Source organism: Vigna unguiculata, chromosome 1 (assembly GCF_037176805.1).
Source record: "Vigna unguiculata cultivar grain cowpea cultivar isolate G323 ecotype 2 chromosome 1, ASM3717680v1, whole genome shotgun sequence".
NCBI classification, from domain to species: Eukaryota; Viridiplantae; Streptophyta; class Magnoliopsida; order Fabales; family Fabaceae; genus Vigna; species Vigna unguiculata.
This window is the reverse complement of record NC_140792.1, coordinates 23,192,768-23,245,700: the sequence shown is the minus strand read 5'-3', so window position 1 is coordinate 23,245,700 and position 52,933 is coordinate 23,192,768. Positions and strand designations below refer to the sequence as shown.

The window sequence follows — 52,933 nt, the reverse complement described above, 5'->3', positions numbered from 1 at the left end:
TGACCCATCTCATGAGCATCAGTTCGCTAGATGTTGTCACATATGTAAAATCCTGAGTATTCACACTTTCATTTCAACTGATAATTATTGTCCTCTTCCTTTAATCATAACTACAACCCTAATTCAACCTTACTAAATTATAACTTTAGTCCCCTACCACATTATACTACATTTTAGAAATGTAATTGAACTCTTTGTTAAACTTAGATAACTCAACAGAGATCTCAAATGACTAAGTCTTTTTTCTGTAGCCCTCTCCATTCATAATCCTGGTTTAGCTACAAACTGCACTGTATTTATTTATCACAATTCTTCCAAATCACAAATCAACCCGTAATTTAACTCATGCTAGTATTTATTCATTTATCACCTAAGCCCGTTATCCAAAAGTCTATAAATCCATTTATATAAAGACATTTCGCCCAACAGAACCCTAACCCAGCATTGCACCCCAGCCATGCAATGCCAAATTCACTACGCTAGCGCCTAGCGGCAAGCATGGTGTCGCTAGGCGATGCATAGAATTTTGGGTACAACCCAGAGATTCCTGAACCTGTAAAGGCTCCAAAAACCCAAAAATATTTCCCACTTTACCTTCACAATTCCACAAGCAATCATACTTCAAAGGGTAATTAATATCATCTTAAATGTGAACACCCCAATTCTTAACGTAATTCACACATCGAATTTTCCTATATTCAAAATTCCCCAATTTTCATACCCTAAGATTTATTCATGCCAACTTTCATCCAATTAATTCAATTAACAAAGTAATTCAACAATTATTAATATTCAGCATTCCATTAGCATGTAAAGATCCATTTTCCCCAATCAGAATAAACCAGAACACACAAAAACCCAAAATCGAGTTAATTCTACTTGTGTTGTCTGGCGGGTGTTCATCGTCGTCAGGCAGTTCATGTCAAAACCCAAAACTGGGTCATTCCTATTTTGTCACCTAGCGACCAGTTTGTGCCGCCATGCGATATTTTGCAGAATTCTAGAAACTAGAAGCAATGCATATCAGTCGTCTGGCGGGTCTTTAAAACATTGTAGACACCCATCACAGATACATACAATAATTCATGGAATTATCATGATTAAATTAACTCAATGACAGCTCCCCTAACCTGGTATTCCTTGCTCCTAGAGTTTCTTCTTGATTCACAATTTCAAAGCAACCAACCAAATTGGTATTCCTATTTAGCACCAACCAAGGTTCAAACACACAACCATACAATTTCAAAGCAAGTGCACAACCAAATCAACCAATTCAAGTTTCATGATAATCCTTAGACATCTAGGATTAAATTACCATGCACCATGGTCAAGCATATTATTAAAATAATAAAATAATTAATTTAACATACAAATGGCATTCATAGGACTCGAACGCAAGTCCTTTCAACATGACCAAGTACTCTTAACAACTTAAGCTAATATTATTCCTTGTCATAAATTTGAACATTAAATTCCTTAAAGGTTCTCATTACCCGCATTTATCAAATAATTATTTATTTAATTTTCACGAGCCTTACACAAAGGAATAATGAAACACAATAAAAGAAATTTGGGCCTAAAATACAAACCTAATGAAAATGCTAATTACACCACACAATTCGTTATTGCTTTACGATTATTTAAGAAATTAAAAACAAACAAATAAAGAAGACTACGCCTAGGCGTTGGCCCAAGCTATAAGGCCTTGGGGTGGATTCATCATCTTAGAGGTTATTAAAGGTACTAATGACATAACCAATGTTAATCTTCATAAAATGGGATTTATGAAGGTTGATGATCACTAGATTGTAAAAGGTGAAGATGATATTGGTGTTCTTGATGACAACACTACAATTAAACTTGGACCAAGCAATAACAAAGATGATGATCTTGTGGTTACAAATATTATTCCATATGTTCCTCTAATGGATTGTGGTAATCTATTGTAGTTTGTGAAGTTGTTGCTAGCATGCTTGTATAATGTAGTTGTTGATCATAGGGATCATGAATAATTTTGTTATATAAGGTTTCAACACCTAAACTTTTAGACTGGAGGAATTTAGGGCCAAATTGTTAAACTTCACTTTGATATGGAAAATTAAACTATTGTTTGTTTGCTTCTTCAACTTGTTTTTTTTTTGTTTACTCTCTACACTAGAACGTTATGGTTTTTTGTTTATAATGCTTAACATGACCATTTCATCTGCCCAATTTGATGAAGTCAAATGGCATGAAAAATATATGGTTGCATATTGGTACACACTACGTTTTGTGCAAAATTTTGTCTCCAATAAACATATAAAAAAGTCAGGTTGCTTAAAGAATTGGTTGTCTTCAAAAAATAGGGGAGGTTTGTTGGAGTTGTTGAGTATTTGATGAATTCAACATCTCATGAAGAATTTAAAGGTTGAACTTGATCATGAAGATACAAATGTGCCATTAGGTTGTGTTGTGTTGATTAGAATATATTGTAAGTTTCTCTTGTATGATTTGATCTTTAAATTGCACGGAAATTTTTTTTTAAGAAGACATTAGAGTTTATCTTGGTGATAGAATACTTTTAAGTGATTAAAAGATGTTTTTAATATGTCCTAATGTTCTTATATGGGTCTGAAGTGACTGTAGAAGAAATTTTAATCGATTTTATAATCACTTTAATCCATTAGAATCACTCAGAACTAAGAGTAGTTTTAAGCTGAAAGATTTTCTTGGAGCTTTCTTTGTTTGAAATCAAGATCAAAATTGTTTATAAGAGAAATGTAATTCTTCACCTTGTTTTCTGTTTTTGTTGTGCTTATACTATTCCAAGTGATATAATTCCAATTCTTTTGGTTTGGTTGTTTTCCTTCGGAAAGAGTTTCCAAATTTAGAGTGGTAACATGGTGCTTCAAGGTGTAGAATAAATTTTTGTGGGGTTCAAGATTTGGTGTCTTTAGTGTTTTAGTTTCACTGCATTGGATGCATGTTTGTAAAGCTCTAATTTATTGTGAGCTTATGGCTAGGCAATTAGATCTTGGATAAAGTTAGTAAGCATAACAATAATTGTGCATCTCTCTCTCTTCCTATATCTTTTACATTTGTTATTGATAATTTTTATCTTATTACCGTACAAATGATTAAAAGCAACAAAATCTTGAAAATAAGTGGGTTAATGAATATTTCTTTTAACGTGTATTGAAAATTTAAGGTAGTTCAATTCCACCCATCCCCCCTCCCCCCCCCCCCCCCCCTTGCGCCTCGTCTCTTGAATTCAACCTTTTGAACCTAACAATTTCAACCAAATTGAAGAAAAATATAGAATCAAACAAGGTAAATAGCCTTTTTGGAGTTGACATGGGGCACCTTTGAATGTGTGTTGGTGTGAAGCAACTTTGGGGTGTCCCAAAAGAGTTTTTTTTATATTGACTTTTTTTATATCTTTTTGGTAATTATAAAGATAAGAACATCCTTTGCAACATAATATAACCCCATAAATAATTTTGCAACTCAGGTTATCTGATAAGCACTTCTCTTATCAATCAAAGCAAAGAGAACACATGTTGTGTCGTCTATCAGATGACACACACTATGTCGCACATAATTTGTTTACTATAATAAGGCTTGTGTCTTACGAATGAAGCATATTCACACTTTATATTTTATTTTAATAGCACCTAATAAAACTATAAAGCTCATGTCTTATAAGACTAAGTATATTCGTACTTTATACTTTAGTTTAATAACACCTAATAAAAAATAAATAGGATCTGAGAGATTTTACTCTAACACTTCTTTGTCATAAATTTATCTTATAATGCTAAAATATTTATATATCTTCCATTCTCTTACTCTCAAACACAACTAATGACCTACTAAACAAAAGAATTTTTCGCTCCTCTTCTCTCACCTTGAATTCTTCTTAAGATTTTAATGTTTCACCTTAAAATGTTATTAACTTTAATTTTCTATCATTATCCACTTCCATTGGATAAGTTGTTTCTTCTAGCCTATTTCTTAACTTCAAGACCTTTATCATTTTTTTTTCTTCTTGCAATCAAGATTCTTATTCCACATCTTTAATTTATTTTCTTGTTGAATTTCTTTTTAATCAAAGCCCAGAACTCCTAGTTAGAAACATGATCCCTTGATTTATGCAAATGTTTTCATCCAATATTATCTTTTAATATTGTCATCTATTGTAATTAATGTAATTGTCAATCAATAATTGTAAACATTAATTTTACCTTATTTGTGTGTAAAGTCTTAATGTTATCCATAATCATAGGATCGTATTACTAGCACTTGCTATATATGTACATTATTACCATCAAATTAAGATATCATTCTTTTACCTTCAATAAATTTCTTTTTTGGCATCAGAGCACTTAAGTCTTGAACAAGGTTATCAGACTCAAGAGTCTACGCAGACTCAAGAGTCTACGTAGACTCGTGAGTCTACGCAGACTCGTGAGAGCTTCATAGCTCGAATCGTAGACTCATAAGAGTCTACTTCATGTGAAAAAAATGTATATAGTAGTAAACGAACTTAAAATTTCATTACCACAATCAATGAAAATAGTAAACAATAGTTCAATAATTCTAAAATAATTCATTTCAACATACATGAATGGAAAAAGACACACATGTTCAAGAACACCACTAGAAATACAGAGTTTGGAAATCAAACATGCAATATAACTCCCCTTACATAGAATTTCCCGCTCTAAACGCACTCCTAGCATTCCTTCTTGCTCAGAATTGTCCCAGCCTTTTCCTCTACCAAGAAAACCTTTCCTAGCCTTCTTAGCTCTCCTTAGGTCACATTTTGGTGCTCTCAAAATTCTCCCCTAGCAGCCACACGAATTTCCCTAATATTTCACTAATCAACCCTTCCAAAATTATTTTTCAGCCTAAAAAAATAATAAAATTAATTAAAATTATCATTCAAGTGGCATTAACATGGCTTAATAGCACTGACCGAGATTTGAACTTTGATCCACACAATTACCAAGAAATCAACAAGCCATTATATGTTTCATGACATTTCACGCACATATACAAATATAATACCCGATGACATCGCATCAATGACATATGCAGGATTCAAACCCAAGACCTTCCAATACAACTAAGTACTTTCAACCACTTAAACTACTATTGTTCATTGTTATAACTTGACAAACTAATTGTTTTAGACATACTTTCAATCCACAATTATTGATAAATGAATATTTATTCATTTATTTAATTTTTTTCAGGTTGTGAAATGGTTCCATTAAACCCAAGCTCTCTACCATCTTCATACTTCCACCGTTATTCATTATTTTCCTTTTCCCCTCTCACCCATTTTCCTCACCTCTACTACCTATGGTTGAGAGCCACACAACACACCCAGTAACCATCATCATGGATCCTCACCCATACATTATCCATCCACCTCTCACTTTTTATTCCATTTTTACCTTCATTTCAATTAAAATGCCCTTACCAAAGTAAATCTTTAAAAAAAAGTACATGAACAAAAATATAATTTTATCAATTAAAAATTGAAAGTTATTTCTTATTAGCTACCTTAATCAAAATAAAAGGAGTATAAATAGTAACAAATTGTTTGGTTGGTCTCATTTACAAGTAAATGACTCGTGATTTGTTTATATTTTATTTTACCTTTATGCTTGAATAAAGTCATTATTATGAAAGTGTCAAAAGTTTTCCCATTTTTCTATTTCTTTGTCTCAAACCTGATCGTAAAGAAAGTCGACTTTCTTATCACTTTGAACTAAAGGAGTTGGTACTCATTAATTTTTCATACTATGTTAAATTGTTTTGTTTTGTTTTTCCTTATATTGGGTTTCTTTAAAAAATTGATTTCAATTTATTCTGTACATTACTTGCTAATTTGGTTTGAAGCTCAGGATTTTAATAAATGCATCCAATCTTAAATTATGTTTATCGGTAGTTACTAGATGATTTTGACACCGTAACCAATACAAGAATCAAGATGTATCTACGCATGTCAAGCTTTGACCTATGCATCATGTGAATCATCTTCGAATTTAATTCACGAATTATCACCACTAAACTATTTTTTTATTCAAAGATTAGGTGTTGAATTGATTTTTACCTTTCTTGTTGTTCTCCTTCTTTTCTTAATTAATCAAATATCAATCTATCCACTTTAATAGTTAATGTGTAACCATCAGACGCATTCAACGCAAGCACCATACCTGAACTCGTCAATATTTTTGCTTTGTTACCTCTTGGGGCTGCGAATTTTCTCACTAAGTAACAACGATTTTGGGCATTTATTAATTTTGAAACCCATACTTGTGCGTGATGATTTCATTCCTTTAATATTTTGGAAACCTCACAAGGTTAGGTAGTGTATAGCACAGGAAAACTAGTTTCATTTATTTAAAAAATTCAGATAACTGTTTTAAAAGTTAACAACATTATTTTACATGGAATTTATTATTAAATAATATTGAACAAATATTGTACATTGTATATTTTTTTCCTTTAATTATTAGTGCAAAATGTGTAAGGCCCATTAAAGTTTGACTGACCATTTATACCCTAAAGTTAAGGGCTGCCTTCTTGCGTTTGGGCCTAGGACTGGCCCAATTGATAAAACCATTTTCAGGTTACCCTAACTCTCACTTTTCACTCTTGCAGAAGACTCAGCAGCTGTCACCCTCCCTTTCCCCTCACAGAACGCTTTGTTAGGGTTTGCCCTAACAACCACTTCGAGCTAACTCAAACCCAGTTCCTACTCTGCGTAAGTACCCCTTCTAGCTCGCATGTTTCGCAGTGTCTTCCTCGGCATTATTCCAGTTAGGGCTTCGTATTAATCCACCCTTGGTTCTGTTTCTCCGTTGTTTTAAGCTCTTTGGCCGCTTCCAGGGCAGCAGTGCTAGCTATCATGCCGCCAAGGCTTCTGTTAACCCTCCCTCCAAGTACGGGAAGTTAAAGTCCGAGTCTAAGTTGTGTTTTTATGCCTGTTCTTGAGCTTGTGAATAGTTTGTATGGATAAATCACTGGTTTGGCGTGTGTAGTGCTTGGTATGTTTGGTTGGATCGGGAAACACCCTTGTTGCAGGTGAATCAGGGGCGAGAGTTGTTAATCTCGCCCAGGCAAGTCAGGCTCGCCTAAGTGAGTCTGACGAAGGCTCGCCCAAACCCCAATGCGTGAAAGGTCGCCCAGGCGACCCGCTCAAATTTTTAAGCGAGCGAACACCTCGCCTAGGCGAGAGGGGTCTCGCCTAAGCGAGATCCCGTGATGTTCTCTGGATGCTTCCTTGAGCCCTCGCCTAGGTGAAGGGGGCTCGCCTAAGCGAGCACGTCTCGCCTGAGCGAGCACGTCTCGCCTGAGCGAGACCCTTCAGCCTGAGCGAGGGGTTGGGCGAGGCAGTACGCTGCTTGGGTGCTTGTTTATTATTAGATGACTGATATTGGTTTGAGTATGAATTGTATGATGAGAAACATGTATATAATGGAGTATTATGCATGCTTGGCATGAATCATGAATTGTAGATGATGGGTCTGGTTTGAAAGTTGGCATGTGAACTAAGTGAGTTGGTTATTGTTAAAATGGCATGAAAATGAGATGAGTTGAGATCCTACGAGCATGGATGGTTTATGATGATTTGAAATGGGTTGGGCCTGGAACATGAAAGGCTTTGGCTTTAAAGGTTGGTACGATTTATTTATATTTATGCATGGTGAATATTCTTTGGCTGTGTGAATATGGTTGATCTGTGTCAGTGCATAATTCCTTGGAGTCTCTAGGTGAGACTTTCAGGGTTGCGCTTCAGTGGTCGGGACATAATTCCATGGCCCCTGTTAGTGGGTGTCCATGGTGGTACCCCATCTATATAACTAGGTAAGGTTGCATCCTGACACTCTAAGGGGTCAGTTAGTCTCACCTAGAGCGGACTGACTCCTGTGGTGAGAGTAGCAGGAGGCCCGAGATTCATTAAGGGCTAATCTTGTGGTGAGGGAATATTGATTCATTATAACACTTGTAACACATAGCTCGGGGTGAGCAGAGGTATCCACCACTAGCGCAAGCATCTGCTGAATCCGACCAAGTTATATATATATCCGGATGAGTCGAGTCAAGTCGTAGTGTATTGTTTGGAAAGTCGTAATATGCTGGTGTGACGTATGTATGATGAACTGTGAATATGTATCTGACTTCATTGATGAAATGATTTTATGCTCTAGCTTACCCTACTTTTGTTGTTGTGTGTTCCTGCTGTGTGGTACTCTCATTTGCGATGATCATCAACTTGTTGGTGTGAGCAGAGACGAGGAACACCCATGGACAACAGGGAGGTGGTAATTCCGCTGCATAGTCCGCGTGGATTTGGACTTTAGTTTCCTTTGGGCTTTTGTTTAGGGCTATGGCCCCTGTATTCGTTGTTCTTGGATTTGTAAACTTTTAGTCAAACCGTTATCCTGTTTCTGTTGGCATCGTGGTGTGCCTAGTTTTGTAGGGGTGGTGTCAAGAACCCCAGGATTGCGTTGTTATACTATCTTATGTGTGGCGTTTCTTTTAATTATGTGTATTAATTAAATGGGACGTTACAAAATGTTAAATCGACGATCTCAACAATTTTCCTAAAATTTTCTTCATATGAAGAATCACATTGAAATTTTAACTTTCATCATATGTTGATTAAAATATTCTTTCGAGTTTATCTTTTGTCGTTCGCAATTGTGTCTTTTTTATAAATCCTACCATTTTAATGAAGATTTTGAAGATTCACAATGATCATAAAGATTTAGAGTATTTTACGTTTTTGTTGTGTTGATTAGAAAATTAATGTACCTTTTTCTTTATTTTTTTATTACAATAACAAATATGAATTAATAAAGACAATAGAGTTGTCTCAACTTTTGTACAAAAGAAAATACACAGAAGAAGTTGAAAAGAAGAAAAAAAAACTTACATTATGGCTACCTCTTCCCGCAAACCTCACTAAAGCAGCCTTATATTCTCAAACCTCACTAAAATCATAAGAAGCCTTAAATTTTCAACACACAAATCCTTTCAAACTAAATTTCGAATTTACACTCAAAAAATTAAACACAAATATTCCTTCGTTAATATATCCAATTTGGGAGTGATTCAAAAACAAGCTATATTAAAATCTTAAATATACAACATAAAAATGGCTTATTGGCGCATTTTATCTTCTCCCAGGTTTGCATGGCATCCACCAAATTTAAAAGCTATATTATAAAGGTATAAATACACATTTGGTATCCAAACTTTTTCGGAAAGTTCAATGTGGTACCCGAACTTTAGGAATGTTCAATTTGGTACCCCAATTTTCTAAAGAGGTTCAATTTGGTCCTCTCCGTTAAGTTGGAGTTAACACCGTGTCCGTACAAGACACATGTCAAACCATAACATTTTTATTTTCTTTTAATTTTTTTTTCAAAAAATTAATTTTTTTTTTCAAAAAATTAATTTTTTTTTCAAAAAATTTAAAAAACTGCCACATGTCAGTTTATCATCGTGCCACGTGGCAGCTTACAAGCATGACACGTGACCAATTTAAATTTTTGGTTCAATTTAGTACTCCAATTTTTTAAAATCATTCAATTTCTTAAAATCATTCAATTTCGTCATCTTCCATTTGAGACCAAATTAGTAAATAAGCTTAATTACAACCTATATATACATGTTATAATAACTTTTTATAATATATATACATCAAATCATTTCACCTAAATACTTAAATTATTTTATTTTTTTCATTTTAACCTTTGTAATTTTTTATACATGAAATTTTTTACACTTGTAAAAAATAAAATAATTTGAATATTTAGGTATAGTGATTTGATGTATAAATTCAAAACAATTATTTTAACATGTTTATATAAATTATAATTAAGCTTATTTACTAATTTGGTCTCAAATAGGAAAGGACGAAATTGGATCATTTTAAAAAATTTGGGTACTAAATTGAACCAAAAATTTAAATTGGGGTACTAAATTGAAAACAACTATTACACTGCCATGTGTCATGCTTGTAAGCTGCCACGTGGCACGATGATAAACTGACACGTGGCAGTTTTTTAAATTTTTTGAAAAAAAAATTAAAAAAAAATAAAAATTTCATGGCTTGACACGTGTCCTGTACGGACACGGTGTTAACTCCAACTTAACGGAGAGGACCAAATTGAACCTCTTTAGAAAATTGGGGGTACCAAATTGAACATTCCTAAAGTTCGGGTACCACATTGAACTTTCCGAAAAAGTTTGGGTACCAAATGTGTATTTATACCTATTATAAAAGATAACATTATTTCTATGGTTCCAAATATTCCATACGTAAGGCCCATTATTTTCTACCCTTATGTTTAAGGGGCTGCCCCAAACCAGTTAGGCCTAGGGTTGGTCCATAAGGTGTCCAAAGCCCCTAAGGCAACCTAACCCCTCTCATTTCTCCCACTTTGCAAAAAGACAGCCATCTTACTCTCTTTTTTACCCTCAACAGAAGCTTTGCTAGGGTTTTGTCCTTAGTTCACTTCAAGCTAGCTCAATCTCATTTCTTCTCCACGTAAGTTGACCTCTAACCCTTATACTCTTCCCTTAAACTCTATTTTTGTGGGCCAACAAAGATTCATGAGTTTAACCTTGTTTTTTCTGTCTGGGTCAATATTTCCAGCTCTTAAATCTGCTCTTGGAGCTGCTGTGTTTGTGGACTTAGGTGTCGAAGTAGTTTGCTAGCTCTTTCCAGGTAAGGGAAGCTAGGGTTTACTATTCCTTGCATATTTTTGCTTGTTCTGGTTTTATTATGTGAGTTTGATGCTTGGTTGCCATTAAAATTATTTGGGAGCTGTTAAAAATATTGTTGATTCGATTGACTTCATGTCGTCTGCGTGAACAATAGAGGGTTTTGGTTTTCTCGCCCAAGCGAGCGTGTCTCGCCTAGGCGAGATTAACAACAACTCGCCAAGGTTGCTTGCGCGAGCTGTCACTCAAGCGACGAGCTCCTATTTTGAGCGAGAGTCCATCTTGTTTAGGCGAGGAGGTCTCGCCTAAGCGAGAGAACACGACAACACCATTGTTCCTGGTTCGAGCTCTCGCCTAGGCAAAGGAAGCTCGCCTGAGCGAAGGCAACCTCTCGCCTGAGCGAGACCCTTCTACCTGAGCGAGAAGCTGGGTGAGAGACGCGCTGGTGCTGTTTGTTCCTCTGTTCTTGGTTGTTTGCCATATGTTTGGATTAAATATTCTTGTAAAAGCCTGAGATGAGTGAATATGCATGAGTAATATGGTATATGGGTTGTAAATGATGGACTTGGCATGATCTTGGCATGTAAAGAGTATGAAAGGGTTGGTTATAAAAGTGACATGGAATTGGTATGAGCATGAATGTTATGTTGATTAATGGAATATGTTGTTGGTTTGGTTAGGACGTAATTCCACGATAGTTTCGTGGTGGTGCCTCATTGGTTAGGGCGTAATTCCATGAGCCTCTAGGTGAGACCTCATGGTGGTGCCTCAGTTGGTCGGGACGTAATTCCATGACCCTTGTTAGTGGGAGTTCATGGTAGTGCCCCATCTATATAATTTAGTAAGGATTCAAGGTAAGGTTGCATCCTGACACTTTAAAGAGTTAGTTAGTCTCAAATAGAACATACTGACTCTAGTGGTGAGAGTAGCAGGAGGCTTGGAACCCATTAAGGGCTAACCTTGTGTGTGGAGGATGAGACATTGTAACAATTAGCTCGGTAGAGCAGGGAAGTCCACCACAAGTGCAAGCATCAGCTGAATCCGACTAATTATATGTATCTGGATGAGCCGTGTCTGAGTCTTAGTGTATTGTGTGCAAGTCATAGCATGATTGGGTGCTCTTCGTATTTTAGATTATGGAAAGGTATATTGTCACATCCCATGTGGATATTACTAGATAAAACTCATTTTCACAAAATATACTTAAGAAATTCAGACATTATAATAAGTTCCCAAGCGCGGGAAAATTTAAAACTTATCTCGCTATAATCCATTCATATTGTCTCATCTTTATTACATGTTCATAATGGATAAAACATCATAATGTCTATTACAAAAGGTAGGAAAGCATAGTATAATGAAAATCCCTCATTGGTAGCCCCGCTCTGTCACTACGCATCAGCATGATCACCTGAATTCACGTCTGCTACGTAAAAGTCACGTGATCATCGCCAAACACAAACACACAAACAAGAAAGGGTGAGCTAAAAAAACACAATATAATCATAAGATAAATTAAATTGTCCCTTCCCCAACCTAACTTAATTAATTTTTAGTTTGGTACACTTGTTATCACAATATACTTCCAATCTCATAACCTATGTGAGAAAGATCCAACCTCAACCTTGGTCCTTAGGGATTATCATGCTCCCACGAACCTACCCGCTCGTGGTCCAACTCTACGGACCTCCCCGCCCATAGTAGCCTCAGGTGTGAGCTCGGAACATACGAACCTACTCACTCGTATCCCCACACAAGAGTACAATCGATACGGACCTCCCCGCCCGCATCAATCACGCATCTCACAAATCCGTTACGAACCTCCCCACTCGTAACCAATCCAGCATATCCCTGACCAAGCTATCAAGAAAAGGAAAGAAAACGTCCATGCAAATCCATCTGCAAAGGACCCCTGTCACTGCACTTCCGCCTGGCGCCTCTCCAAGAACAGCTAGGCGAACAAGCTCCAGACCACCTGGCAGTGTCCTTCTGATGCATATGTCACAGCAACCATTATCCCAACAATAATATCACACCACCCCCTTCAACCCTCACTCTTTCTCTCTGACCCACGAAATTTCCAGTCCCCTCTCTGTTTCTCTTGGCTATCACCCTCTTTGACTATTTGTTCGAACCCCTGACCTCCCAATTACCAAGTTCATGCACAACCATCAAACTAATTCATGTTTCTTATCAATTTACCCATTCGTATGAACTTAAATCGTGCTTTCACATTCACAACATAGTAGCAAAATAAAACAAAATTAAATAAATCTACTAATGACATGCTCGGGACTTGAACCCAAGTCCCTTCAACATAATTAAGTGCTCTAAACCACTTAGGTTCACATTGTTTCTTGTTTAGGATTTATCAAAGAACTCTCCTAAGGTAGTCTCAACCCTTCATCTCTTATATTCTTTTAATTATTAATTTTTATGAATTTCCTGGATCTCACATATATAATTGTATGAAAAACTGTTTTCTGCTCTAGCTTACCCTTCTGTTTGTTTGTGTTCCTGTGTGTGGTTTTCTCCTTTTTGCGATGATCATCAATTTATTGATGTGAGCAAATGCGAGAACTCCCCGTGGTCATCAGGGTGATGGAGGTTCCGCTGCATAGCCATCTGGGTTGGATTTTGTTCATCTAAGTCTCTTTCAGGGCTATAGCCCATGTATTTCTGTCTTTGGGTTTTATTTTGAATATTGTTGATCTATTATTATGCTTGGTTAATGGCATCGTGGTGTGCCTTAGGTCATTTCTTGTTTTCCTTTGGACAACTATAAGGAGTAGTGGTTATACTCCAAGACCTTGCTTATATTACTATTTTGTGTAATGTTTCATTTAATTATGTTATATTTTAAATGGGATGTTACACCATACTATAGTCACCCACACACATCACCATGCTTTATTACACTTGCTACTATACCCCGAGTAATTCAAACTGTTTAAATTCTTGAGTTTCATCATCCCTCCAATATCATTCATCGTCTCTTGTTCTATGTAACTTTATTCTTTTTAATTGTTTAGACAACCAGCCACCATAGATCTCTCTCACTTAAACCAATCTCTTCTCCAAGGTATAGACCACTGCCATTGGTCCTTAATCCAAAAATAAAAATCATCTAGAATGTCTTCCTTTATTGTTGCGTTTGAATATAGTCTCGGATACCTATCCCTTAACGACATTTCCCCACCCCAAACTTTCCAACGATAAGTTTTTATTTCATGATTTGATCCTACACTAAAATTAAATGCATTACATTTTTTATTGGTAATGAGAAATTTTTTTCTTGATTAAAAGATGTTTTTAATATGTTAAAATGTTCTTGGTTGGTTTGAAATGACAACTTTAAGCATTTTAATCAGATAGAAAACTGTTTTAATCAATTAGAATAACTCAAAACCATGAGTAGCTTTGGCCTTCCTATAAGGACTTGGAAATGCTAAGTATAAGAATACATGAAAGGTGCACATGTTATGGTTAGACAAAGTGTGTATGGACCTTGAAAGATGCTAAGTATGGATGAGCGTGAAAGTGTGTAATTACATAGAAAAAAATGCGATATGTAACTACACAGAGTAGATACTAACTGTGGGTAAAACAATTAATTTGTGTGTTTATTTCCGCCTAATGCACTATGTCAATTTATTCATTTAACATATGATATCTCTAAAAGGACTAACTACTAGGAAGTTTAAAAAATGTATAAAAACCAAGTACACAAAAAGGATTGCTCAAGATGAAAATATAATTCCAAACTTTGTAAATCACCTTTTGTAAATCACCTTAAAAAGTTAAGTCACATATTATTTATATTCTTTGCAATAGAGAATGATAAATATCACCTTGAATCAAATTATAAAAACAATTAATGACATTAATTGAACATGACTATCAAGATAGTAAAAGTCATTTCAATTAGATACATCTCTTTATGAACTAGAAGAGAAAACATAAGTTACCTTATGTTAATTTACCTCCAAAGAGAACTACTAAGAGATATTTAGACAATAAAATCAAACCAATAAAAATTATTCGGTTGCAATATAATCCTCTAAGTTTTTTTCCATAAAATTTATCTGGATTATATTACATTTTTGTTTTAATTTTTTATCCTCTCCTTAAATTCTTATTTCAGAAATAGTTCTCAATTTTGATCCATTTAATTTTCTTATTTTATATTAAATTGTAATAATTAAAAATGAAACATGGGATTTTTTTTAATTCGATAGTGTTACATGAAAACAACCCCTATAATGATTTTCATGTAACCACACATGTTATTGAAATAATAAATCAATATTAAATTATTTAATGAAAGATAAATAATAAAAACATAGAATTGGATATTGTTAATGAAACACGGTTTGAATTTGATATTGTTACATCACAACAATCAATAATTATGGTATGATTTAACATAGGATAATAATATTTTGATTCAATTTTTATTAACTTTTAATTCATTATTTTAATTATTCTTTAATTATTATATCACATCAAAAAAAAATAATTAAAAAGTGATTAAAACGATGAGTTGAAAATAAGTCAAAATATTTTATACGTATAGGTATAATAAATAGTTATTCAAATCATAAACCAATGTTAAATTATTTAATAAAAGATAAATAATACACGGAGAAAAAAAATAAAAGGAGGTGCGAATAGAAAAGAAGGGGACAAGTAGCAATGAAATTGCTAAATGGGCTTTGCTGAATTTGAAAGAAGCTTTGAGCCCAAGGCTATAGAGTCCAACAGAAACATATGACTCAAAAAATTAGTCTGAACTATGAAGTTTCTATTCAATTCAAAATTGAAAGTGGAAAGAGAATACCTTGTGTTATTGAAGTGAAGAGTGTGAAGATGGCGATGGAAGTGGAGCACAATCAGAATCAGCAGTTAGGGTTTCCGTTCTGGAAACCGCTCCGTCGCAAGTTCGGACCCGACTCTCCTTTCTTCGCTCCTGGCAACCTCGAACGGGAACTTCTTGCCAAACAGGTTTTCTTTTTTTCTTTTTTTTTTTTGCAACTTTGGTATATGATTAAATGGTTGTAAGTACTGAATTTTGAGATGTGACTTTTGCTTACCCTTTGTATTTCAAAGGTTGCTTTGGAATTGACAGAAGAGAAGGAACAGCTTGAGAAATGGATGCAAGAGGAGGAAGGAAGGTACTGATCCTTATATGACAGGCTCATATCCTTAGCATTATGTGAGATCCAAATAACTTCTGGCAGATGATTTTCGAATGTTGGGCTTCGTTTTCATTATGGATTTATTTCTAGTTCTCTAAATATAGTTTTCTTTTGTTCTACTTAGTTCTTGATGAAGATGCTTTTTTTTATATAATTGTTGTGCTTAATTTATTTATCTGAGTACATGTTGAAGAAACACAATTTGTTGGTATTATACTCTGTTGCTCAAGAAAATCGTTATCATTTGATCCCCATAGGTTAAATCAGTTCTTAAATGAAAATTTTCGTCTCTACAAGGTTGCAACGGGTAGAAAACTTCTGGAACATGGTGTGTATTAATAAGTGGATAGGGAATAAAACGTGGGTGTTTTAGTCTCTACAAGGGTGTATACGGATTTTGGGGGGAAGGGGCTTGATACAAAATCTGATTTTTTGAATGATTGTTACCTATAGGGACCAAATGATCATCATACCCTTAACTTTGAATTTTACTATGACGAGTGACAGGCCATGTGCCTCATCTCAAACTCTATCTTTTTGTGCAGGGAAATCTTTTGTCCCATTGTTGGTTGTGGTGCACGCTTGACTTCAATGGATGACTTCGAGAATCACTATAATGCAAGGCATACTGCATCCTGTTCTGTGTGCTCTAGAGTCTACCCAACGTCTCGGTTGCTCAGCATACATGTATCTGAAGTGCATGATTCTTTCTTTCAGGCAAAAGTTGCACGTGGTTACGATATGGTGTGTAAGTGTAAAGATGATTCAGTGCTATCACGTTACATTTCCTTATTGTATTGCATCTATGAGATATTCCTGGTCTTAAATCTTGTTGAAGAATGGTCTCAAAATTACTTCTATTTCTTCTATTTTCTCCAATAAAGTATACCCCATATTTTTTTTCTTTAATTTTTTTAATCTAACAAATTGGCCGCAAAACTTAATTCACGGTTTGGTTATTTCAAATACTGCTTAAAACATTTTTTTGCCTTCCTTACATGCTTTTTGTCTGTTATTTCTTTGAAACCTAACTGTATAGCCTATTATCATTTTGTGCATCCACATATTTAATTATTCACTTCATGCCAACTTGTTAATGTGTTTCTTTTGTCTTTGTTATACAGTATGAATGCTTGGTGGAAAAGTGTGGTTTGAAATTCAAAAGCTACAATCGTAGGCATCAGCATTTGGTTGACAAGCATAAATTTCCCACCTCATTTGAGTTTTTCAAGAAGGCTAAACCTTCAAAGAAACAGAGATTGAAGTCCCAACAAAAAAAAACTCTTCCTAAGGAGAAGGATGCAGGAATGATGGAAGTGGAAAACGCAGCCATGGATGACCTTGTTTCAGCAGTCTCTAAACTGAGCACTTCTGACTCCACCCCTTCAAATATCAGCTTTGGTCGCCGTAGCAAAGGCTTGTCATTCGTCCCTCGAACTGTTCAGCGCAGAGATCAATCAAACTCAGCAGCATCTGGGACAAAGAGATAAAGCTTGCACTCAGACCACTCTGCATTCTTAATTGCAAAATGATCAATTATTCAGATACTGCTCCATTATAAGATGTGTGTCTTGTGCTCAAAGTTTGAAGAAGCTGATAAAGTTGAAGATAGGAAAAGCAGATCATGCTGGAGGATGTAATAAACAGCTTGCGGCAGTTTTATCTTTTCAATGCTCCCCCTTGTGGCTGTGCCTAACACGGGCATTGTGGACATTCGAATATCCCATGGCTTTCTGTGGAGATTTTGAGCTTAATTTTGTAAGATATTGTTCTGTTAGTCTTAAGCCTTTACTGAATAGCTACTTTGTGATTAGTTTAAAGAAAACACTCTTGAAGCTTGTCATATGTTTAACCCAGTGACGGGATATCCGGCTAGTAAGTAAATGGTGCAGGCTTCCTGTCAGCATGATATGTGATATTTCTATTTCTGTAAAATTTGATTTGGTAAATTGGTTAACATGAAATTATTCTGCTTAATTTTTTCTTTCATTTTACATGTAACTGAAACCACTTAAGAATTTGTACGGTTGTTATCGAACATATCTTTGAGACAGAATACATAATCTAATGAATAAAATTAAATTTAAAAATGACGTTGCAATTGAAATAATGCGGTTATCTTTGCAATTGAATATAAAAATACAATACATCCCCTATTCATGATAATAAAGGTGAGGTTGGTAGAATGGAGGTAAATGTACGAAGGAGAGAACTGATTGTCTTTGGTATAGGGAGAGGAGAGAAATAATTTCTAGGGTCACTATACTTTTTCTCGCATTTTTCATTAGAAATTAGAAAGAAAAAAAAATCCAAATCACTCTATGTCATCTATCTCTCTTTTCTCAGGTTATTTCTTATTTTGATTCCTTCTATTTTTATTTTCTCGAAGACAATGAAAAAAATGAAATTGATATCACTTTGCAGCATACCAGCATCACCACTGCCAGCATATATGCTTGAAGACTGACTGATAATTTCTCAAATCAATTGACTCATTTATTACAACCACGGCACATCCTAAAACAATTCTCATATATATCTTAATTGCAGCAACCTAAAACTATCAGAAGAGGTTTGTTTTACTTTCTCTTCCTCTGTAACTGATAAAATTTTCCCCGAAGCATTGATAGTTAACACTGCTCATTGGATTTTCCAAAGTGGATAGAAACATGGTTTGACTACCTCAAAAAACTAACATGTTTGAAATGAAAAAGGGTAAAATAACTTGATTCACCACAAAAGATGCGACAACGTGTATGCGAGCTAAATATAGAAAAACGAGCATGAAGGAGGAAGTGTATACCACAACTGTGGCTAACACCGCTACAACAACGCGCTTCACTTTTCATCTCCATGCATCTCTAACATCCCCATCAGATTCACTCCTTCATTCACACCCTCCGCAGAGTCACGTAGATTCACATATCAACATCAAACACACGTAGCAACATGCAAGCGTGGATATTCAGATCCTCCCAACCTTCCCACAAGAAGAAATACCCTTCCAACCCCAACTCCCGCCTTCTCACGCTCCTCGCTGCCACACTCGCCACCACTATCTTCCTCCTCTTCATTTTCCGCCACACCCTCATCGACCCCAACAAACTCTGCATCTACACCGCCAAACCCGTCCGCCTCACCAACTCGGAGTCCGCCATCGCCGCCGAGTTCGACGCCACACCCCTCACGCTCGTCACCATCCTCCACTACGCCACCGCGCTCGCGCTCCCGCAGCAGACCAAGGGCGAGATCCGACGCACCTTCGACGTCCTCCAATCCCTCGCCCCATGCAACTTCCTCGTATTCGGTCTCGGCCACGACTCCCTCATGTGGGACTCCTTCAACCCACGTGGCACCACCTTGTTCCTTGAGGAGGATCCCAAGTGGACCCTCGCCGCCCTCCAACGCTTCCCCATCATACGCGCCCACACAGTGCGTTACCAGACGCGCCTCTCCGACGCCAAGACCCTCATAACCTCTTACAAAAGGAATTGTGGCGGCCCCACCTCAACCGGTCATCCCTTAAAAGGTGACTGGCGGTGCGTGCTGGCACTCAGCAACCTGCCGAATGACGTGTACGATCGTGATTGGGATGTGATCATGATCGACGGGCCGCGAGGGTATTTTGCCGCCGCACCGGGGAGGATGGCGGTGATATACTCAGCTGCCATGATGGCGCGTGGGAGGAGAAATTCCGGTGTGACGCACGTGTTTCTTCATGACGTGGATAGGGAGATTGAGAAACATTATGCTAGGGAATTTTTGTGCATGAAATATAGGGTTGGGGGTATTAGGAAGCTTTGGCATTTTGTTATTCCACCCGTTGTTAATGCTACTGATATTAGTCATGGATTTTGCTGAACTTTATGCTAATTTCTTTTCCTTTATGTCCAATGATTGCACACCCCTTGTTGCGATTTCTTCCATGTTAATTACAATTTCTGTTTTCTAGTACTCAAACATGTTCTATCATCTATCTTATTCGTCTTTTCTTTTACATGTTCAGACGTTTCTTTACCCTTCATGCAATATCAAAGTTTACGTTGTTTTATTCAAGTATTATACAATATTACAAAATCGAAATTGCATATCAAACAATACACGAAAACTCTTTTACTCTAAACCATTTTTGGTGTTGGTCAAGATCCTAGATCGAGAAAGAGAGGGTGGAGAATTTATGAACTTTTACATTTTTGTTTAAAGAACTAGAAAGATGGAGATTTTCTTATAAAAATATGCATATTTATTTTAAATTTATTAAAATGAGTAAGTTAAAAAAATACTAAAATGAAGAAGTCATGATTAAACACAAATCATTATCGTCGATATACAATATTTTAAATTTAGAGAAGAAGTTTTGCATTAAAGTACGATTTCAATTTTCTTTTGGAAGATGAGACATTGATAATCCAAAACGATTTCACGTGGCATAGTGGCATACCATTCAGATATTTGAATTTGATTTTTTTTTTTTAAATCTACACTAACGAAAGGAGGAGAAAAGCGCCCCTGATTTGAAATGCAGAGATGGTTAGGTTTCGCTTTCATCTCCCTCACTGCTTCCTCTCCCATTGTTGTCACCGTTGTGAGTTTGTGAACCCAAACTACGCAACGTTTGATTTGCATAGTCCTTCTCTCTTCTCGTCGTATTGTTGCAATCCCTTTCCACTGCTTACGAATTAGGGAAACTTTTTACTGTTGGCACCCTAAGGAAACTTTTAAACTCTGTCCTTCTCTTCTTTACCCTAAGCTCCCTCCTTAGGTATTGCTTTCCTTCTTCCAATCCCACCGGAGCTTTTTGTAGTTTTTGGTGTTTGTGTTCCATTTGGGGAAAAAATAATCAGAGTAACGCGTCAAGAGACTGTTCATAGTAGCAGGTGAGAAGAAATTTTGTTGATATTCAATGTTAGGCAAGTGTTTCCCCAATTCATACTAGAATTAAAACTGTGAGCAACTTTGGACACAAGTAACGCTAGTGAGCTCAATTTGAAAACAATCCCTACATGTATGAACCAAAAAGAAATACACAAGCACAAACATATGTTTGGCATCCATCTAAAAATGGTCTCATCAACATTAGTAAAAAAAAAAGGCAAAAACTAACTAATTTTAGCCGATCAATAACCTAGGTATACATCATGAAAATATAGTTAAGATCATGTATACTAAAATGTTATAACATTTACCAGCTTCAACATCGATAAAAATAAAAATAAAAAAAGGAAAAAAGTTGAGCTAGTATTGGCTAAAAAGCTAAGTAACGTCGATGGAGGGAGGAAAGTAAAAAAAAAATAATAAAAAATAAATCAAAAATTAAAGAATGTTGAGAGTGGGATTTGAACCCACGCCCTTTCGGACCAGAACCTTAATCTGGCGCCTTAGACCAACTCGGCCATCTCAACAATTGATGTTACACATTATACATTATTATATAGCTTATGGTCATAGATTTTCACTACTACAAAATTGCTAAGCGTGTTGTATTGGAAATATATCTTCCTTCTAAACGTACATTGTCTCTAACCAAAAATCATTCTCCTGCCAACAAAATGAAAACTTCCTTACATAGAACCTACCAGCTTTTCTATAACTCCTGTGTCGTTAAAGCTTCTTCAACAAACTGCTCATACAAAAGATGCTTAGATCCCCAATTTTTTTATTTTCCGCTGCTTATCACAACGACAAAACAAGTGAGTGAGTGCACCAAATTTAATATAGTGTGATAATCGGCTTCAACAACCATTCCCAGTCCGCGCAAAACTTTATGCCAATTCTGCTGAATTTATCAAATATGCAGTATGCAAATGTGGACATAACATCACAACTCGTGCCATTGACACACATATTTACATGATAATAGCTACTCCTTAAGCCGTTTACTGACTACGGATGAAACTTGAAACCAACCAAAAAGATAAAATTATTTATTTCTTCAATTTATTTGGAAAAGAAAAAAAAAAGTTTGCAACAGTGCATATCTTTAGGATATTTGACTGGATATTTTTATTTATTTCCATTTTCATAAAAGCTACTTTAAAACTTCGTATCGCATTATGGTATTACTGCATGTTCAATTGCGTTTTAAAAAATAAAAAATTCGATCCTATAATAAAAAAAAAATGGAAGCATAATTGGACCATGGTCATTATGTTCTCACTGCTGAGGCAGAAAAACTAGCCATGAAAAGGCTGCAAACACCTCCCACATCATAAAAATGATCACCTTACAGCAGTCCAAATATAGAAATAAAATGAACATAAAATCCAGTAACGTAATAAAACGTGAAAAAGGTAAATAAAGTAAATAATTTGTCAAGAACTGTGAATTGACCAACTCCCAAGCAAAATGTGACGCAAGCTACCCTTCTAGGTCTACCTTGGCGTATACAGGGGGGACACCTTTCTTGGAACAATCTCTTCGATCTGCTCAGCTGACAAAAGGGATGTCTCGCTTTCATAATTGCCGTTTTCCATCTGCTGGTGTAACTGCCACAAGAAAAAGCTCAAAACCATCATCAAATAAATCATTTTCTACTACTTCAAATAAGTAATTTTCAAATACTCCTCAATAGGATTGTGAAGCTCCAAAGCCATGCGCTATGCAACCCCAACAAAGTTTAAATACATATTTACATACATACACGATTCGTATAATGTGAGAAAACGAGTTATTGAGAAATGAGAGTTTAATAATAAATATTCAAATCTACATCCATATTATTTGTCCCCTTAATTTCCTCACGTGTACCAAATCACCCCTCCCCCAGCCCTACCATGGATAAAAACCACCTCACCTTGTGATGTGAGGACGATGACGACCAAGCATAAGCTTTGGCCTCCACATGGTGACTGAAAGGTCTCAAACTGGACCTCGCATGCTCGATTACCAATGAGGTCTGTAACACACCTTCATAAACCTCCACATGGTTCCATTTCTTTTCTAATGGCACTTCAAACAGATTATCATCGAAAATAGCAATTGAAAATCATAGAGGTGTATGATCCAATTTCAACATTCTCACTTTTCCCTAATGAAAGCAGGATTCTTGACCTATCATTGATGAGCACCATGGGACTGGGACAATCCAAGGAAATATCGTATCCCACAGGTGCAATAACGATTCAAATAACATTGACAACGAACATATTACGAAACCAAAAATAAGTTGAAGGTCCCCTGCTTTGATGATTGAACCTCTCTAGAATATTAGCTCCTCAGAGACCGCCATTTTGGGGTCTTGCGACGCGAATAGAGTGAACTAAACATGAAGACAACGATGAAGGGTTTTTTGTTCATGAGTTGAGAGGGGTGTGATTTGGCACTCAATTACGGGGACAAATAATATGTAAGAAAATAAGATATGTAAACTTTGAGAGTGTCTGGTAACAACATAGACTGACGAGAAGACCTCATTTTTATAAGAAAATACGATATGCAAACTTTATGACAAATTTATAAAGGAACCCCTAGTCCTGGTCCTAGTCCTACGATCTCTCAAAGCTTACACCCAAAAATATTGAGACCAATTAGCAGCATTGCTTCTAAAAATGAGGTTAGGTGCACCAATACCATATACTAAAATCAGTATGTTAGGTGTTGATAATGCCGATAAAATGTTGCAAAATGTGATTTCAGCGTTGGTGGGACACAATTGATTACCACCACTTTTTATTTTTCTTATTGGAAGCAATATTTAAAATGAATGTCCCTATGCTTTGAAACCAGTATTTACCTTCTCAAGGATTGCAGATTGATCGTCCAAGTTAAACTTGCGCATGTACTTCAGCATCTCTAGTTGCTGTAAATTTCACGCTTTCTGTAATAGTAGTGTAGCAAGTACCAGAGAATTCATCAGAAGTCAAATAAATTTTACCTGTTCCTGTAACATCTTCTGGTTGAGCAATTTTTCTGCAAATTCTTCTTCTCCAAGCTCTGCTTCATCGCAGGCAACCTCTTCTCTGCCAAAAGTCATTTGCCATTACATAACTGTATTGATCCTTCTTTCAAATAAAGTCGTGTAGGTTATATTGTGTAGGGACAGGAAAAAAAAGGCAAGCATTAAATTAAGAAAATAGGGTTTAGTAGCTTTGAAACAACGAAGTAAATTTTTGGGTTAGATAATATTTTACCAAGTTGCTTCCAACATATTGTAAATTAATTAAAACACGTATGCTAATGCATAAAAAACAACCAAAGCTAAGTACACCAATAAATGCTACCATAGACTGCATGTTTGTTCCTGTTTATGTTTTGAGAAATAAATGGTTTTTTTATTTCAAAAGCCCGCATAAAAGGCAACCAAAAAGAAATGATAACAATTATTTTTCCAAATGAAGCTAATTCTCGATGAAAATCCAAAGCACGTAAAAATATTTAACATTAATTCCACGCTAGACTGTAAAGTTTATGGCTCCGAAGGACGCAAGTGTTATGCTTTAAATATGGTGGAACCGTCAAGCGAATCCATTTTACTTTAAATATTGGACCAGAAATAGATGCATTGTACTGATTAAACTGAAATTCTGATATTAAGCACGATATTAGTAGCAAAGGTAATTTACTACAGAAAAAACACAGAACTCACTGGTGAATTTAATCATATTGAATACGTGCACGTAGATTCATTTATGTATTTAAACACTAACCTAAATTCCCATTTTCTATTACCAAAGATAAAACTGTAACCCTGTCTTTTCAAAGCAGAGATAGAAACTAAATTCCTTCTCATGAAAGGAACATGAGCAGCATATGGTTTCCCCAAACTTGTAGATCCCCACAAAGAATTCACAGCATGATGGTGGCACCTAAGTTCAACCACCAGTCTTTGAAAGAACATCAACCACATTAGGTTCAAGACAAGTTAGAACTAAAGAAACTACCTTGCTTTCCTTGTTTCTTTTTAAGAATGTAAGAAACTTTTACCTTGTGACCTTAATTATTGCAATTACCCTTGATGTATTTCTTAGTGGGCTTCCCACATGTTGTGCCATCTTTTTTACATTCTTCTTCCCTTCGAAATCAAATTTCTTACTAAGCTTGACATCAAGAAGACTTCATACAATATTAAAAAACATGAGTGGCAAGGGGATGGACAAACTGCTACAGTCACTCAGGTGGAGGAATCAATGAACAAATCCAATTACAGAAATCCAAGACTCGGCATCCAATTTGCCACTTCTATAATTCAGGTACTACTAAAGGTGCTGCTAGGACATTTAATTTCAAAGGAAAGAAGAATGTAGAAATGGTCACAACATTCAGAACCACAATAAAAAATACTTTAAGGGTAATTGCAAGTATGGTTACAAGGTCGAAGATTGCTATATTCTTAAAAAGGGACAAGAAAAGCAAGGTCATTCCTCAGTTCTACCTTTACTATTCATGTTGTGAATTTTTTACGGGGGGGATCTCGTGTCTAAGGAAACTAAGTGAGATTGTTAAGGATGGAGCTGAAGTACCTGTGTAATGACACAAGAATTGTTTCTTTTGTTTACCTTTCGGGCACACTTTTTTGTTAATAAAAGATATTTATGTACCTTCCATGAAAAGGGATTTAATTTTTATCCATGCCTTAGACAGATGTAATCATAAATTTGTTAGATGATGGAAAACACGAATTCATGTTAGTGGTAAAATCTTTTTAATTATTATTATTATACATGTTCCAATTCTGTCTTTATATTTAATATGATTAAATTCATTAATTGACATCAGAGACACCTTAAATACACCTTAAATTGTATTTTCACTTTTTCATTGCATACAACATTTATATTATATGTATGAAATTTAAAATTGATTGAGAGTTTTTATGCATTACGACTTAATGATCAAAATGCAATGAATAACATTGATTTTCGTTGGGTAAAAAAGAAAGAATTTATAAGAAACGCCAAAACATTTTCATTTTGCGAAGATTTGCATGTTGTGATTTTGCTTCATTGAATTATGTTTCATAAAGTTGATTGGTTGTTTTTTACCCACTTTCTAGGGAATCACACTGATATTATAATTATAGATTGTTACTAATCCACATTAACTATTTTAACACTCCCCCTAACAGGAAAAAGAAAATCAGATATCCCGGTCCCTTTTGGAGGACTAGACTATCCTGTACAAATCCTACGCTAACAAATTTCACACCTACTCTCTTTCCTTGCATCCCTATATATCTCAATCGTGCGTGATCTGTCTCCTAGTAATTACTCCCTTGCCAATGCTAACTTGGAGCACTGATTCACTGCTCCTCTTTAATATAGTAGTCCTTCAAATTCTATTCGTGAAAGGTCAAGACAACTCAAAGCTAGGAAAGACACGCAGGAAATGGCCATTTTTATAAATGTATGTTCAAACAACGGAAGAGAAAACGTTAACAGGTTAAGAAGTGGATGAAAGCTACATAAGAGAGAGAGAGAGAACTTACTTAGAAAGGAATTTATAAAACTGAATCACCAAATCCATGTCATTCTCATATACAGTACTGACTTTTCCCAGGCACGAGATACCAAATCTTGGATCTGTTGTGTAAATTATGCAAATAACAACGTTTCAGAATTAATTACCATCGAGTTTGGTTATACAATAAAACAGATTATGCATACAATCACTTCAGGTATCACAATGCACAAGCTCACCCCACAGCTTTCCTAAACTAAAATAGTTGGAAACGAACAGTCATGTGTGCATTAAAAGCTTTTTAAGAAAAGGCCATTCCCATAAAAAGTGAAAACTACAGTATTTTAAGACTTTATTTTAGGGAAGAAAACCTACGGATTTTCCAGAAAGAAAGGAACCATAGGTCTGAACACAACATTCAACCATAAATTCCAACCAAGCTATACTCCCAATACTACTTCCGGCAAAAGAAAATTTATAAACTAATCTGCATTGGCATGTTTAGCAGGTTGATATAAAAGTATCGCCAATCATGTATCCAGTGTCAACTCATTTGTCTTTCCCAAGGACAGAGACCAAGAACTTGAAGCACAACACAATTGACCATGAAAATTTATAAACTAATCTGCATTGGCATGTTTAGCAGGTTGATATAAAAGTATCGCCAATCATGTATCCAGTGTCAACTCATTTTTCTTTCCCAAGGACAGAGACCAAGAACTTGAAGCACAACACAATTGACCATGAAAAGTTCAAGATGATTTGATCCATTATGCGTTTGATTCCCTTTATGGATGAAACAGTGAATAACCAATAAAGCTCCAGATGGTTTTTGCATACAGGGAAAAATAAACCAGAATCAAGGATGTGTTGTCACTATCCAATAATGGCATGCATTGTGTCACTGTAGCCGATCGAAGAATTGAGTTTGCACAAAAAGTGTCAAGATGGCACAAATAAGGATATGAAAAGTAAGGCTCCAGTGCTACAAAGTACAGACAATTAACATATCACAATAAAACAGACATACCAACACCCATCTCCAAAAATATCTCTTCTTGTATTGCAGTCGTCACAGCAACAGCCTCCTGCTCATTAGTTATGATATCCAGGAAATGACAGTGAAATTCATTATATACTAACTTTTATCACATAAATTCGAAGGGCAAAAGCTTCATTTTACATGGACTTGCTATTTAACTCTATATATCCAGCCTTTAGACGTCTTTCCATAAAACTTACCCAGCATACACATAGATGCTAATATAAAGGGATAAAAAGTGCACAACAATGCCCCATGTGGTTTGTGATGGCTAATAAAAAAGGGCAATCCAAAGCACCAGATCCCCCAACTAGTGAAGTCTGAGAAGGGTAGATATGTGTAGCCTTATCCCTGCAAGCAGAAGGGCCGTTTCCAGAATTTAAACCTTATTGTTGCACCAAGATTTGCCCTCCTCTACTGACTAATCAAACAATAAATCAGAAAGCACAGACAAAGGTTATAGTTATTCAGCTGAGCTGTCACACGTCAATTAATTCAAATCGGAGGAAGAGACTAACAAGGAAATGATGTCAAATTCTGTCAAGGTTCCTACATAATCACTTGAAGACCAAAACTAGGTTTGAACATTATGATTTTAGCATTTTTCATCAAAAATTAGAACATAACCTCGATATCCAGCACGAATATCCTATTACACGATTTATTTAAATTACTTTAATCTTAATTAAAAAGAAATACAAAAAACTCAACAAACTACGCAATTAATTTCCCTCACAAATCCGTCTACTATTTCTTAAATCAAGGATGGCTCAGGGAACTAGATATGTGATACGATGAGAGAAGCAAAGTCGCCTTATATCGAAGATAAGTAGTCCATTTAACCAGACTTGTAAGACATGTAAAGATGAAAAGGGAAAAACGACTAAAGAAATTCACCTGCTTATCCTGTACAGCCCCAGCAATCCTTTTCTTCACATCTGCATATACCATAGATTGCGAAAATCAAACGCGAACAGCCAATCAATCATTCAATAAGCAGAACAAAATAGGGTTACGAAAACAAAGTACCAGGTTGAGAAGTAAGGAAACTGAAACGATCGAAAAGATGGAAAAGTTGCTCCCTTGATAACATTCCAGTATTCTGCGCCCCAGATGCCATTCGTAACGCTCATAAACCAGAGCACAACCTAGATAAACCAGCCGGGCGAGTCACTGTGCAACTAAACCGATACGATTAATGGCGAATCAGGGAGGGAATAAGCTTAGGTTCGAACCTTTCCACACATTTATACTGTCACTTTAGTTAAGCATGGTCCCCCGAATACTATATTTTACCATTAAAAGTAAATACAACATTTTTCATTAACCTCGGCTAATTTATCATTAAATCAATAAAAAGTCAAAGTACAGGGAAACTGAAAGTATACTTTACCATTCCTCAAGAAAAATCAAAAACAATAAAAAAATTCTAAATACTACGACTAAAAACAGAATAAGCCCACAATCCTATTTGACAACGGTAAAAATACAGTGAAATACTACTATCGTTAAACACGAAAGCTAATTCCAATAAACTAAAAATCTTCATCCATCTTGAAGACGTGGGCATCACCGTTACCGTTCAAGCTGGACATAACGGAAGCCTTCTGGTACTCCCCCACGCGCTTCTCGAAAAAGTTGGTCTTCCCCTGCAGGGAAATCAGCTCCATCCAATCGAACGGGTTCTGCACATTGTACACCTTCCCGCACCCAAGCGCACCGAGTAACCTATCAGCAACAAACTCAATGTACTGACTCATCAAGGCCCCGTTCATCCCCACCAACGCGCAAGGAAGCGCGTCGCAGACAAACTCCCTCTCAATGTCCACAGCATCACGCACGATCTCCTTCACGCGCTCCTCGGGGAGCTTGGTCCGCAGAATAGAGTAGAGCAGACACGCAAAGTCGCAGTGGAGACCCTCGTCGCGGGAGATGAGTTCGTTGGAGAAGGTGAGTCCTGGCATGAGGCCCCGTTTCTTGAGCCAGAAGATGGAGCAAAAGCTTCCGGAGAAGAAGATTCCCTCAACGCAGGCAAATGCGACGATGCGCTCGGCGAAGGAGTCGGAAGAGTCGATCCAGCGGAGGGCCCAGTTGGCCTTCTTGGTGACACAGGGAATGGTGTCAATGGCGTGAAAGAGACGGCTTTTCTCTACGGAGTCTTTTATGTAGGTTTCGAGGAGGAGGCTGTACATCTCGGAGTGAATGTTCTCGATGGCGATCTGGAAGCCGTAAAAGGCGCGGGCCTCGGAGACCTGGACCTCCTTCATAAAACGGCCGGCGAGGTTTTCGAGTACGATGCCGTCGGAGGCGGCGAAGAAGGCAAGGACGTGGGTGATGAAATGGCGCTCGCCGTCGGTGAGAGTGTTCCAATGGCTGATGTCCTGAGAGAGATCGACCTCCTCCGCCGTCCAGAACGAGGCTTCTGCTTTCTTGTACATTTCCCAGATTTGGGGGTATTGGATAGGGAACATGCAGAAACGATCAGGGTTAGGGGCCAAGAGAGGCTCTTCGGGAATTGAAGGCATTTTGGGATTGGGAACAGGGAAAAAGAAAGGGGTTTATTCTTTGAGGATTGGGGGTTAGGGTTTGAGTTTGGCAGAGGGGAGTGAAGGGTTTATATAAGGAGGTGCGTGAAAATTGGAGCGGGGAATTTGAAATTTTTGAGGTAAAGCTTGCGGGAGAAGATTGAAGGTGGAGAGGGTAGTTTGGGGATTTTGCAGGGCGTGTTGGAGAAGCTTTTTGGTTTTGAAGGAGAGTGTTGCGGCGGGAGGGAGGGATTATTGTTTTGGTGGGAATTTTGGGTTCGCGGGATATTTGGAAGGTTTGAAATTGAAAAGGAGAGTGTGGAGTACACTAATGGGAAGCCGTTTTGGTGAGGTAGGAGGAGGGGTGAAATTTGAAAACCACGTGCTTTCGCTGTTTGTTTTCTTATCGTTCTTATCCGTTAAAATTCAACAGTGTCCACGATTTTAACGCTGTCCGTGCTGTCCGTATTTGGGGGAGATAATACACGTGTCTACACGCTCTGCGGTAGACGGTAGAGGGTGTACAAGTTATAAAAATCTTAGATATTTCTGTTCATCATTTACTTATCTAAGGAAAAATATTTTTTTATTAGGAAGTTTGAAATGTAATTTAAATATATCTTTGGTTAAATCTTGATTATTATTTGGTTTCTGTATTTTTAAATTTCTTTTTTTTTTACAGTTAAAACTAATCATGAGACAAACAACATGTAATGTGTTATTTAATTTTTTTTATAAATAAAATATTAGTGTCAGCTTCACAATTAATTTAAAAGAATAAAAAAGTTAAAATATTAGTGAGGGCCTAATGTTTTCTTTTAATTTAATTTATAATATATAATAATATTATTATATAATTATTAAAATTATTATTATTATTATATATTATTTTAGTAAAAATTTAAATTAGTTTCTTCTCGCAATTTTAGCTCAATTTATTCTCTCAACTTTATAATTGTATGAATTTGGTTCTTTTAACAAAATTTTTTAAGTTTATTTAATATTTCAAATGCATTTAATAATAGCATTTAAGTTGTTTATAATATTCCATATACATTCTTCTAGATTTCCAAATAAATTTTTTATCCTGGTATTTGATTGCATCTTGATCTGTTGGATTGACGAGTGTACTGAATTAGAGTGGTTTGTGTTCTTTTTGAGTTTGGATTTGCATGTTAAGAGTAGTGAAAATCTACTATTCTAGCTTAAGCGATAATTTATAACTTTAGCGAGAATACTATAATCAGTGGCGGATCTTGACCAATAATTATGGGGGAGCCAAATTAATATATTCAAAATTTTGAACTTGTATTTGATATGAACACTATTTTAGATACACTCTCATAATTTCATCTTTTTTACTAATTGGATATTCTCAAATTTGAATATGTTTTCCTGTATAATATTGTTTCAAAGAATTAATATCAAATTCATCATCACCTATAATTTTTGTAACCTTAAGAAATGACTCCTCGAATTGAACAATTAGATTATAAGTACGATATTCTGGTTTGTGTAAAGAATTTGAATTTGTTTTCATTTTCATCTTTGTGGGTAGTTTTCCTTTTATTATTTTTGAAAAATAAATATAAATTCTTTTACTCTTCATCAATTGACCTATTATTTTTAAGTTTGAAATTCAAAAATAGTTTATCATAATCTAATGAAAAATTCAAAGATATAACTAATAAAAGAAAACTCTAATAATTGAAAACTTGTTATGAAAAAACACATAGTACATTAATTTTTCTTCTATCTTAATAAAAAAGTGAACATACAAAGGCTCATGAGATAAGTGAACATACAGAGTTGGGTGTGCCTTGTAACGTCCTAGCCGGAAATTACTTATTAAAATACACAAAAAATTAAATAATGATAAACAACCTCATTTATTATTCATCAATTTCCCAAAATCGCGGGAAAAATTAAAACCTTAAGTTCAACGTGCCAAAACAGATAAAATAATTCGCATTAATACCGTATTACAAATAAAATGGTTTATAAAATTATTACAATAAAACCATAGTCCGATAAAATAAACCAGTGAGAAAAATCCCCAAGAGTTCCCCACTCCGTCTCTATGCATCTGTCTGCTCACCTGCATTAACATTTGTTCCCATGTAACAAGTTACATGATCATCGCCACACACACACAAATAGGGTGAGCTCATTTAAATAAAACCAAGCATAATAATATTAAATACAACATCTCAACATTTAAAACCCGGGTTAGTATTCTTCTCCCTTTTCCTTACTTCTCCATTTCCAGCAATTTCATTAGGCGTCTATCATTTATATACCCTTTAGGTGAGATCAATGATCGATCTTCGCTGCACGAGTGTCAACTTGCCCCTCCGACTACAGGCCACCACCTGATAGTCCACACGTGGGAATAACTTTGCCACAGCATCTCACCATGACACCAAGTGGAGCTCCCCAAAACAAACATAAGTTTGTAGTTGTTCCAGACTACCAAAACTCTATCAGAATGCACTGAAGAGGGCAATCACCCGAACCTTGTCGTATGAGCCACAACTCGCACACTCCACTGGACTTCCTAAACCACCAGGCTACAACCTAGAGTGGTCACGTGAATCATCACTGCACCGTCACCGCCTGGCGGACTCCACCCTACCGCCAGGCGCCTCACTGACCATCACCGCCTGGCGCACTCATCTCGTGTCGTCAGGCGCTAGCCTCCTCCTAGGCCTTCTATTTTACCTTTCCGCCTGGCGAAACCATCCCTGCCGCCAGGCACACTACGCGCAGAGTGATTACTGTCACTGGTTTTTGACTCTACCGCCTAGCGACTCGCTCACGCTGCCAGGCGCCATACCAGTAGTGCAATGCTACTGGTTTATGGCTCCCAAAACAGACCCCAAATGAACCCCAAACACATGAAATTATAGCACATAATGGTTTCTTAGTCATAATCTATAATTAGATTACATCACATACATTTACACATACTATCAATTTAATCATCATCATGCAAACATACTCTCATTCTTTTGATCATGCAATCTAAAATTTAGGTAGCTCATGCCACTGCAGTTTGAACAATATGGCAAATGGTCCTTATAAAATCACGATTCAATCGGAATTACACTCCCAATTATTTCCAGTTTCACCATTCCAAATTCACCTTTTCACAATTATGACATGTTCCACTTACTCGATCATCATATTACCCATTACCATTCCTCAATAATTTAACCCAACCCCACACAGTGCACATGATTTCAGCCTTATAATAATCTCAATCTATATCAGCATGCAAATCTTTGTTTAACTTAACACATTGATCACCATCCATACCTTCTTAGGTATTCTCATTTATGTATTCCATGGTTATAGTTCCTTACACCCCACTGCCCTACTAATCCCTATCATACATACAATTTATCCTGCATAATTCCCCTTTTCATACAATCATAGCAAAAACTCAAAAGGATCATCAACCAAGCCCATGATATACAATTTCACATGCTCGTACATGGCAACATATACGTATAAGTCATATATTGATCCCACTCCATCAAACAGTGGACAACCCACGAATTTCTAACATGCATAATTGTTTCCAACCCCCAATATAAACCCTAACCCCCAATTTCAGATCAAAAGTCATGCCTTCCAACATAACCATAATATGCACAATCGATCATAGACATCAAAATTCACATTCATGCATAAAAAATTCACGGCCATATCACAGGTACCCCAAAATTTTTCAAAACAGCCAAAGACAGAGTAACTGTGTTCGTGCCGCCTGGCGGTTCATCCTCTGCCGCCAGGCGGTTCATGGAGGAAACCCAGAAATTGGGTATGTATCTTGTGTCGCCTGGCGGGTCACGTGCGACCACCAGGCAGTTTCTGGAAAAGTTCCAGAAACCCAATTTCAACTCTGATTTACAACATAAAATACAGTCCCAACCCCTGATACATCACGATTCATGCAAAAAAAAAAATAAAACAACCAATAGGAACTCCCCTAACTTGGATTCCTTGCTTAATTTGATAAATTTGTTATTTCCTCCTTGTTCGCCAATATCCTTCTTGCTCTTCTACCAACTCAGACCCAAAACCTCACCCAACACTCACCAAAACTCTCACTTTCGTGCTCTATTTCTGGTATAATTTCAGTCTTGCCAAAACCTTTCCTAATACTCTAATTTTGCCTTTTAAATGGTGCTTTAAAATTAGGTCAATAATGCAAAACGAAAATGCAACTTAATTGGTGGTTAATTGCCATTCATTGTCCCTTTATGGGCTCTTTTACAACCACCCTTGGTTGCTAGATCAGTTAGGGTTTCCTTTAACCCTTCCCATTCCATCCAAATATAACATTAGCAAAAATAAAGTTTAAGTTAGGTTTTCCCAAGGCTTGAACCCACAACCATGCAATTGTCAAGTCAATACCAAACCATCATGCCAATTCATGTTTCTTGCCAACAAATATAATTCAAATATTATATTCTTAGTTAACACGCACATTCGTATTATTAACACAATAATAATTAAATAACACACAAATGGCATACTTAGGACTTAAACCCAAGTACTCTCACACATTTAAGTACTCTCAACCATTTGAGCTAGTACTTTTCCACGTCATACCAATCAGAACTTAATGCCATAAAGGCTTCTACTACCCGCATTTATTAATAATTATTTATTTAATTATTTAAATTTTGTGGGTCTTACATGCCTTGAACTGTGTTTTTGAATGTGGCTCGTGTGAGAATAGGAGAGACCTGCTAAGCGAGAATAACAGTGGCTCGACCCCTCCTCTATTTCGAGTTGTCGCCTGAGTAAAGGCCTCTCGCCTGAGCGAGATAGGCTAGCTTGAGCGAGAACTCGAACTGCCCCCTGCTCGAAATCTCGCCCAAGCGAGAGCTGTTAGCTTGAGCGAGGGATCCCTCTCGCCTAAGCGAGAGTTGCTAGCTTGAGCGAGGTTGACAGTAGTGTGATTAGAGTGAGGTTGACAATAGTGTGATTAGAGGATCATATGTTTCCATGTTTGCAGTCATTGATTGCATGATTTGTTTGACTTGGCCTATTTAAAGCATGAAGTATGTGGATACCTATGTAATATCTGATTTGTGGTGTCATGTATATGGTATGAGATTAAATGGGGATGAGATGTTGTTATGTTAAACATGAAATGGAAAGTATGAATTTGTTGGAATGGTTGGTTATAAATGTTGGCATGGAATTTGTATGCGTGAGAACTTTATACTTGGTTGGTGTGGTTTAGGACGTAATTCCATGAATCTCTAGGTGAGATCTCATGGTGGTGCCTCATTGGTTTGGACATAATTCCACGATGGTTTCGTGGTGGTGCCTCATGGTCAGGACGTAATTCCATGACCCTTGTTAGTGGGAACTCATGGTGGTGCCTCATGGTTAGGACGTAATTTCACGAAGGTTTCGTGGTGGTGCCTCATTATATAATTTAGTAAGGATTCAAGTAAGGATTAGATCCTGACACTCTAAAGAGTCAGTTAGTCTCACGCAGAGCGTACTAACTCAAGTGGTGAGAGTAGCAAAAGGCCCTAATCTTTGGAAGGATAATGACCTTAGATGTTTGAAGGCTAACCTTGTGCGTGGTAGGGTGAAACCCATTGGCAATTGGCTTTGCAGAGCAGTAAAGGCCACCACAAGTTCAAGCATCTAGCGAATTCGACTAATTATATGTATCCGGATAATCGTGTCTTTGAGTCTTAGTGTCTTACTTGTCAATCATTATATGCTTGGTGGATTTATGTATCTTTGAATTTTAAATTGTATGCTCAATTGCATGATAAAAACCTTTTTACTTTAACTTACCCTTTTTTGTTTGCTTGTATGTTTGTGTGTGGTTTTTCTACTTTTGCGATGATCATCAATTTATTGATGTGAGCAGATGCGAGAACTCTTGTGGTCATCAGGGTGATGGAGATTCCGCTGCTTAGCTCGTCTTGGGTCGGATCCTATTATTTCCAAGTTCTCTTTTAGGGTTGTGACCCATGCATTACCTTGCTCTTTGAGCATTTATTTTGAATATTGTTGAACTCTTATTCTGTTTCGTTAATGGCATCGTGGTATGCCTTAGTTTTCTATTCCAAGTGTTTTGGATAACTGAAAGGAGTGACATTTCCACTCCATGACAATGCAATTTTATTATTATGTGTGATTTTTCATTTAATTATGTTATTATTTAAATGGGACGTTACACAAATGACCAAAATAATCGCGGCAGAAACACTTGTCTACACTAGTGGAGTGAGAATTTCTAGCTCAAACGAGAATGCTGCAGAATTCTTATATTCTTATTGTTAATCTGTGATTGGCTAAGTTAATTGTAAAAGTTTGAAGTATGAAGTTATGCATGAGTAACCTTTTGAAAAAGAAAAAAAAAAACAAAAACCTTTTATGTACCTTGTCTTTTTCTTGGGTTGTTTTGTGCCCTTGGATATCATATTTACCATTTATACTTTTGAATGACTGTAATAGCTATTCTAGTATACTTTTTCATTTGTGCTCTATTTTATTATATTATGTGATGTTTTATTTAATAGTATTTTTTTATTAAATGGGACGTTACAATTATTATTAATATTATTATTGATATATAATAATAATTATTATTAATAATATTAATAATAATTATATATTAATATTAATATTATTATTTTATAATATTATTAATTATTAATATTAATATATAATAATAATACTATTAATAATTATATAAAATTATTATTATTATTATAATTATACAATTATTATTATTATTAATATTATTATGACTATATATTAATAATATATTATAAATTAAATTAAAAGAAAGCGTGGGATAGGCCTACACTATTATTTTTAATTTTTTTAATAATTTGTCAAAAGTGTGGGCTAAGCCGACCCTGTATTTTATTTTATAAAAAAATTAAATAAAATGGGACACACCGTTTGTCACAAAAAATTATTTTTAACATCATCTATAAATAAGGATCAAAAACAATAATTTTGAAAGTGTAAGGACCAAACAATGACCAAGTTTCGACCAAGGATCATTTCCAAATTAAGGTCAAACTTTAGGGATCTAAAACATATTTTTACCTTTATTTAAAATTTATTATTTAGATATTGTTTTATGTTGTTTTTATATTTAAATTTATTGTAATGATACAAAAGAAGTAAAAAAAGTACATTATAATAAATTCAAGATGTGTATGAGTAAAAAGATAATTTTATTTTAATGTAAGTGATATGAATAGAATTTGTCTATGAAGTATTTTTACAAGACTACTACTCTTCTCCTTTAGCTATAATCTTCTTAGCCCTAGTTGATCCTCCTCTTATTAGATGCTTTGGATCAACTCTATCTCCATTCGATCTTCAACACAAAGGGCGAATATTTGCAGAAAAATTTATGATGCTCAAGTCAGCATCATATTGTGTTTTCATGCAGACAAAAGATAGTTATTAATTATGATGCAATCTAAAATTTTTACCTCACCACTCACTTCTATTTATAGAGTTACATCAAGACTTTGTATTGTTCACAAATTAGTGAAGGTCTAATCACGCCTTAATTACGTTTAGTATTGTTTTATGCATCATTAATTATCCCTTTCATCCTCCAATTTTATTATATGTTGTATAGGTCTGTCGATTACTGAAACCTGAAGTCTCATTGTCTTGTATTGGTTCTTAAGAACAAGGTCTTGATTTTTGTCGGCCATTTTGGTGTTGGTTTGAATGTCTCTCACATGCTTCTGGATTGTTCTCGATCATAAGGTGGAGAGGGTGTTGATTTTCGATTGTCATCAAGGTAGTTCACTAGTTATAATGTTTAAATAATGATTATATGATGAATTTCATGGTTATGTGATGAGTTCCAGATGATGGATTTGAAACGTTAAATATTTGAATATAGTCGAAAATGTCATATTTCAAACCCAAAATACATAGATTTGATAGTAAAAGTGTATCTTGTTTGCTGTAAATGATTTTTGTGATTAATGTGATTTATCTTAGGCATAATCACTACAAAAATATGTAATTTTAGTTGAGGTTTGTTAGTTGGGGTTATAAAAAATACACATTGTGGAGGTTTTAAAAACCTTCTTTAATTAGCAGGATTTTTCTAAGAAACCCTAAAAAATTTGAATCCCACTTTATTTTTTTTCATTTTTCTCCTTTTTGTAATTTTTAATTAATAACTCGTGTTACCGTAGGAGTAAGAAAGTGCAGTCTTTGCGTGCGAGCCTCCATAGCCACCGTGCCTCCATCATTCTTGTTTGAAGGTTATGGTAATGAAGATCGTTCTCCTTGCTTTCAATTTCAGTCTCCTTGCTTTTTATCGCTCTTTCTCATTTTGGATATCACTCCCTGTTTTAAATTTCGTCTCATTTCAATTTTGATTTCATTTTCATTTTCATGTTTTACTGCTTTCGATTTCGTTTCCTACTGCTTTCAAATTCGTTTTCCAGCATCATTGTTTCGATTTCATTTTCCTCTTTCAATTTTCTCTCTCTTACTCACGCTAACTTATTGATTATTTTTCCACCATCAAGTAATAACGTTGATTGTGCCCCAACCACTACAAAGAAAAATGAGAATTTGTTTCATTCAATTATAAATGTTTTTAATAATTGTATTGTAAATTTTGAGGTTTTATGGTAAAATTTTGGTTAAATTACTCTTTTAATCCCTTTATTTGTCAAGAAATTTCAGTTTGGTCCTCAAGTTTTTCGTTGTCTCAATTTGGTTCTCATTTTCTTAAAAATGATTCAATTTGGTCCTTACCGTTAGTTTGACCAGACGGTGTTAAAGTCAACGCCAAGTGTCAATTACTAGTTTTTTTTAATTCTTTTATTATTATTTTTTAAGTTTTTACACGTGTTACTTCATAGTTGTGCCACATGTCAAAGTGACTCAATTTGGTCCCTATATTTTTTTTTAGTTTCAATTTAGTTCCAATTTTTTATAAAAATAATATTGTCCTTCCTTAAATTGACACTAAATTTACTTTTTTATAAATCTTATGATGATATTCTTACTAAAATTAACGTTTTTATTAAATATTTCTATAAATATTTTAAATTAACTTTAAATTCTATACAAAATATTAGACTTTGGTTTTGTTTTGAACTTGAAATTTAGTTCCTAAACTTATGTGTGACAAGTTATTTGATTTTTAATCTTCACTAAGTTTGTATAATATGATACACTTGATACCTTTATATATGATGACAAAATTGTTAATTTTTGAAATTAAGTTTGGGGTTTAACTTTGTTTAATAATAAAAATAAAAAAAAAACTTGTTTAAAAATTTTTCTACAAATATTTAATAAAAACGTCAATTTTATTAAGAATATCATCATAAGTTATATGCAAAGATTAAATTGAGTGTCAATCAAAGGAGGGACAATATTGCTTCATTTTTACAAAAATTGAGACTAAATTGAAACTAAAAACAAATATAAGAACCAAATTGAGTCATTTTGACATGTGACACAACTGTGAAGTGACACGTGTAAAAGATAAAAAAAATTCAAAAAAATTAGAAATTGACACGTGGTGTTGACTTTGACACTGTCTGGTCAAAATTAACAGCAATGACCAAATTGAGTCATTATTAAGAAAATGAGGATCAAATTGAGACAACAAAAAATTTGAAGACCAAATTGAAATTTCTTAACAAATAGAAGGATCAAAAGAATAATTTAACCTAAAATTTTATAGGTAAAGGAAAAACTCAACCTTACTTATTTTCCAAAGAAAAAAAAATGATTATAATCCATACGTCAATTTTATTAAGAATATCATATAAGTTATTGATGTATGGATTATAATCATCAATTTTTTTTTATATAAAAATTTGTAATCGCTTGATGTATTTTGAATTAAGTTGATATATATATATATATATATATATATATATATATATTAGTGTTATAATCCCAATAATATGATGTTGGGAGAAGTGTCTATGTATGACGAAGTCATAACATAAACTTTCATTTATAAGCCAAATGAATTATTTATATTTGACATTAATGAAAATATTTTAAACTTTCTTAAATTGTATCCTTTTTACTAAAAAACATGAAACAATTTTTTTTGAATGAATGTATAAAATAAAAAAAATGTTACTGTTACTGTTAATTTACATATTTGAGATATTTAAAAAAAAAAATTATATTAACTACTTGATAACTTTGATTTCATAGTTTTAAAAATATTTGCAAAAGTAAAACAAAAGGTTAGTGTTAAATTTAAAGAATCGTTGAGTTTAATAGCGTTAACTAAACTATTTCAAATTTTCAAAAACACTTAGAATGAAATCTTTATTAAGCCGCTTAATTTTAGAATTTGGTTGCTTTTAACACTTATATCGAAACAAGATAATTTTTTTTATCAATAATCAAATGTAAAAGAGATAGGAAGAGAAGAGAGATACGAATAACTACGCTACTCTATTTAAGAACTATGTCTAGTTGAGTTTTACAAACATGGAACCAATACAATAAAAGTAAAACACTCAAGTACCAAATCTTGAAAACCACAAGATTTGATTGAGTTATGATAGGTTCACAAAGCTTTTAACAAAGTTTTTGACAAAGTTTCTTGTTCAGGTAAAAAAAACATTATTTTATTATTTTATTTTAATTAAAAAATAAAAATTTAATCTATTTTAATTCTATTTTTAGAAACTTTAATAAATTTATCAAAAGGTTTTTTGTCAAGAGGTAATTTTCCGATTTGATTTCACACTTAACAACACAATATTACTATACTAAATTTGAAACACTATTTAAAGATTGTCAAAAAAACACTTGGAACAAAATAGGCATAGTAGAATAAGAAAAACCAAGTGAAGAACTATGTTTCTCTCGAAAACACATTTTTTTATCTTGGTTTTGTATAAAGAAAACTCTAAGATAAGATTTTAGCTCAGTATGAACTATCTCTCAATAGTAGAAACGTTTTTAGAGACTTGGGATTTGATCTAATGTTAAAATGAATTTGAAATGAGAGTTATATAGATTTCAGGTTGTTTATTTTAATGGATTAAAACTACGTTTTAATATGTTAATTTTATGAAATTGATTGGTTAACTCGTTGTTTTACCAAATGAAAACAAAAAGAGTTAAAAAAATTTTACCGAGCTAAAGAGATTTTAATATATTAAAAACTCATTTTAACATATTAAAATAAAAAACCTCAAACTATGCATTGTTTTAAGTGATTACAATCGATTAAAGCAATTATATAATTGATTAAAATGTTTTCTACAATTATTCCAAACCTAAATAAATACATTTTAACAAATTAAAATCATCTTTTAATAAATTAAAAGCATCTTAAAAATAACACTAAAAATGTTACTAAACAATGAAAAATGTTAGTAACATTTTATCACATGTTACGTATTTCTTATGTTACCATTAATTTTTTTTAACATTTATACATAGTAATAGAGACATTTACATAAATATTATTAAAGATTTTAAGTAACATTTTTTTTAATAAAAGTATAACATTTTTAAAATGTTACTAAAAGTTTATAGTAACATTTTTTTAATAGAAAAGTGACATTATAAAAATGTTATTAGAAATTTTTAGTAACTTTTTCTTAATAAAAGGTTATAGGTTAAAAACGTTACTAAAACTAACATAAAAGTTCACACGTGATTGAGCAGCGACAAAAACCACAATTCCATGGCTATCAAGGGCCTGTTGGTAAGATTCTTTAAAATTTATAAATAAATAGTATTAGTCAAACCAAAGTGAAATTAAAAAACAAAATTCAACAGAACAATATTAAATTCCACCACACTATACTTGTTGGACCAGATAGCAAGATAAACCTGCTTGGTAAGAGATTCCTAGTGTGCTTGGAAATAATGAAGATGCTTTAAACGAATATATATACACATGAAGCTATTTGATATATCCACAACTTCACTAGATACACGTTCACATAAACAAACATATTGATCACTTGGAAGTATTATCATTTCAAGGAAAAAATCCAGAATTTTAAGATATGCTAAAGGGCTGTCATATTAGCCGACACATACAACATTCATTTAAGCAACCAAAGCTAAATGATCATAATTCAGAAACCAAAAGATTAACCAAAAACATCTAAAAGAGAGGGGAGGATAACCCTGGAAAGAACAAACAAAACCTTAATCTCCTATGACAACGCAACAAGTGAAGTCTTGTTTAGGCAAAGGCCTTCCACCTTTGGCACACGAAAGAACACATCTAAGACCTGTTGAATAAGAAAAAAGAAACAAAGCTCACGAACAACACCAATTTCAATCATAAACCAACACAAAGGCACACTTATAAAGAGAGTGTGTGGAGTCATTAAGTGGTTTTGAACTACTTCATATAACTTATTTAAATTTTAAAATTAACAAAGGTAAAGTCTATTCATGCAAGTTTAAAATAACTAAAGAAAGCTAAAATCAACTCAAAATTAGAATTCTACAAGAAACTCAAAATTTCACTGGTCAAGAACTAAAAAGCACTCTAAAACTAGGCTAATATTAAGGACTATATTTAAACATAAAGAAAATAAGTAAAGAAACTATCTACACAAGTTTTAATGGACTAAAAATAACTAAAAACTAACTCAAAAACTGATTCCTAATAGAACTCCAAAAATTCACTACTCAAACCTCGTATAGATTCAAGTTTGAACTTTGTACCCAACTAATCAGATTCAGAACCTAATTAATGTAGTCATGACATAAGAAGGATGATTGGAAAAAGGGAATCACAATAAAAATTAGAGATTGTAATCCCTACATGGATAACACATTGCTAAAAATTAATAATGTAGATTCAAGGAACAAATTTCAGTGCTTACTTACAAACCTTCCATCCTGAAGCTCAAGAAGGCAAGTTCTCTTCAATCACTGCATATATAATAAAAGGGCCAAATAATGGTTGTGAACCTTCGGATCCAGCATCAAGTGGGATACAGATTATGGCCATTGCATATGCGACACCACCAAAACCTGTGTGAGATACACAGTTGAAAACCAGGGCCGAAGAAATGAATCAAATTGATGCTATTTATTCACACGTTGGTCATTAAAAACTATCAAGCATCAACGAGACAACTAGTAAGCAACTAGGTATCTAATTTTTCATTTGATTGAACTATTGGATACATAAAGTCCTTCATGAGCAATCTTGTTCACATTATTCACAACAGTACCCAGGGGAGTTTCTGAAACTCATTTCATCGATTTAAAATTTTTAACTATGACTAAGGGCTAACTAAACTGATGAAATTGAGAAACAAAATAATTGTTTACGAGCATGTTATTTCTCAATTTCACATGCATTTAATTATCAACTTCAGGATATTCAAATGCATTCAATTATCAACTTCATGATATTCAAACAGCCAATTATTCAATCCACACTAAACACAACATTCCCTCAACGTAATTATAGGAAATTCTTCTATAAGCAAGCATAGTTGATTCATTTCTATTACATGTTTAATCTAAACAGTCCCAAAAATTTTGATTAGGAATAAAATCACCCATACAAATCATTCATTTGCCTGCACAAACCTCGTATGCAGCTAGAAATTGCTTAAATCGACGAGACGCACTGAAATCTTTACCTGACTCAGAGGTCTGGGTTGTTGAACGATGCTACGATCACGAACACCGTTCTCGCAGCAATCAACTCGCTAGTTACCATACCCCCGACGATATGCCTTTGTCGTCCAGAGAGCGAGATGACGAATCCGTTGAGAATTGTCGGTGACCATAACGTTGGTGTCGGGTGTAAGGTCGTAGAGAGATATTACTTATTTAAATAAAATTAATAATAAAAAACATAAAGATCACATTCATACAACACATTTCCCAAATCGCGAGAAAAAGAAACTTTACTATAAGCGTCAAAATGTTTTAAACATAAAATTAACTCAACTTTACATATCTAAATCCAAATATAAATCCAGATTAAAAAATAGTAAAAATAACTGTAGAAATAATCAAATATATACGATCATAACCTCAACTCAACCAATCGTCGATGATGAATATCACTTAGTTCAAATCACATATTGAATAACTACTTTTTCTTAATACCTAAATGTAACTATCTTCTCTACTCATGAATGAATTGTGATTGCATAAAGTTCATATATATTTTTCATATTTACTACCCTTTTCGTATAACACACTAAGCTAAAATTATCATTATTGTGTCATCTCAATCTCAATCAAATAAACATCACAAAAAATTCACATTCATATTTTTAAGTATTGATTTGTTCATAAAATCAATGTCAATTCTTCCTATCGTCAACCAATATAAAGAGCTCGTGGAAAACAATGAAAGAATTGAAATCAATATTTTCATGTTTTATCTAAAACTTTAAACTTTTATTATTTGATTATGTTTGTCTAATTTTTCAACTGTATTTATTATTATTTTAATATGCTTTTAAAACTTTGTCTATTTCCCTTACCAAATGAAGAAAAAATATGATGTTCTGATTGATTGTTGTTCTTAAAGTTAATTCTTTTATATGATATGATCAATCATTACCTAGTCATGTATTTTTTTTTCTTTTTTTATAAAAGTGCAAGGAATTGCTGTATTTAAAGTTTAATTGAAGATATTTTATTTTTATAGATTACTGCTATTGATATTAAGCCGTTGATATACTGATAAGTTAGTCGACTATTTTATTTTCCTCTTCTTAATATCTTTTCGTTGGTAATTTGTCTTATGTTATTATTTTATTGGTGTTTGTGATATTAGACGTTAGCTACGATTATGTATTGTTATATTGTGATTTTAACTTTTGAATATTTTAAACATGTATTTTCTTATGTTTTTATTTTTATTTTTTAATCTTAATAACTAAACTATCCATGTATAAATGGGGTAATGTTGCAACGAAGTAAAACATTTACTTTATATTTTAGATTTTTTATATCCTATGAATTCTATCTTTTTTATATACAGGCAGAACTTTTAAAAAAAGTATGATAACAAATTAAATATTTTATTGAATCTATTATTTGACAAATTTATTAATTTTTAATAGATAAAACTTTTCATTATTATTGTTCTAGTGAAAAAGAAAGTAGATCTCTTCACCAAAACACTTAATTGATATTGTTTGTCCTCTTTTTCTTTCTCTAGTTCTCCCTCTATATTTTTTTCGCAGACCTATTTGTCCTCTTCCTTTCGTAACTTTCTTCCTTCATTTAATCCTTATTAAAGCAATGAAATCTCTTTTCATAATAATGTCCCTTTGTCTTCACTTTACTGTTTACTAGAATTTTCGTATGAATTATTTAACTAATCGGGAAAAAACCTATCACCCTCATAGGTATTTGGCCCAATAAAAAAATCTGAAATATTTTACTGATAGGGAAAGATCCTATCACTTTCATTGGGAAAAACCCTATCACCACATACCTCCTTAACTAAAAAGTTACAAATCTATCATAAACATGGGTACATCACCACATGGTTCCGTTAGCTTTTAGTATCTTATACTAAAAAGTTACAAACCGATCATACCAATAGATAATGGGCCTACTATAACTTTTCTCCTTTGGAACCTTTCAAAATTGTAAAAGATGGAAAAATAGTTGAAGAATAATTTACCTGCTTATTATATATTTTGTATGTTCTACCACCGTTGAATACATTTATATGCTTTGTTTAAGCTATTAACGTTCCTGTTTCATCATGCTCAGTACAGATGCACTATTCTTCACTAAAAACTATTTCACAACTTTCTAATAACAAGACATACTAAAATAAATGTTATGTTGTTCTTCATTCCATGTCAAAGTTGCTACTTTTTTTTACATTTTTAAATACAATCAACATACCTTCTTTCTTTCAAGTATTTTGTTCAACGATACTCAATGTGTAAGTACTCATAGTCAATTAATTCAATCAAGTATGATCGGATGATAATGATATGCTCTTGTTGATAATTTCGATCAATAGTGACCGAATAATTGTAATCGTCTCTCGTCCATAATTTAATCAATAGTGATCAAATGATAATCGTCGTCTCTTGTTGATTAATTCAATCAATACCGATCGGACGATAATCATCACCTCTTATCAATAGTTCAATCAATAATAATTGGTCAATAGTCATTATCTCTTGTCAATAATTTGATTAATAATGATTGGATGATAGTCATCGATTTTTGTCGATTAATTCGATCAATAATAATCGGATGATAGTCATTATCTCTTGTCGATTAATTCGATCAATAATAATCGGACAACAATCATGACCTCTTAGAAACTTCAATAATATATCAAATATGCAACTTCTTACTTATTTATGGTCTCAATAAAACCTTTAGGAACGTTTGTAAGAAAAAAAATATACACAAGAACAAAAATAAGATATAATCAATTGTAATGAAAATAAATAATAAAAGGTTGTTGGATCGACTTTTCCGTCAAACAACTCTGATTGATAAATCTCCTCAGTATAACTTCAGGTACTCAATAAGAACTTATCGATCTTAAATATAACCGGTTGAATTATCATATTTGCTTCATGTCCTTCATCTCATAATTGCCCTTCTAGTTGTTTTCATTTCTTAAGAGCCAAGAAGAAAATAGATCTCTTAGACAAAAATAATTGATATTGTTCGTTTTCTTTCCTTTCTCTAGTTCTCCCTTTATATTCTTTTCTTAGACCTTTTTGTCCTCTTCCTTTCATAACGTTCTTCCTCCTTTTAATCCTTATTAAAGCTATTCAATCTCTTTTCATAATAATATCCCTTTGTCTTCACCTCACCGAATACAAAATCATTTGCATGAATTATTTAAGTAATCGGGAAAAAATCTATCACCCTCGTAGGTATTTGGCCCACTAAAAAACCTGGCTTATTTTACTAATTGAGAAAACCCTATCACTCTCATCCAAAAAAACCTTATCACCACATAGCCCCTTAGCTTGTAGTATCTTGTATTAAAATGTTACAAATCTATCTTAAACATTGGAAACGGGCTTATCACCACAATTATGATTTGATTTAAAAGTTAAAAACTTCGATAAACTAGAAGTGTGAAATTTAAAAATGCAAAATCCGATCTAACCCATAAAATATTAGTTTAACTAATTATTATGTATGGTTAAGAAGTGCTTTAAGAAAGTGATCTAACCAAATTTCATTACAGATACACTATCTCGGAAAGGCGACATTAATTTGAGCAGTGATGTCAACAGAGATTATTGTATAGTGTTCCGTGTTATACGTGCCATAAAATCTGTCAGAAATATGGGTATTCATCATTTGTAATTAGATTGCACGATTTTAGAAATTAGAATAGCTGTCATTTGTAGCTGTTTCTGTAATATTTAAGGATGATATCACCATCAATGAAAGACAGAAAAAGCAGAAATGTCGGCACATGTGAGTCATTTAAAAATGATTAGAAGCAAGTTAAGGTCACTAAAACTACAGAAGAAACTATACAAATAGTGCTTCTCAACAAACAGCAATTCGAAGTAATGTGAATTTTCCAAAATCTTCCCAAGTTGGATGTGGTGTTATATGACCCTTTTGTGCATTAGAGTTAGTAATATCTTCGCTTTGGATTACCCAAATAGATTTCACCTGATGAATGTTGTTCACCTGAAGTGTAGCTGGTGCTTGCTTCATCAACCCTGGTATCCCCAGAGAAGCTAGCTTTTGCAAGCTCCCTTAACATCTTTAGCTCTTTTCTTAGCCCAGCCTTGTGCCCCTTTAGCCATTTACCTTCCACTTCAATATGAGAGTTTGCATCTATCTCTAAGGTTGTAGGGTGTGTTCTTTCAATGACATTGTGGCTGGGTGTGCTTGGACTTTGCACAGGGACTACAGTAGCAGTCATGGCACTAATTGGATCCATATATCCATTTCTGTTTCTTCTTTCAAATTCTGTGATAGGATTCACTGAAAGCTGGTCTGTTTCTGGTTGGGAGAATGTGGATACAACACTAGACCAATGCTTGCTTGGAAGAAAAGGCAGGATGAGTCCCTTGGCTGCAGACTTTAATCCGTGTCTCAAAGTGTTATTCTGAGACTTCGAGAATTTCAATAGGGTATTTACCATAGCATACCATTGGTTGGTGAGCTGAGCAATGAAGGTAAACAGCAGAAGAAACAGAATGACCAATTCCCAAGTTTCATCTTCAACTGAGTTTGAACCATTCTGCAGGATTAAAATAGCAAACACACCTACCTCACACAAGAGAGAAATACCTTCCACAACCTGTACACTTCTACTGATATATGGTTTGGTGGTAAACAGATAAATGAACTGTATTGATGTGATTATCAAAGCAAAAAGGCTTTTATTTGAATTTTCTGAAGGGTAAGCTACTGATATTATTCCCAAACCAACTCTTCTTAGTAAGTCAATGATGATATAGGATGCTCTCATGCAGCCCAGTACCCTCTTGAATTCAGAGATTTTGGTTTCCTCATTACTGTCTTCTGAAGTCACTGTCTTCGTTCTTGTGATCTCACTTTGGCCACTTTCAGTCCACTTGGTTATGCTATTTGATTCATTTTGATCGCCTAAGATGAATACTGGAGGACCCTTCCAATCATCAAAGAGAATTCCAAAGCGTGCAAGGAAAGAGGAAGGTAGTCCATTCCTGTCAAACCACTTGCCAGTAGTAGGCCTCCCAATGAAAAAGAACAACAAATTTCTGTACCATTTTTCTTCATTTGTTACTTGATTGCATTCATTGTATTGGGCAAAACTTCCGGAGTAGATTGCAATAATAAGAAATAGAAATACTGAAGAGATGAATGCTACAGGAACTGCTAGTAACAACACCCCAGTAATGATTCCCCCTGTTGTGCCACCTGCATATAAATGTAGTCTCAAGGGATGAAATAAATTTGCACATGAATCTCTACTCAAATAAAAGTTTTAATCTTGTAATTTAGATGACTGGAATAGACAATGTTGTAACCAGTTTCTTACCTTTTATTACAAATGTTGATGCTTGAGAAAGACAAGGTAGCATGAGAATCAGAAGAAATAGCTGAAACCTGGGGACTGCTAACCTGCCTTGAGGTGGTCTCCCTGTTCTCTGTCTTAGGAAGAATAAAATGAACACATGAACTAAAAGTAAACATCCTCCCCCTACACCAAGCCAGAATAAGTTCATCTCCATGTCCTGCCACCTGTTTATAAGAAAAGAGATCTCAAATGTTCTTAAAAATCCTGCAAATTCCAAAACTTATTTTTCTTGTCACTCAAGAACACAATCAATAAGTCCAAGTCCTTTATAAGTGACTATGTTCGGTGTGTGAGTGAATGTCTTGAGCCTAGTACTGTTTAAACATAAAAAGATTGAGGATAACTACCCTTTGTAACTCTCCATTCCTTTGATGACGTTGCTAGCAGACAATGGTTCTCCTCTCTACAAGGCAGTTGAATCAGTTGCAAACAATTGTCTATTCACATACTTCTTTTAAAGTTGATGTTAAACTCACCAAGAAATAAGTGAAATATTCGACTGAATTGAGAGGTAGACCATACAGTGTACTTGTCTTACTTATATCATGCTGATTATGAAGCCGACCATATTTGGTGGTATTTTCAGATTGAAATGATAGTTTGTGATCAACATAAGACAAGTTCATGAAGTCACTATGTTGTTGATCTTTATTGTAAGCATGTTCTACTGAAGATAGGCCATTGCTTCTCCCTTCAAGTTTCTCTCTTTCCCAGACAAAAAACCAAGTGTCATAGTTTTTCCAGGGAAGCTTGTGATGAGGTATGAGCCAACGCAGACCTCTTGTTGTCTCAGAGTATTTGATATACTGATTAGTTGAAAACCAACTCGTGAGAGCAAAGACTTGTAGGTGTCCAACCATGCCCTGATAAATGTTCCAAATGTTTAAGCCATGGTGTATGTGCTAGAAAAATCCTAAGAAATTGAAAAAAAGAGTTGTTTGTTATAGTACCATACATTAGTTTCTTTACTTACTTGTAGGTTAATGGATGGACTGGAAACGGGACTGCTTGTACCTCCCAAAGCAAGAATGCTTAATGCTTCTAAATTTGCTGAGGAAAGTGAAACCATAGCAGCTACCAACGATGTTGCTATTGTTCCGGCATTGATAAAAGAGTACAGTGCAATGGATATTGCAGGGGTGGAATCTAAGATATGATATTAGAGTTTGAGTAAAAAACACAGCGAACAAGTGATAGTACACTGATTCTCAGTATCATTCGTTGATGCTTTGGTAAACAATTCACATTTGATTTTTGAATAATAAGGGAAGTGTGATATAATAGCCATTTATCATAAGAAACAAATAGAAGGAAAAGAGATATTCATACAATGCTTGATATCAAGCTGGTTAGATGCCAAATTTTCATTTCCTGAAATATCAGTTACCTTCCCTGCAGGAATGGTAACTGACACCTCCTTTGTCACTGCCTGGACACTCAATGAGTATAAAGCCCTTGATAGTTCCTTAAACCTGCATGAAACAAACAAATTTTAGATGTTTTACATTACTTGAACCATTAATGAAATATAATGTTAATAAACTTTATCTGTTGAGACATTATGCAAAGAGAGTAATATATGTTCATAACTGAACTTTATGTGTTGAGCCATTATGCAAAATACTGGTTTGCTACACCTGCCTTGTCAATCTTCCCCCAGAGATTTCTACAGTAGATGCCCCAAAGTCAAATACTGGTTTTGTGAACTCAGCAATTATGTTGATGTTGAAATCCCTTGTTTCAGTGAGGGAGCTAGTCCTTAGTACCACCTTGGGTTTCATGGAATCTACAGAAAGATTAGGATTTGGTTTAAAGTTAAAGTTATTAAGAGAAATGATTATTGGTAAGTACAAATTATTGCATACCATAAAGATTAGGATTTGGTTTAAAGTTAAAGTTATTAAGAGAAATGATTATTGGTAAGTACAAATTATTGCATACCATAAAGGAATGTGATAGGAGAAACAGGAGAGACAGGAGTGCCTGTCCTGCCAAGAATGGATGCAGCTTGTAATTCAACTGTGATAATCTCAGTTCTTGACGTGTTCTTGAGCTACAAAACGAGGCTAATTAATAAAAAGGAATGAAATATTAAGAATTTTTCAATTCCTCTTCTAATTTTGTTAGCATATGACTTCTACCAGTGTTCATGGTAAGAAAACTATATTAGTATATCAAACTCAAACAACACTTTCACTCTTACTTCAAAACTAAATCTGCGGGCTCCATTGCTTCTACCATGTAGAGGAGTTAAAACACCAGAGTTAACATGTAGTGCATTTAGAACTTGTTTAGTTGAGTTTCTTATAGGAATGCTGAAGTCCAAGAAAATTATCAGGTCTTCTGGTTTGCTTGTTGCAACTACTGTTCTTGGGATACCGTTAATTTTCAACTCATAAGATGGAACAGATGTCCAAAAGTCCACCATCACCGGTCTTCTATCTAAGACAAACCATTTGAATGTATAAGAGCCCTTAAAAATACTCTTTTGTTCATAGAACCATAACAGCTTTGAAAATGACAATCAGAACCTCACCAAAATGAATGGTCAAAGTAGAATCATTGGTTCTTGTGAACCGATTTCCAGCCTGGTCAGTGCAAGTATTCTCCGCCATTGTGATTACTACACGCCCATAGGTAACTTCTGAGGAGATAATCACTTCAAGGCTGTGTTTGGTACCTGGTCTAATAGTTTGTAAAGAAGATGCATCCACTTGGGCAGGACCAGCTACCATAATCTTGCATGTTAAACCCCAGTGAAAATGTTGTCAACGTTTTCAAGGAAAATTACATAGCAAACAATAGATACTTTTAACACAATGTTCATCATGAAAGCAACTTACATCACAGTTTGATGAGTTTATGCAATGAAATCCTCCTAGTCCAGTGCACGGTTCACTGAATGTGACATCAATTGGTATCCTTTGTCCATTTGTATGGCTCTGTTTACTAGTAATGGCAGCAGTTGGGGGTATTGTATCTGTTTAGTGAAAAGAAAATCATTAGCAAAACACCAAAGGGATTTTACTGAAGTTTAGTATTATTACCAGAGAATCAGACTTAAATGGGGTGAGAAGAAAGGAAAGAAATTGAGCTCACCAATGAACCATGAGTAAAGTGATGAATTTCTCTCTCCTTTGTTTGTGCTGACATTGAGAAGAAAGCTATGCTCATGATTTAGAGTTAAGTTGGTTAACACAATGCCATTATCATGGCAAGGGTAAACTCTGCCATCAAGCTGTCAAGCAAAATTCAAACACTCAACATCAACAAACTCTTTTCACACTTCAATAGCAAATAAAAGTACACATTTCATAGCCAAATCATTGCCGCAGCATGGATGAAAACAACATGTGCTACTAGTGTACTATAGTAAACCATGTCCATGCAAACCATTCACCCCCGGGTAAACTTACAAAGGAATATAAAAATGGACTATAAAAAGAGGAATTTCATACCTCACATGAAAATGAACAAGTTTTTCTCTTGCATGCATTGGAACTATCCAACCCCTCAACTAGATACTGAAAAACTGCATTGGGAGACCTAGACCGAGGTGGAGGAACACGCTTGAAATAAACCAGAAGGGTTGATTCAGCAGAGATAAAGAACACACCCACCATCATCAATGCAACAACGCAAGCACAAAGCTTAAGAGAGTTGAGTGTAGCCATAGTACAAGGTGATTTTAGCATAACATTGAAAGAGAAAATAATGAGAAGAAAAGCATAAAGAGGAGGAGTTGAGGGTGTAGGTAAGATAACATAATGCAGTTGGTGGCACATTTAATCATCCAACGTTCATCGCTGCTATAAATGGAAGAGTAGACATAAGTAAAAGCAACAGACAACTACCTCAACTATTTACTGTCACCCTCATAACTGCTTTTCTCAATACCTCTTGTTATTCAAACTATGAAGACACATTTTCTCCATAATTTATGCCAGACAATAAAAATTGGATTAATTGAAATAGACCAACTGTATCAAGTGTTTTTTCT

General features: G+C 34.5%; 4 protein-coding genes, 1 long non-coding RNA gene, 1 other non-coding gene and 1 pseudogene across 8 annotated transcripts; 2 read left to right on the top strand and 5 right to left on the bottom strand.

Annotated features, from left to right (window-relative positions):
• Nucleotides 1-15,471: 15,471 nt before the first annotated feature.
• On the top strand, nt 15,472-17,903 carry LOC114174496 (nucleic acid binding / zinc ion binding protein). Its single transcript, XM_028059338.2, has 4 exons — nt 15,472-15,732; nt 15,838-15,902; nt 16,472-16,670; nt 17,051-17,903. The coding sequence occupies exons 1-4, from the start codon at nt 15,499-15,501 to the stop codon at nt 17,414-17,416; spliced, it is 864 nt and encodes a 287-aa protein (XP_027915139.2). The 5' UTR covers nt 15,472-15,498; the 3' UTR covers nt 17,417-17,903.
• A 727-nt stretch (nt 17,904-18,630) lies between these two features.
• LOC114189148 (arabinogalactan O-methyltransferase 1 pseudogene) lies at nt 18,631-19,838 on the top strand (annotated as a pseudogene).
• A 1,409-nt stretch (nt 19,839-21,247) lies between these two features.
• Nucleotides 21,248-21,328, bottom strand: TRNAL-AAG (transfer RNA leucine (anticodon AAG)). Its single transcript has one exon. It is a non-coding gene; the product is annotated as a tRNA-Leu (tRNA).
• A 718-nt stretch (nt 21,329-22,046) lies between these two features.
• Nucleotides 22,047-28,651, bottom strand: LOC114178644 (plant/protein). The gene is made up of 7 exons (XM_028064666.1): nt 28,393-28,651; nt 28,261-28,301; nt 27,352-27,409; nt 26,350-26,443; nt 23,800-23,884; nt 23,659-23,724; nt 22,047-22,411 (listed from the first exon to the last, which is right to left on the bottom strand). The coding sequence occupies exons 1-7, from the start codon at nt 28,481-28,483 to the stop codon at nt 22,298-22,300; spliced, it is 549 nt and encodes a 182-aa protein (XP_027920467.1). The 5' UTR covers nt 28,484-28,651; the 3' UTR covers nt 22,047-22,297.
• A 28-nt stretch (nt 28,652-28,679) lies between these two features.
• Nucleotides 28,680-30,173, bottom strand: TSO2 (Ferritin/ribonucleotide reductase-like family protein). Its single transcript, XM_028064654.2, has one exon. The coding sequence runs from the start codon at nt 29,886-29,888 to the stop codon at nt 28,899-28,901; it is 990 nt and encodes a 329-aa protein (XP_027920455.1). The 5' UTR covers nt 29,889-30,173; the 3' UTR covers nt 28,680-28,898.
• An 11,599-nt stretch (nt 30,174-41,772) lies between these two features.
• LOC114195666 (uncharacterized) lies at nt 41,773-43,717 on the bottom strand. 2 transcript variants are annotated; one of them, XR_003606525.2, is made up of 3 exons: nt 43,535-43,717; nt 42,764-42,914; nt 41,773-42,160 (listed from the first exon to the last, which is right to left on the bottom strand). It is a non-coding gene; the product is annotated as an uncharacterized LOC114195666 (long non-coding RNA). The 2 variants fall into 2 exon arrangements; XR_003606524.2 differs by having other exon boundaries at nt 42,772-42,914; nt 43,535-43,715.
• A 3,593-nt stretch (nt 43,718-47,310) lies between these two features.
• Nucleotides 47,311-52,709, bottom strand: LOC114180015 (uncharacterized). 2 transcript variants are annotated; one of them, XM_028066498.2, is made up of 13 exons: nt 52,392-52,709; nt 52,033-52,171; nt 51,777-51,913; nt 51,470-51,671; nt 51,137-51,375; nt 50,875-50,986; nt 50,575-50,719; nt 50,263-50,405; nt 49,907-50,079; nt 49,410-49,796; nt 49,281-49,336; nt 48,895-49,097; nt 47,311-48,773 (listed from the first exon to the last, which is right to left on the bottom strand). In XM_028066498.2, the coding sequence occupies exons 1-13, from the start codon at nt 52,626-52,628 to the stop codon at nt 47,494-47,496; spliced, it is 3,453 nt and encodes a 1,150-aa protein (XP_027922299.2). In that variant the 5' UTR covers nt 52,629-52,709; the 3' UTR covers nt 47,311-47,493. The 2 variants fall into 2 exon arrangements, with proteins under 2 accessions (XP_027922299.2, XP_085526707.1); XM_085670581.1 differs by lacking the exons at nt 52,033-52,171; nt 52,392-52,709 and having other exon boundaries at nt 51,470-51,661; nt 51,777-51,914.
• Nucleotides 52,710-52,933: the final 224 nt, after the last annotated feature.

Bases quoted from the DNA above. Each gene is read 5' to 3' on its own strand.
- LOC114174496 (XM_028059338.2), top strand. From the start codon at position 15,499: ATGACTCAAAAAATTAGTCTGAACTATGAAGTTTCTATTCAATTCAAA. The intron at 15,733-15,837 runs GTTTTCTTTTTT...TGTATTTCAAAG, and splicing joins GGGAACTTCTTGCCAAACAG to GTTGCTTTGGAATTGACAGA. The intron at 16,671-17,050 runs GTGTGTAAGTGT...TTTGTTATACAG, and splicing joins TTGCACGTGGTTACGATATG to TATGAATGCTTGGTGGAAAA.
- LOC114178644 (XM_028064666.1), bottom strand. From the start codon at position 28,483: ATGGCATCTGGGGCGCAGAATACTGGAATGTTATCAAGGGAGCAACTT. The intron at 28,302-28,392 runs GTACTTTGTTTT...TGGTATATGCAG, and splicing joins TTTCCTTACTTCTCAACCTG to ATGTGAAGAAAAGGATTGCT. The intron at 26,444-27,351 runs GTATGTCTGTTT...TTTACACAACAG, and splicing joins ATTTTTGGAGATGGGTGTTG to ATCCAAGATTTGGTATCTCG.
- TSO2 (XM_028064654.2), bottom strand. From the start codon at position 29,888: ATGCCTTCAATTCCCGAAGAGCCTCTCTTGGCCCCTAACCCTGATCGT.
- LOC114180015 (XM_028066498.2), bottom strand. From the start codon at position 52,628: ATGCTAAAATCACCTTGTACTATGGCTACACTCAACTCTCTTAAGCTT. The intron at 50,720-50,874 runs GTATGCAATAAT...ATCTTTCTGTAG, and splicing joins TCCTATCACATTCCTTTATG to ATTCCATGAAACCCAAGGTG. The intron at 49,098-49,280 runs GTAGTTATCCTC...TCTTATAAACAG, and splicing joins GGAATGGAGAGTTACAAAGG to GTGGCAGGACATGGAGATGA.